The following is a 70968-nucleotide window of genomic DNA, read 5'->3' as shown; positions in this document are numbered from 1 at the left end:
TTGCTTATAGTTGTCGGGCAAGAACCTCTTCTTCATCAACTTCTTGAGTTTTTCCCAAGACTTGATTCGGCCTTTTCCTTCCCTTGCTCGTTGATGCTTTAGATTCTCCCACCATAGAGAAGCATATTTGGTCAGCTTTAGGACAGCAACCTTATATTTCTTCTCATCCGAATAGGATTTGAAGTCAAAAATTCGTTCGGTTTTGTATAGCCAATCCACAAAGTCGTCGGGATTAAGATTACTGTCAAACTCAGGGACCTCCACTTTAATGTCTCTTTCATCCTCCTTATGCCTCCCCCTCCGTCTTCGTCTTCGAATTGGAGATTCAGAATCGCTAGAGTGCAGAATCGTTCGGTTGTCTCCAGTGGACTCGGAATCGCCATCAGAATTTTGACGAGATTCAGAATTGTCACGTCGATTCCGTTCATTGGAACGCCTTGCTGGTTGTCCTTGTCTCGCCGGATTCTCTAGAAGATTGAGGACTCGCTCCATTTGTTGTTGAAGATTTTGGATTGCACGATCTCGCCTTTCGTTGTGCGCTTGCTCCAGAGTCAAGCCTCTAGGAACTTGTTCATCCATAAGGAATTTGTAACAAAAGAAAGAAAGGAATCACTCAAATGAGTTGAACCTTGAGCTCTTATACCAATATTTTGATGCGTGATGGGGTGAGTGATTCAAGAACGAAGATTTTTTTGAAGGGAGTTTTGTGGTTAAGTCTATGGACTAGTGTGTATGGTAAAGAAACAAAGAGGAATAAGAAAAGATAGAACGATCTCCTCCAAGGTATAAAGGCCACGCCACCAACCGAGGATGTCGATCAAGATCTACGAAGCTCACCACCATGGCCTAAAGCTTCCACCAGCCAAGGATAAAGCACTTCGGGATAGGAGAAGCTCACCACCAAGGCCTAAAGATTCCACCAGCCAAGGATAAAGGGCTTCTTGGCTCACCACCAAGGAGTGATCTACGCTCCAAGGATAAAGAAACCGAAATGAGTTATCCACTCTCCAAAGGAGTTCACTCAAGCAGAGGAAATCTCACCATTTTCATTCATGAAATTCGTATCTCCTACATTGGATAGTTTTCCCCTCTTTATAGGAGGATTTTAACCTCAATACATATTAAAAACAGACCTTAATAGCCTAGAAACTGAAACGTTCGACTCTTGGACTGCATAAAAACGGCTAGGAACTTAATAAAAGCCTTTACTATCACGGGAACTAAATGCCATAACAAAAAGCCTTTACTATCACGGGAACTAAATGCCATTTAATCTTCGGCCTTCCACATTCTCGAACCGTTAGCTTTCCGTGAACCTCTAGCCTTCCCAAAATTCGAGCTCTTCCCTTGACCAGAAAATAATCCTTCCAAGCTTCTTCAATTGGTCATACAGGACATCTAAAATGGCCTCCCAATGATACCTATTGATATACCACAAAGTAATTAACATTATTCATTCAAAATGATCCATCGAAGCACATAATGCCCATCTTCTTTATTGGCTTGGATAAGCATCGATGGTTCCGAGTTGGTCCATGGAGCTACGTTGGATGCTCCCGCATCAGTGTGTGTCTATATATATATATATATATATATATATATATATAGCTATAATCCTTAGATTAGATTTAGATGAGGGACTCAAAGATGGAGAGAACACAAAGACGGTGGAAGGTCGATATCCATTCTGACCATACTTTTGTACCATTCTTCCCCGACATATGTCTTGAGTTTCCCTCTTTTGTATAAAAACTCGATGAATTGTGGGTTCCTTTCTTTCCTGTCCTTTCATTTCGTTTCTCTTATTAATCTTTCTTAGGATTGCATGATAAATTTACTGTTTTCCTTGGTTGTTTACTTACTGTTCCACATTTTAAATTCAATTGAGTACTTCCTTTTATCTTTCTTATAAAAAGAATTGCACAAAAATAATTTTCCACGCATGGTCACCTAGTTTAGGATAAATGATCCAAAAAAAGTAAAAAAGAAATGCATTAATACCTTAGGTAACACGATACACTATTAGGTACGAAAATGGCACTAATAAAAATATTAGCGTAGCCCAAGTCCACGAACTTAGATATCTAGTTGCAGAGGAATCGTGCGCTACTCCTGACCCTCAATTGGGTTCTCTGGCCAACTCCTAAAAACAAGACTAGCGGTGACTCTCGTCTTATTTCTAGGTTGTCTAAAACAACTAGACTGCTTAATAAACCTGTCGTGAAGGGTATGGACCTTCGGAAAAGGTTCACAATTGTGGTTTAACATACTCAAGATAGTGAAGCTGATAAAGATGAATGACGCCATCTTTGCTGGATGTACATCTTAAGAGAACTATCATGATTATAAAAGTACCCTTAAGCTCACCCTTACGCCTGATTTCCTTTCAACCTTAAAATCGTCGATCAAGACGTGCTGCAATGTTAGGGTAGGGTCACGACACCTTTTGCTTTCACGCAAGATACAAACTTGGGAGAATTTACGATTGCGATCAAGTGAACCCACAAGAGGTTCGCCTAAGAGGCAAGATGATGACGCTACTATTAATGAGAACCGTAAGGAAGCTTTCGTGGTCAAATATCCCTAAATCCAACATTTTCCCTTCCCTTCCCAAAGGGCCGAGTGGCGAAGAGATCGAGTCGTGACAGTGGCCTCTTATCATATTCAAGGTACAAAAACTAGATACGAGAAACATGTAATCACCATTTAGGTGGATGAGAGGCTACTTAACCTAGTGCCCCATAGGTTCGAGGCCTGGTACATTTTGTCTAAAGGGGAGAGCTACAACCCTCTTCAAGGATTTGATGGACCACCAAGCAGGGATCTGGGGGTGCCAGTTGGGGCCCTAAGGACGTGGATACCCCCAACAATGATGTCATTGACTCGAAGGTGGATCTAAATCCGGAGTTGAACCCAAGCTTGAGTCGTGGTATTTTAACCTCGACGCATACTAGATGCGCAAGGGACACCACCCTTTTGAAGTCGCCTCGTAGCATGGAGGAGCTAGCCTAACCCCAAAACCTTTTGGATGTGTGTATGGATAAGCCCTTTTGATGTAAAGGAAGTTAGTATGTAATCACTAATGTATATGTATAAGATGACAATGTGTTTGATGTGTGTCCTATACTATCCTTATTGATTTGAATAGTTGGATGGTTTTGTTTCTGCTTCCACTTGCATAATTACTAAACGATAAAACAAATGGATCAACGATGCCTCTTGGGACATCGCAATCAAATGACCGAAGTTATCGAAGGTTGCCGTGCATCCGAGGGTTGGGGTGTGACATCCCTACTTGGTTGATATCAAAGCATGGTCATTACCTAAAGAAATAAGGTATGTTGAGGCTTTAGAATAGTTAGTTAGGAACACAAACCATGCTTGTGATTACTGATTGTTTTATTGATTTTTGGTTTCGAATTCTTGACTATATGGTTGAGATTGTGGAACCGGCTTTCTTTAGAACTTTCAAAGATGAATAAGCTAGGCCCGAGAATGCCTAGAGGAAGGGTAGCTGTGACATGCACGATTTGGGCCCCCAATTAGTTAAGGAGAAATGGCCACTGAACTAGTTTTGAGTCTGGCCATGAATTAGTCACGAACCTCCACCTAAATATGATAGTCAATCGTAGTTGAACGCGAAAAAAAGAAAATTCTCACCCAATAATAGAAACATCCATATTAGCTTAATTCTTTAGATTACCATAATGACTTTTGGAACTTTGTAATTTAATGAAGGGGTGAGTCATAAGGCTTGTTTTCCCTTGGTCATTAATACAATAAGATGATTCATTATGCCATGTTGTCCTTTATCCATTAATGAACGGGGCAAGTCGTGTGCCTTATTGTCTTGATCATAAATGCAAGGTGATTCAACAGCCTAGTTGTCTGCTCATTAGATGAAAGGGATGATTCATGGTCTTAGGTGTCCCTATAATCTTAGGATATCATGATCCTAGAGTTAGCCTTAGAAGACAAGTTTTCCTTAAGTATCTCAAGCAATTAATAAATGCTCTTGAAAATAAAATAAAATAAAATAACTCAATGGGAACTTAGTAGAAGATTCTAGAAGGAGAGACTTATCTTAGAGAGTAAGCAATGGATAAAAACAAATCCAAAACTAATTATTGCACCAGATCTAGGCATCAAATAAGGGGGTGAGTCACAAGTCTTAGGTGTCTTCAATATTATTACACCTCATTAAATACAAAATGATTCATGCCTTAGGTGGTCCAATATGAAGAGAGGAGTGTCTTCCTAAAATCTAGGCATGCCACCTCCTTAATCTAGGGTGCCACTTCAAGAATTCTTATTGGTTCAATTGGAAGAGGAATGATGGGAGGTTGGCCTATAAATAGAGGCACCGATCCTTCATTCCTCACACACTACTTCCTCTTCTCTCCCTCTGCCCTTGTACGTCCATTTCTCCTCTTAGGCCTCCTTGCCCGCACGCCCTTCTTGCTTGATCTCTTAGGCCAAACGTTGCCGCCTCAAGCGATAAGTAGAACCCCTAACTCTTGGCTAGGGCGACGCATTACATTATTGGATTGAGCATGAGCTCACTCGTGTTCTACTATGTGTATGATGTCGTCGAGCGTTTCTTGTATGATTTGCTCACATTTTAATTGTCCACGTGTGAACATGCTTGGAGTCACGATGAGTTTTCCACTTGGTTATGAGACCGGCATTGAAGCGTGACGATATGGGTCTTACTCAATCTCGGGTCGGTTTTGAGTGTGCTGACACCTACTAGGTCATGACACACTTGCATGAGCATGCCTTCGAGTTTTGTTTGCAATGGCTAACAATCAAAGAGTAAAATTTGAACTTGTGCAAATGCTTGCTTGTGTGGTCACACAAATAAACTAGCCGTCAGCAATGGATTTCGAGGCAATGCCCCCACCAATGGATTTTGGGGCAATGCCGCCTCCAATGGATTTCGGGGCAATGTCGTCACTGATGGATTTTGGTGCAAAGCCGTCACCGATGGATTTTGGGATGATGCATGGTGCATTTCGGCAAAACCGATGAATTTCGATTAATTAATAATTGAATCCCGTGTGCTTGACTTTATAATATTCATGCGCATGTGTTATTTGCCCTTGCCTTGACCTTGGAAGTCAAGTGCATATCTTATATGTCATTACTTGATCTTGGTCATGCCTGTTTTATAAGTAGTTGAGGATTCTCACCCGTTTTACCCAAGGTAAAGCACATTCCTCGATGTTGAATTACCACCGACACTTATTTGAAGTTGAGACTTGCATGCTTTGATTTGGTGATGAGGTGTCATCCTACCCATGAGTTAGTAGTTTACTTACTGAATCTATGACCAAGGATCGTGGACGACAAGAAAGGGGTTGGCCCATCACAGGGGAAACCAAATCTTATAGGATGTCCTCTTTAGATGAGTTAAGGTTATCCCAGCTCTACAAAGAAAAATAAAACTGATGTATAATATAACGAGTAGAATGTCTATAATAGGGGCTTGTACAAATTATAGTCTTGTATAATATTGTAGTGTGATGTATGTATCCCTTGTTACCCCATATTTGTTGTTTTACAAGTGTTGATGTATTCGCTCTATCACGTGTTCATAAGGTAAAAAAAAAACAAAAACAAACAAACAAATGAGACGGCGACACACCTGGGACGTCACAACGATAACCTCGCGACTTGGATTCAAGTCATTACAGCAACTTCGGACCAAGCAAGTGTCAGCAGAAGGGCATAGGAGGATCCTACATTGGATAGGATTTTGTAAGCCCATGAGGCTATTGCAAATCTAACGGGACAGCAGGCTTAGAATTAGCCTGATGATGATGATGTTGCTGCTGCTCCCAAAGATGCCCTATTAGCTTAAGACAAGGATGTCGATTAGCAAATGCATAAGTTGGTAGAGTAGTTCATAAAGCCGAAGCTGCCACAATTCGCTGAAAAAGGTGATCCCGAGGCTGCCACCTCATGAGTTAAGGGGCTATGCATTTGTTTGTAATTAGGCAATTCGTTAGATTAGCTAGATTAGAATTGAAGCCATTGGCAACGGTCCTTAACATCTCCACCCTAATGAAGGATAAGGTGTTATCTCTTTTAGACTATCAAGGGTACGAGATAGTTGTTAATGGGCGTAAGGAATTGATTGATAGATCTAGCTGTTTTGACTATGTATGACTATGACGTCATAATTGGGATGGATTGGCTTAAAAAGTAACGAGCCACAATTGACTACTATAGTAAGATTATACACTTCAACCCAATTGGTAGTTCTTGTTACAAATTCGTAGGGAAGAGAGGAGGATATACCAAAAACGACATTTCATATGTGATATGGTCACTATTAATTTTACCGTGATGCCATTTAGATTAACCGATACCCCCAATTGCTTTCATGGACTTGATTAATCAAGGGTTCATAGAGTACCTGGATCAATTTTTGATTGTGTTCATCGACGACATCTTAGTATACTTGAAGAGTCCTGAGGAGCATGAACAACACTTAAGAATGGTGTAAAATGTGTATTTTTGAAGGATCAGCAATACCATCCTCAAATGTTATTCATGCTCTTCTGTGCTCTTCGAGTACACCAATATGTTGTCAATGATAACTATGACAAACTAATTCAAATATGCCTTGAACACTAAGTTCATGAAGTCCATGAAAGCAATTGGGGTAATAATTAACCCAAATGGCATTACTATAAACTCATAGTGGCCAGATCGTGTTCGAAACACAGTTTTTGGGATATCTTCCTTTCTGATCCTCAACTAATAATAACCCATCCTCAAACCTATCTTAGAGAATATCAAAACTCCTTGAAGTTGATCAAACAAGTCGTCTATCATCAGCAATGAATACTTGTTCTTGATTGTCACTTGATTGAGTTGTCGGTAATCGATGCATAGTAGCAATGTCCATGCTTTTTCTTTACTAATAGGGCAGGTGTTCTCCATAGCGATGCACTAGAGCGAATGAACCCCTTATCAAGCAATTCTTGCATTTGCACCTTCAATTCTTTCAATTCTAATAGCGACATTCGATATGGTGCCTTGGAGATTGGTTCTGTTCCAAGGGCCAACTCAATAACGAACTCTATCTCCTTTTCTCGGAAGCAATCTTAGCAATTCCTTTGGAAAGACATCTGCAGAGTCTTACACTCCTGTGATATCTTTCAACTTTGGCTCTTCCATCTTCATATCCTCAATTGTCGCCAGATAGCCCTAGCAACATTTCTCTAGCAACCGTTCTACTTCGAGTGATGTAATTAAGGGTGTAGAGGGTCTTCCTTTATTCCCTTTGAATTCATATCCAGAACTACCAATCAGGTCAAATTGTATGATCTCACTAAAGCAATCAACTGTGGCTCGTTGCTTTTGAGCCAATTCATCCTAATTATGTTGCCAAAGTCATACATAGCTAAAACAACTAGATCTATCAACTCCTTCTACCCATTAATAACACTATATCGCACCCTCAACAACCTAAAAGCAACGAATGAATGCATAGCGCCTATATTAGACAACACCTTATCTTTCATAGGGATGGAGATGCTAAGGACCATTTCTAACAGTTTCAATTATAATCCAACTAATATAACGAATTACTTGGCTACGAATGAATGCATAGCGCCTATATCAAACAACACATACGTAGCACGTTGGTGTAAAGAGACCGTAGCTGTAATCACGACCTAGGAATCCTTTGCTTCTTCTCTCATCACCGCGTACACCTTAACCTAAACTAGTGGTCAGTCAGGATTGTTTTGTAGTGTGGCTCCCGATGGTTGTCCTATGAGCAGTTGTTGAGGTTGTGTTCCGACTAGATGACGCGGATAGTTTCGCACATGATGGCCCTACTAGCCAAATCTTAATCATGCCCCCGTCTTAGTGTGGCATGGTGCTGTCCCATGATACTTACCACAGAATCGGCACCCATTGTTCAGATTGTGCATCGACTTTCTAGCACCATTCTTCTTGTTATGGGGGATAGGGTGTTTTCTTCCTATCATCGGCCTCTTCCTAAACTGCCATAAGCAAACTGCAATCTAGATGTGGCTGCTTGCCCAAACATGTCTCTCTCAATCAGTTGGACCCTTTCATAAAGCTCATCATAATCCTTCAAATTCAGGGGCACCAAATGGCCATGGATCTTCGGCTTCAATCCATTCCAGAATCTCCTAGCTCGATCCACTAGATCCTTGATCATCCTTGGAGCATACTTCGACAACTCAGCAAACCTAGCTTCATACTAGTCAACAAATAGGTGATTCTACTAGAGTCGTAGAAATTAATCCATTTTTTGCTCTCATGCGCACATAGAAAAGTACTTGACTCTTCCCCCGAATGGCTTCCCACCAAACATTAGAATTACCTTACGATCGGTAAACTACCAATGTCAACTCATCATTATAACCTATCGCCAAATTACATCGGGCATCCAGCCATGAACGACATTCCAATTAAAGAGTTTTGTTTCAAAATCCATTCACAAATAGCATCCCATTGACCTTGGGGTATCCGAAGTCCATCAATATCGTCCCTCATAATCATATGCATCAAGACAGAACAATCACCCCACATAATCATACGTATCAGAATTATAATGTGATCACACGTGCATACCACCACTCAAGTCCATCTCTTATCTTCTTCATTAGCCAATGCAAGGGTGTGTAATGCTCATATCACATTTGATAGCATTATTATGTGATCATATCCCAATTAATTAGTTGACAAAGTAATCATGCATCCATCTCATAATGTATCATACCATGATTTCATTTAAACACTTCAATGATTTATCTAACCTTCCGTAAGTACTCATTAATTATAATCATTGGATTGCACGAATACTTACCATTTTCTAAGTTAGAGATTGCATAAGCATATGCCATATTTAAAATTAGAATCCATTAAGCACTAATCACTTTAAAATTCACAATACAGAGAGCACTTATCATAATCAAGATAGGTTATCGCATCCAATGATAATTTATCATATTACATTATAGCTTATTATGATAGCTTATCGCATTTAAATATAACCAATCACAATAGCTTATCGTACCTTATAGTAGCCTAACATGATAACTTATCGCAATTAAGTATAGCTTATCACGATAACTTATCGCGTCTAACTATTACTTATCATGATACCTATCGCCACTATTTATCACCTATCATGGTAACATATCATTACTACTTCCCTAACATGATAGCTTATCACTTTAATCTACTTCTCAAGCATGCAACCCCTCGGTTGAACCTCGACTCCAAGACTTTGATTGCCAAGGTAAGACCCACATCTCTAAGGATCAATTTGGGGACACCAGCACACTTGGGGTTGAATCCGAATCCCTCTAGTCCATATCCATATGCTGTCATCCATATCTTGCATAGAAACCCACAAAGGTCACAAGTCCAAGTCCAGTAGGCTAGTTTCTAGAATCATCATGGATTGGAGTATAGGCATTTGGAATGTTAGTTTAGTCTTGTTATCCTAGTTTTGGGTATTGTTGACATCCGAATTTTTGTCGATCGTTTAAGTGTCCATTTTTGGCAAAAATATAATATACATAGAGAGAGAGAGAGAGAGAGAGAGAGAGAGAGAGAGAGAGAGAGAGAGAGAGAGAGAGAGAGAGAGAGAGAGAGCATAGTTTAATTAAATTAAACAATTCGAGGTGGCTGGTGTTGTCCAACTCACATGGCAATTTCGACTTTCTAAGCCCATCTGCTCCGCCATACCTAGTCTTGTTTTTTTTTTTTTTGGCCCATCTTTTGTGTTTCTATAGCCCATCTCTTTATTCCTTTTCTAGCCAGTTTCTTTCATGTTTTAAAAGCCCATAAGAGATTAAAAATAAACAAAAAGCGTAGCTCTTGCTTTTGTTTCTTCCCCTCACGCACACGACTTCTTCCTTGGGGAGCATACTGACTGTGACAGAACAAGAATGATGGAGAAAAAAAGGAGTTAGCGAGCTGCGTCCATGGGCACTTGTGACACAAAGAAAAGCAATAGGGCATGATATGAGAAAGCCTAGGTGTTCCAAATTCTACATAGCTTAATATTATTGCACACAAATTTCACAAACATTTGGTTGAGGTATGAATCTAGTTATCCTCGTTGCCTTATCTTATAGTGGGTAACAATGAGAGAGAGAGGGGTAACAATCTTTTATCCATAATCAGTCATATAGAGATTTGCTTCATCGATCAAGTATCATCAAGACAGAGTCTTGCACAAGGGACACAACGATCATCCTATCGCAAACATCAATCAAAGCATAAGTAGAAGCAATCTCCAATAGAGCAAGATCAACATAGCTTAATGTTATTGGACACTAATTTCAGACATTGGTTGACGTATGAATGTAGTTATCCTCGTCGCATTATAAGATAGAGAGACAGAGGGGTTGGGGGGTAACAATCTTTTATTTGAAATTAACCATATAGGAGATAATATTCAATGGTTTGATATCACCATGACAACACCCTACGTGGCATATATATATTTTACTCACTTCCAATGATATCTTGACACATATTCATGTATCCATGTTAGCAATTGGTGTGGAAATTAAGTGAAAATCTTTTGTCTCCTTCACCTCTGCCCTCTTCCTCCTCCATCCATAGCGACCAACCTCTGCTCCCTAGCCATTGCCACCAATGAAGTCACTGGCACCGTGAACAGGCCAACCACCACCGCATCCAAGCCAAGCTTGTTTTCTCCATCTCGTCGTTCTCCAGATCTCTAATTTGGCCCGTCCATGGCCAAAATCGTCAACGCTGGTCCATCCATGGTTGAATGCACTTAGGTGTCCATGGCTATCGGCATATGTGATATCCGTCCATAGCCTAACAGCCATAAATGCCTACTTCCCCTGCTTTTCTTCTTGATATGTGAGCTCCATCCATGGCCGTTGGGATTTTGACCTTGCCCATCATGCCCATGGACAAGCGGTCATGGCCAAATTTTAAGGTAGCTTCAAATCTAGGAGCCATGCCTTGAGTACCACATCCACTGTTGAAGAAAGCACGACTTCAATTCAAATCTAAAGCAAAGGGAGTGGAAGCCATGCTTTCTTCTCGAGCATGACCCAATCAGTCCAGATCTGAAGCCCCGTTGAAAATCGAGCACAGTTTATGGCCATCTGGACCTCAAGCTCGCCATCAAGGCTCACGGCCATGGACAAGCCTTGCGAGCCACTAACGAGCTAGGCTTGTAGATCTAGAGGCACGATTCCAATCGAGATTTGAACGGGCAAGGATTGAAGTCAATCGTGAGCATCATGAAGGGGTAGCTTGGGTCGACTACACGTAATACCGGAAAGCGGTGGGGATGCTAGCCGAACAGGGCAGTGCTCTATGATGGAGGAGGAAGCACCGGCGACCATGGAGGACAACTAAATTGACAGAGAAAGGAGGAAGAAGAGAAAATTCATTTTTTTATTTTTTTTATTCCACCTCAACTGACACTTGTCAATTTATTATTGGGCATAAGTAAAAAACACACGCCACATCAGCAATTGACGTGGCAGTTGGTAACCACTAAATATTTTCTTATCATGTAGGGATTTGCTTCGTTGATCTAGTGTCATCAAGACAAGTTCTTGCACGGGGGACATAATGATCATCCTAATCCCAACCATATTATCACAATTATCACCCAAAGCACAAGCAAAAGCAAGCTCCGGTCGAGCAAGATCAAGATGCCCCTTACAAAACGGCCTCTTCCATGAAGCCATGCATAAGGTTCTTGATTAGGACTACTTCAATCGCACTTCTCAGTGATTCTTTCTTGCTTTGTATAGTTTTCTGTTTTCCTCACCATCTCTAATTTTAGTTTTACATATTTGTAAGAAATAAAAATAAAATTAGTCCAATTCAAGTGGATCAAATGGGCAGTTCTACACATGAGACTAGGAACCTGTGTAAAAATCATTGATTCCAATGTTTTAAAATTGGAAATTAGAGTAGTGCCCCCGAAAACCACCCAGAGGCAATCAATTCGGTCTATTCTAGGTTGATAAGCTAATCAAATCAAATTGATTAAGTTCAAGGTTAATTTGGAGTGAAGTAAAATGCCAGAGAATATTTCCGACCAAAAAAAAAAAAAAAATACCGGAGAATATTGAGAACCTGAATCTTCTATTTTGGTCGAAGAGAAACTGAATCCTTTCGAAAGTGATTTCTAGGGAATTCTTAGGGCGTGCATGGAAACGTTTCTAAGAAATGTTTCCGGCACACTTTTGTACGGAAAGTGTGCCCGGAACAAAAAGGAACAAAACGCGTTTGGTTGCGTTTTTGTTCCTTTTTTGTTTTTTTGTTTCGGAACGAAATAGGAACAGAAAAAGAAACAAAAAAGTTGTTTCTCCAGAAAAAAACACTTCTCGGAAGAACAAAAGAACAAAAACGACTCTTCTCTCTCTTCTTCTTCTCTTCTTCTTTTCTTCTTTTTTTCTTATTTTTTTTTCTTTGGCCGGTGCCGGCCTCGGCCATGGCCGGCGACCAGCCGTCGAGGCTCGGCCTCGCCCGAGATCCGGCGAGGCCGAGCCTCACCTTGGCGGGCGACGCCGAGCGTCGCCGCCCCGGCGAGGCTCGGGCTCGCCGGATGCGGCGGCTCGAGCTCGCCCGGCCATGGCGAGGCTCGGGCTCGCCGGATCCGGGCGAGCCCGAGCTCGCCCGGCCAAGGCGAGGCTCGGCGTTGCCCGCGCCGGAGAGGCCGAGCCTCGCCTTGGTTGGGCGAGCTCGGGCTCGCCAGATCCGGCGAGCCCGAGCCTCGCCCAACCACGGCCAGCTCGGCCTCGCCGTGGCCGGGCGAGGCCGCCGTCCTGCCGGCCGGCCGCCGGAGGCCGGTGACCGGCCGAAAAAAGAAAAATAAAAAGAAAGGAAAAAAATAAAAATAAAAAAAAATGTTTAAAAATTAAAAGAAACAAAAAAATAATAAAATTTAACCAAACGTGTTTCGTTCATTTTTATTCCGGACAAACGTTACCAAACGCGTTCTTTTGTTCAAAAATTGTTCCCCCGGAACAAACACTTTTTTGTTTGTTCCCGGGAACAAAAAAAAGCGTAAATAAATCCATGCGCACCCTTAGGTGCGTTTGTTTGCGTTTACTTTTAAAAATTGTTCCAGGGAACGAAATAAAAAAGTGTTTCGTTCCTAGAACAATTTCTCAACAAAAACGTGTTTGGTAAACTTGTTCCGGAACAAAAATAAATAGAAACACGTTTGGTAAATTTGTATAATTTTTTTTTTTTTTTTTTCTTTTTTTTTTTTTTTTTTTTTCTTTTTTTCTTTTGGCTCTGGCCGCCTCGGCCATGGCCGGCACCGCCCGGCGAGGCCGAGCCTCGCCGTAGCTAGGCGAGGGTCGGCCTCGCCTTGGCCGGGCGAGCTCGAGCTCGCCCGGCCGACGCGCCGACATCTCGCCGGGCCGGGCGAGCTCGATCTCGCCCGGATCCGGCGAGGCCGAGCTCGCCCGGCTCGGCGTCGCTCGGGGTGGCCGGCGAGGCCGAGCCTCGCCGCCGGGGCGAGCTCAACCTCGCCGGATCTAGGCGAGCTCAAGCTTGCCCGACCAAGGCGAGGCCGAACCTCGCCCGGCTACGGCGAGGCTCGGCCTCGCTCGCGAGCCTCGCCGTGCTCCGGGCGAGGCCGTCGGCCCTCGTCGGCGGCCGCGCCCATGGCCGAGGCCGCTCTGGCGAAAGAAAAAGAAAGAAAATAAGAAGAAAAAGAAGAAAAAATAAAAAGTGTTTCTAAGTTTTGTTTTTGTTTCTTTTTTTGTTCCTGGGAACAAAAGAACAAAAAAAGGAATGTAAACGCACCCAAACGCGTTTTTTTCTATGCGTTTTTTTTTTTTAGAAATAGGGTACAGCCAAACGCACCCTTAGAGACAACGACAGGTGACGTGGCACGACTAACGGACAAGTGGAAATACGCTTGTTCCCGAGGCCTCGGCTCTCGACAATCTTATCGATCGATCGATCTTTTAGGGCGTGCATGGAAACACTCCAAAAAGTGTTTCCGGCACACTTCTGTACGGAAAGTGTTCCTGGAACAAAAAGGAAACAAACTCGTTTGGTTGAGTTTTTTTTTTTTTTTTTGTTTCTAACGAAATAGAAACGAAAAAAGAAACAAAAAAGTTGTTTCTCCTTAAAAAACACTTCTGGAAGGAACAAAAGAACAAAAATCACTCTTCTCTCTCTTCTTCTTCTCTTCTTCTTTTTTTTTTCTTTTTCATTTTGGCCGGTCCGCCTCGACCATGGCCGGCGACCGTGGCTGGCCGGCCGTCGAGGCTCGGCCTCGCCATCCGGCGAGCTCGAGCCTCGCCGAGGCCGGGCGACGCCGGCGCGCCTCGTGGGCCGAGCGAGCCTCACCGTGGCTAAGCCCGCGCCGGCCGGCCGGAGAGGCGATGACCTACCAAGAAAAGAAAAAATAAAAAGAAAGGAAAAATAAAAATAAAAAAAATGTTTAAAAAATTAAAAGAAACAAAAAATAATAAAATTTACCAAACGTGTTTTACTTCATTTTTTATTCCCTGACCAAACATTACCAAACGCTTCTTTTGTTTCAAAACTGCTCCCTGAACAGAAACATTTTTTTTTTTTTCTGTTCCCGAGAACAAAAAAGAACATAAACAAATCCATGCGCACCCTTAATTTTTCCCCCTTCCACTTCGCACGCTCTCGTCGTCTGATGAGCGGACTCCTGCTCCTCCAAGCACGGTGGAGATGATGCTGAGCAGCCATCTCGCTTCCCCTCCTCCTCCTCTCTCGCTCCGCTCTCCCGATGCGCATCCGCTGCTGTGCACCGAGACGCCGTCGAGGCTTCTGCAGAGACGGAGGAGGAGAAGGGACCTCGAGAGAACGGGGTTGGCTTTGACGGTGAGAGCGAGAGCCGGCGGAGCGGCGCCCGGGGAGGTGGAGACCGCGATGGTTGAGAGGCCCAGGCCGTCGAGCTTCCAGGTGTCGCGAGGCCGGCCGACGCCCCTCGGCGCCACCGCTTGCGTCGGCGGTGTCAATTTCTCCGTCTATTCGAGCAGTGCGGCTTCGGCGACCCTCTGCTTGATTAGCCTTGCGGATCTGAACGAGGTGACTTGGGTTTGATTTTGGATACTATACATGAGAGGTTGAGATGCTTAAAGTTGTTGTCTGTACTGTTAGCCCTTCCATGTCAGCACTCGCGACTGGACTCGTGTTCTGATTTTCCCGACTAGCTACAATGAGTGCATTTCTGTGAATCTTTTCTCTTTTCTGCTGTTTTTGAGGTTTCTATAGATGATGTGGATGCTCTTTTGGCCTTAGTGTTGTATGCAGTTCGCTGAAGTCTCCAGAGGAAAGTACTATTATTATGGAATAGGATGCTAGTAATGTTCAAGGCTCGATTTTTTTGGCAGAAGAAGAGGAATTGAATACATTCCCCTTCTCTGTTTGTAGTGGCTACTCTGTTGAGGATTAAAATAGCCACTTTATGTGAAGCTTTTTTCTTTTCTGCTGTATCTGAAGTTTCTATAGATGATGCGGATGCTCTTTCAGCCTTATTTTTGTATGCAGTTCACTGAAGTGTCCAGGGGAAAGTACTATCAGTATAGAATAGGACACTAGTAATGTTCAAGGCTCGATTTTTTCGGCAGCAGAAAAGGAATTGAACACATTTTCCCTTCTCTGTTTGTGTGACTACTCTATTGAGGATTGAAATAGCCTTTGACATGCATACATGCCCCTTTCTTTACATCTTTGAGAAAGCTTGATGTAATTTAATTACAACTGTCCTAGGAGAGGGCAATTCCTGTCATTTTAACCAATAATCAGTAGCCATTTTTTTTTTTTTTTTTTAGCTCAACATATTGAATATGCGTTTTTCTCTTGTTTTTCCTACTACAGTGTTGTTGATATTGCAGTTGAGAGATATGTTAATCTACCAACGCAACAGATTGAGATATTACAATTTTGAGACAAGTAAATATACTTGAGGCACTTTCTGTTAAGTGGAGTTGTGAGTTATTTTAGATTCAAGATGGGCTAGAATAATGTCTAACTCTTTATCGATTATTTGAAGCAGAGCAGAGTCACTGAGGAGATATCTCTGGATCCCATGATTAACAGAACTGGGGATGTTTGGCATGTGTTTTTGAAAGGAGATTTCACAGATGTCTTGTATGGTTACAAGTTTGATGGGAAGTATTCTCCTGAAGAAGGACACCGCTATGACGCTTCCCATATCCTTTTGGATCCATATGCAAAAGTTAGCGTTTCGTGCACTTTTTGTTTTCTCTATCTCAGTGCTAAATGGTTGTTTGGAATTATTGTCAATGCATTATTCACCCTTCATTCAGAGTAGAAAAGCATTTGTAGGTTGCCATGTTGAAATAGTTCTTGATTGGTGGCCATTGGTAGGGCCATAGTCACTCTAGACTCTTGCCCTGCCTTGTCTTCCGCCTTTCCCCTTGCCCTTCCTGTTTAACAACCAGAAACATAATTTTTTTATCGTTTTGGCATAAACCATGAGTCTGTTAACTTTATTTTTGTTTGTCTAGGCAGTGATAAGTAGAGGAGAGTATGGTGTCTTGGGACCTGATGGTGACTGCTGGCCCCAAATGGCTTGTATGGTGCCTTCTGATGGTGATGAGGTATTTGTTAATAGCTGTAGTTGGTAATGGAAAATTAGCAAGTGACTTTTCATGTTATCTTATGAGAAGGTTACTGGCTTCTAAATAAAAATGTTCATTTCGATATCTACTTACAAAATCCATGTGCATTCAGTAAAAACTAATCAGTTTTTACGAGAAATAACTAGCTTTGATGCATGTTCTTCTCATTATTCGTTATCTTGATTAACAGTTTAAAGCTACTTTAAGCTTGTTATCTATACTTCTTTTGTTTTGTTTTTTTTTCCTTCTTTTCTAGTTTGACTGGGAAGGAGATTTACCACTGAAATACCATCCCAAAGATCTTATCATATATGAAATGCATGTACGTGGTTTTACAAGGCATGATTCTAGCAAAACAGACTTTCCTGGAACTTACCGTGGCGTCGTGGAAAAACTTGATCATCTTAAGGTAATTTGCTGGTTAACTTCTCCTATGTAGAGAGAGTTCTTAGCTGCTCTTGTTTGTTCTTTTTTCTTCTCAATGTCACGACGAACATCACACTTGATACATCCTTACAAATTTCTGCCACTGCTATTAATTTGAGGTTGAAAGTCTCAATTGAAAGTCTCAAGTGGCTGGGGTTTGAATTTCTGAATAATGGTTGGAGAAAACATGAATCAGCACATCACCATGTTGATATGTTCTTTAGGAAGAGAAGTTAATTTAGCAAGGATATGAAGACGCATGAGCAGTTCATCGAAGAATGGGGAAACCTATGCTTTCGATCTGAATTTCATAAAGCATACACAGTTTAAAATTTTATCGATAAGCTACATCAACTTAGGGTGTAATTGTTTCAACCAAAATAGAAATTATCATGTTGATCCGGAAGAAATATTTATGCTTGTCACCCATGTTGAATAATTATTACAACCATCGCACATTACAGGCAAATGGAGAAGTGTTAAGCCAAATTAAATTACTGGCAATCAATGGAATCTGCTTAAGCCATCAGTTGGAAGAGTGTGAACTCCCCATTCCCTCTGGGAAAAAAAGTAGAGGAGAGAAAAGCTGATTAAATAATTAACAGTTATAGTAAAGGGGGATATCAGTTGTTTCACTTGCATGACCAGATTATTCTTGGTCTATTGTTAGTTAAATAAACAATATCTGATGGAGAATATTTGTCGGTTTGCCTCTCTGGCTTTCATTTCAAAAGGGCCACTCTCACATTGTTGTCTCAATTCAATTTGTTCATGTCTATATTCTCGTAAGTGACATAGATAAATCTACAACATTTCTTCTTTTGTGTGCTCAAGTTTCAAGAACAAGGTATAGACAACAATGTACCAAAGGATAGAACACTTTTTCTAATAGCTCAGAGACTTGACTAATGAAACTGCTGGAGTTTTGAGGAAATTGTTCTCTTTTACATATGTGATGGCTTCATGTAACTTTTAGTGAGAATTGCTTTTGTAGGAGCTTGGCATCAATTGCATAGAGTTAATGCCATGTCATGAGTTTAATGAGCTCGAGTACTTCAGCTACAACACTGTCCTGGGTGATTACAAGTATGACATTCTTCATTTTCTTTATTAATCCGGGTGATGGTTAGTGTCATTCCGTTATTCAGTGACTTGCCATGCACCATAAGGACAAGTACTAATTTTCCTCACCTCTTCTTGTGCTGAGCCACAAATGTTGCCTATTGCTAATGGCATAAAAATAAGGTTATTATGTTTTAGCTCTACGGCTTCTTCATAGCATGTTTTGTAACCTTAATTGGAATCTGGGTTGTTACATTAAGGATAAATTATCTCATAGTATAGTTATAAAATAAATTGTTTTAGAAATCAAAGTTATTATAATTTTATTTTATTTTTTTCCCTTAAGTTATTGTAAATTGTAAACTATAATAATGTACTATTACACAATGATATAGTATAATTATTGATTTATATTCATGGTACTGTTATACTCTTGAACAATTGTTTGCAATGGTAACATTATCAAATAATGGCATGAAATTTAGTTATATCAATTACTATGTAATTAATTATTATGCTGATTAGCAGTGTCTCACTGCTGGTTAAGGGAGATAGAGGAAAGACGAGGGTTTTTGTAAATACTTTATTACTGTATGTCGTAATAGAGACGTGATAGCTGTTGCATGCGGGGCTTAAAATCGCTACTGCTATACCTTTAGCAGACATGAGGATGGCAGGTATTGTAGATATCATTTCAAATAAATATCATTGTACATAATGAAGCTGTAGTAGCTATCACTGCGACTGACAGAAAAACAGTTTGTAAGCTTCTCAGCAACTCTGCCCCTGCTGAGGGCTAACAATAGCACAATATCAGCGAGTCTTTAGCTTCTAAAGTTATCTTAAAAATTAAGCCAAAGTTGGCTATAGACAAATTTATTCTTCAATCAAGCCCCACTAAGTGATGAAGACAAAGTGCAAATCTTCTCATCATCTTAGCACTAATAACAAGTACATGATCCAGATTAAGTTTTGAAGGGAAAAGGCTGACACAACATTGGCCAACAAAGAAACTTGTTATTCTTAAAGATGTCAAAAACTATTGCTTTTTGCACATATATTTGTGGATGTGTCACCAAACTCATATCCTAATTTTCAAGACTTTTTAGCAGAGTCCCTGTTTTCTATGTTTTAGAATAAGCGAGCTGACATGTGGACAATCCTTCATATTCAAAGTTAGCATGCAGAGTCTGTGTTATGGGGCCTGCTTGTTATAAATTTCAAAAATAAAGAAAAATGGAATGGATAAAAGTAAGTCAAAAGGGAAGAGAGAGATGATGGAATTACTAATTTGTTAGTCTATGTGCTGATAAACGCGCATCAAAATCTGTGAAGAGAGCGTGGTTGGCAAATCTGCCACATGGTGAACCTTGAAGCATGATGGATAGGGTAACCAAAGTATCATAATGTGCTTCCAAGAAAAACTTACAAGGAATTGATGCTTTGCTATGTCAAAATTCTTCAAGCCACACACTCAAATCATATGGATCTAGTGCAGGTTTGCTTTTACTCATCTCGAAGGGAATCTTTTTTAGATTAAGGAGGACCCTTCTTAGGTTCGAGATGTTACCTCTCTCCATACATGGATTTGCTTGATAGACCTTGTCTTGTTTCGTGGATTTTGATGCTTTGTAATGTTAAAATTCTTCAAGCAATACTCTCAAATCATATGGATTGAAACTATTAGGGAGTTAGAACAAATCCCAAAGCAAATCGATAGTATGCCTCTTGGTGAGCAGGACGATTTTCTATTATTGTTCTAACTGTTAAATAGCCCTGTTGCTCTGATTAAACTGACTGAGAGCAGTTGAGTAGCATTTTGTCTAGCAATAAATGCAATGAATAGCCTTACCTTACACGCCTCTAGTGCCTGTCTATCTTTTCTTTGATTACATTTAGTTAAATGATTAGCAGTGTTGTGGATAATTCCAATGCCATGTATTCTTCAGGATGAATTTCTGGGGATATTCAACTATCAATTATTTTTCTCCGATGGTAAGATATTCATCTGCTGGCCTAAGTAGCTGTGGTCAAGATGCAATAAATGAATTCAAAACTCTCATTAAAGAAGCGCATAAACGAGGAATTGAGGTAAGATGGTGGGTTTGATTTGTCTCTGAACTATTCATTACTTTTCGTAGTGTTCATCTGTGATTTTGTTTGAGCAGGTCCTTCTGGATGTAGTTTTCAATCACACGGCTGAAGGGAATGAAAATGGCCCTGTTCTGTCCTTTAGAGGCATCGATAACAGTGTGTATTACATGCTAGCACCAAAGGTAGAGAATGAGTAGTCAATGTTACTTTTAAGTCCTAGAGTGGAAGAGTAGCATTCACATGATTCTCTTAAATCTCATTGTTTTGTCACATCTTCTGGAGAATTCCTGAACTTCATTAGTAATTGCTGAATCTGGCGAACAGCACTTCCCAATTCTGACTCTCACACACTTGCACGAACATGTGTGCGCACACATGCACTCATTGTGTCATTTCATTGCGTATCTAAGGGGCATAGGTTGACTGTATTTACAGTCGTATCTTGGCTGTGGTAGTAAAGTTGCCTAATGTGCTGGTGGTATGTCATATGAGCCAATAGAAGGAAGAACTGGTCCCTTACTGAAAAGCTGTTAGCAGATCTATTGCGGTTGTTGAAAGAATTAAATTATGGTTTTTGACTTTTGTGATCATTCTTGTAATTATATTAATTAATTAGGGATGAAAAAAAGGAGATGCAAATAATTCTTATACTATGAATATCTGTAATATTTTGGAGTATGTTAAGCTGGAGAAACTACGCAGATAGGGGTGAAAATGGGTCGTTTAGGCCCACCCCAAACCACCCCCCCCTCTCCCCCAAAAGAAAAACAAAACAAAAAATCCTCTTTGAAGGAAAAGACTGACTGGCATGTACATTGTGGGTGGAAAATAAATTTATGAAATAAACCCAATAGTGAAGCCTCGTGATCTACAAAATGATTTGAACTAAGGTCCACTTCGTCTCAGTTTGGATGGTCAGTTTGAGCAAACAGATATTGTGTGCCTCAGACATTTCTAGAAAAAGAAAAATTTGGATCAACCCACCAAGTCTAGTGATCTAGACTCTCGAGTCATGTAGCTTTTCTGCTTTTTCAGCCATCCATTTTGTAGGTAATATGAAATTCTTGCATGTTGCAGGGTGAATTCTATAACTATTCAGGTTGTGGGAACACATTAAACTGCAATCACCCGGCAGTACGTCAATTTATTGTGGACTGCTTGAGGTAAATTTATCATCTGCTTCTGAATATTTCTGCTGAAACATCTTCTGTCAAATTAGAGGTTGGCAGGAGAGTTCCGTGGTATTTCCTCAAATTTTATAAATCACAACAGTGTACTGCTCCTAGTCTGATAATCTTTGATGTTTTTACGTGTATAGAACAATTAATAATGCTTTGAGGTGACACTAGAAATTAAGGAAATTCCGTGGGAGAAAAAAGGTTATCAGGAACCAAGCTTTTTTCTGATGGTTGTTCTGAAAACTGAAAACTTATACATCATTGAGATGATGATCGAGTCCTTAAATATACCTTCATTGTATTTCTGAAGTATCAATGTGATTGAAATGCTCTTTGCTACTGGATTATCTCAGGTATGTTAGTTCTGCACTGACAAATAATGTGCACCATGCAAGACATCATGATTTGATTCTTGAACATGCTAAAGAAAAAGAGGATTTTGAAACTCACTTGGGTAATTTAAATTCTTTTAGCTTTTATATTCTATTTATTCCTCAAGTTTCAAGCCTCAATGTCAATTAGTAAGGACCTGACATCTTTTACATTAGACATGCTCATGGTAGATAATGGTTCTTCACACAAGATGGAAAATGTAAGCAAAATGGCTGGTGTCTTCCTGCATAATGGAGCATTGTTAAATCATTCCAGCATTACCAACATGAGATTTCTGGACAATAAGAGCATAATTTATCTTATTATTTTTCTGATGTGACAGATATTGGGCAACAGAAATGCATGTGGATGGCTTTCGTTTTGATCTTGCTTCTATCTTGACCAGGAGTAGCAGGTTTTGCATAAACTTTGTTCAAACATTCCCAGTGCATTTCTCATTTGTGGGCATGGGACTAACACTTTGCATTTTGTTTTGTGATTTTCTTTTTTTACTATGTGAAGTCTTTGGGATGCAGCTAATGTATTTGGAAAGCCAATTGAAGGGGACTTATTGACTACAGGCACACCTTTAAGCAGTCCTCCATTGATAGATATGATAAGCAATGATCCAATACTTAGAGGAGTCAAGGTGTTTACTCTAAGTCCTTCATGTTTTATATAACGTAGTTGATTATTGTGACCCCATGGACAACTTATTTTACCCTCAGATTAATGTACTTTATCTTCTATTTGGACAACTTGATTTTGATTGAGCACATTTGCAGCAGTATATTAAACAACTAAAGCACCATAAGGACATCTTGAACAAATTTTCATCAGATTACATATCACACTTGAAAGTCCATGGATGTCCGAGTAAAAAGTTTTGTCATCCTCTCTTCCAGCATGGTCTGAGCTTGACCTAGCAGTTTTATTTGTTATCAATTTCCACAGCCAAGATATTTTGTTGGCTTGCTGACATGAAAGTTGTTTTGAGATATAAACCCAGTCATCTCCAATCTCCTATTCCGTCTCATATCTCCTCTTAAATGCTACGATATTGGCAATGCCAATTCATGGAGTAAATTTGCTGATAGTTGAGTCTTGGCTCTTGCCTCTATAGTTTTATTCTATGGGTATGAAACAACTATTATGGAAATGTTGCTACCATACTTTTTTGCTACAGCAAAATTCAATGCTGATGTCTAATTCAAAAACTTGATCAATCATAGAAAACTTCTTGTGAACACACTTGAAGCTATTGAACCTTGCAATTTTACATGCTTAGATGAAACTGAAAGACATGATTTAATATCCTTTTTATAGTCTTAATAATTTGGGTTGTAGGGGCAGTTAAGCAGAATTGAAACGAAAATACCCGTGCCACTGAAATGTGCATTAGGAGCTTGTTGTAGACTGTCCTACACAGTAGAAGTGTTCTAATTTGAGAATCTTATTTTTAAGTACATCTCTACTGTACAAATGGATGAACTATCTTAAAATTGTCAGCATCAGCTATTTATACAAACTTTAACTAAAATGATGCTCTCTTTGTAGGGAAGTCCCACATGCTCACTTCAATGATTTATGTGTGGCTGTTCTAAAATGTTTTTTCTCAATTGGGTTGCTTTTTCTATGCTTAGTCGATAACTTACAAGAGAAAGAGCTATCTTCATATGAACATACTTGACTATTATGTACTATTGCTGAAACTGAAAGACTCGATTCTCATTTGAAAAGCTTATAGCTGAAGCATGGGATACAGGAGGCCTTTACCAAGTTGGCACATTTCCTCACTGGGGCATTTGGTCTGAGTGGAATGGCAAGGTCAGTCCAGATGTTTCCTTGCAGTGACAATCATGTCATTTCTTTGGTCAATAAATTGCAGGCAAAATTGTATGAAATAACCACTCATGTTGGAATCATTATTAGTCTATTCTTATTAACCTTACACTTTATACGAAATGAGACGTATGACACAAAACATCTCAATTTTGATATTCCACCCAATCCATGATATTTGGGAACATTTGTTTGATACCTGAAATTCTGAAGAAGACCCAAATTCTTTATTTAGATAGCTAGTTGTGTCATGTCTTCTTTATATTCATAATATAAGGATCTGTTTTTGAATGGTGAGAACCATTTTGCTGTTTCCTTCATTGGTCTTTTGAAATGTTTGAGGGGAAGATGCCGAACATGTGCTCTTTTTCCTAGCCTACGCATGACAAAGGGTGTTAGAGCATTTTGTTAAGGAGTCCAACTAAATGTCGAAGTTATTAGACAGTGCAAGACTGCATTATATGAGACTAAAACAATCTCTGAAGGCAAGAGATGTAGGAATTTCACTCCTTTCACGAGCAAAATGAGAGTAAGAGGAGTACATCAAATTGAACAAGAACAGGATAGACTAGCCATACAAGATTGGAAGTATTAATGGGAGCATGAATAATTGATATTTGCTTTAGTTTCCATGTTGGAAAGTCCAATCCAAAAGCTTTAGTTGTTATGGGAAGGAAACCACATAAATATAAGGTCTAAAACAAACCAGTATACAAGGGATGTGCGATATAAAAGGTCTTAATAGGTTGAATGGTCATAACAAGGGGATGGGAGCTGCAGTCCAAGTAGACTTTCATTAGAATGATGGGTAGATGAAGATCTCAACCATGTACTGCCATGACGTTGGCTGTGGATAAGTCATTAAAAAGTTGCTATTGTAAAATCCATGGACAGCTGAGAGCTAGCAGGAACGATGTAGTTAGTAGTTTTCAGAGTAAACACTTACGCTAAATTGCAAGTTGATTTGATGAGTTTACTGGTTCTTGTATGGTTTGATTGCAGAAGCTGTTTTATGTCTTTTTCAAAGCAGACACTAGGCTGAAAGTGGCCAAATTTGGTTTTTTTCTTAACTTGTCTAATGATGATGTGGCGTAATTTCACCCAAACTCTGTTCTGTGATTTAGTCCTACACTCATGGAGATTCTCAAAAGATGCACTCAGTTTCACTTTTTTCTTGGTTCAAGTAATTTTCACTTGACATTGATTGTGTTAAAGATTGTACTTAATCTTGAGCTGGTGGAGACATATATGCACTTTCTAGCAAATCAGGAGATGATATCTCCATCTTTATGTGTTCTATTCTCTACAAGAATAGTAGATTAAGTTGCTTCCTTTGTTCATTTCAGTATAGAGATGTGGTTCGTCAATTTATAAAGGGTACAGATGGCTTTTCTGGGGCTTTTGCTGAATCTCTTTGTGGAAGCCCAAACTTATACCAGGTAAATCATTTACTTTTTGGTCTCAAATATTGTTTTGCCATCTAACTAATTCTGCCAGTCTGGAATCTTCTTAAAGTAAATATTCTGTAGTTGATACTCTGCTTGCCGCTTTTTGGGCTTTCTAGTAGCATCTGTCACCTAATTTGTATGTCAGGAAGGGGGAAGAAGACCATGGAATAGTGTCAATTTTGTTTGTGCACATGATGGATTCACATTGGCTGACCTGGTTTCTTACAATGACAAACACAATTTGGTGAATGGAGAGGATAACAACGATGGGGAGAGTCACAACAATAGCTGGAACTGTGGACAGGTAAGGATACGTGCCTGTGATATCAACAGGATTGCTTTACTTTGTGAAAAGCCAATAATTACATGTCTTGTTTGTCCTTTGTCCCTTGCGAGTGAACTTTTTCTTGTTTTCGTCATTTAGCACAAATGGAGAAGGGGAGGGGTTAATGACTTTGACTTTTAAAACATCTGTACAGAGCCACATGTTAGATTTTGGCAAAGATTTTTTCCAAAGAACCAAAACCTCTAATGAAGGAACTTTAGAGTGGGTGGTCAAGGTAACTATAACTTCTCCAGATTTACTAAAGCAAAAGTGAACACATGTTTGCTGTTGAATGTAATCAGATTTGGAGTTAATGCGGTATGCTTTGAGACATTTCTGTTAGTAATGCCAAAATTGGAGGTTAATTTAAATTTGAACACACTGTGAGGAAGGATAATATTCTTGTTCTTTTTACGGAAACTTTAAAACAGAAAAAACATTACGGTTCAATATCTAAAAGGTGCCACTAATGGTAATTTCTAGTTTGAAGTTCATTTCTTGACCACAAACTTTGTGATAAGACAAATTTTATAGGTATCATAACTTCTATTGACTATGGCATCACTGATTGATTTTCATTTGACTTTGTCCCAAACAACAACTAGGAAGGGGAGTTTGCAGGCATTTCAGTAAAGAGACTAAGGAAGAGACAAATGCGAAATTTCTTTGTCTGTCTCATGGTTTCTCAGGCAAGGATTACTGTCCATTTGATGGTACTCTTATATTTTGGTTCTAAAGATTAATTATGGTGAAATTTACTTTGCCGGCTTTACTAAATCAGCAGCAGATTTTCTCTGATGTTCCTGTTTTGACAGCTGCCAGCTAGCTTGCTGGAGCTTTGTCCTTTACAATATGCTCCATATAATTCAACACTCCAAGGGTTAATTTTTTGCCATATCTTACCCCTTTTCCATGTGACTGTGGAAAGGCAAGCTTTATTGAAATAATGATTCAGGAGGTTTATGGAAAAATCTGCTTAGGCATTTTTAATGTCTCCAAAACTGTCATTAGTGCTATAGTCCTTGTTCTAAATAGACATGCTATTTCCAAATGTCTGGATGCCCTTAATGTAATTAACTTCACAGGAAAAGATTTCATCGTTCACTAACTTCAAAAGTGAGACACCAAACTAGGAGATTTCTCATTTCCTCACAGAAAGCCTGCTTACCTAGTGTTTCCTTATCCAAGAAAGATACAGTTAAATAATAGCAAATGTTTTTGTTATGCACATCATTTTTCTTTGTGAAACTTACACACTGAAGTGAACATTAGTTTAAATCATCCTCTTTGATAGATGTCGATAAGATATACAATTGACAGCAGCATAACCTGCCAAAACCCCCTTAAAGTGAAAGCAGCCACAATGATGTTGATAAAGTTGGGTTTTTTATATAAAATGATGTTGGTAAAATTGAGTTGTTTTTATCTGTTCCAGATTTGCTCATTTGTTTGAACTATGTTTAACCAGGGCATCCCAATGTTATATATGGGGGACGAATATGGTCATACAAAAGGAGGAAACAACAATTCATACTGCCATGATAACTATGTAATCATCTATGCTCTGCCAGTTTTCTACATCCAACTCATAGCTAGCAACTAATCTTTTCTTCTTTCAACTTCAGATCAACTACTTCCGATGGGATAAGAAAGAGGAGTCATCATCGGACTTCTACAGATTCTGTTCCCTCATGACAAAGTTTCGCCAGTATATAATAGCACTCTCCTAACCTGTTTTATTTTTCGTCTTCAATGATCAACCATTTCGAGCCACCTCTTACTTAAAAGTACTTTGCAGTGAATGCGAGTCACTTGGCTTAAGTGACTTTCCAACTGCAGAAAGGCTGCAATGGCATGGTCACCTTCCTGGCAAACCAGATTGGTCAGAAAACAGCCGTTTTGTTGCTTATACTATGGTATGCTATTTTTAGCACCTTTTTCTATTGTGGATGCTCCTTGGAATAATGCTCTCTGTCCAATGTTCATAAATAAGGACTGGATTAGAAATGAAAGACATGCTTTCACATCAGTAGCACTGCACTGTCATCTATGTACCTATGCATGACATTGAAGGGTAGATAACGTTCATCTAGATTGCTTGTCTTCCCTAGATACTTGTAGTCGCATCCCTAGACATGGTTGAATTTAAACACTACTGTAAACTGTCAAGCAACTGCTTGGATGTGATTTTGCCATGGTGAATAATGGGCTGCATTTGCATGATCTGTCCAAAAGGATTAAGTCAGGCATCTATGGATTGCCACTCATCACTGAAAAAGTCACAAAAATCTTAAGTACTGTTTAGACCACACTCTGAAAGAATTAGAAAGAGGGATTCTATAAGACAAACAAAACTTTTCTTTAAAGAAGCTGAAGCAACTTGATGCTTGTAATTTTCTGTGAGGAATTTAAGCCATCAAGAAGTGCATCTTGGTGATCTTTTAATCTGATACTAACCCTGATATGAGATACTTTACCTAATGGATTGACTTATGGCTGTTTTGTCTTTGATATTAGTTTAAAATGACACACACTACAAAGGCATTCTTGTGGTATCTAGTTGCTCCGGATATAAGGAATTGACCCTTGCTATATTGTATGTTGTTCCCAGGTTGACTCAGTTAGGGGAGAGATCTACATTGCCTTCAATGCAAGCCATCTGCCAGTGACCGTTGTGCTGCCAGAGCGGCCTGGATACAGATGGGAGCCACTGGTAGATACCAGCAAACCCGCACCTTTTGACTTCCTCTCCAGCGACCTTCCGGAAAGAGATGTCGCGGTTAAACAGTATGCGCAATTTCTTGACTCCAACTTGTACCCAATGCTTAGTTATTCATCCATCATCCTCTCGCTTTCACCTGACACTAGCGGTTAGATAAATATTGTAATGCTCAACATGATCTTCACTTTTTGCAAATCATCTGCCCAGTGAACAAAAAGTTCAGGAGTGTATAGAAAACTACTCGAAATTGTTACGGAGCAATCTATATCAAATCATGCCGAAACAGCCTGTTTTGATTTGTGAAACCCAGTCATGCATGATCCGGACTCGAAAAATCTCTGAGCTATCTGTGTCCCTTTCAAAGTTGGAACATGGGTAATGCTTGAAAAGGATGTGACCGGTGAACAGGACATGCGACATGAATTAAAGCTGGAAAGGGAAAAATTGATGAAGAGAGATTCTATCAACGTTGTGGACTATTCTGTACCTGAGCATGCATTAAGGCTGGAATATGACATCTTTATCCGGCAAGATAGTTTCAGGGAATGTTAGCCAGTTATGGTTTATATTTGGTTAAGCAAAAGGAATTACCCGGATTGGGAGCTGAATCAGCTGGTTCCGGCCGATTTCCGATTCTATAAAATTAAAATCAGTGAATTTTGATTCGGTTTCTGGTTATAAGGGTGGAACCACCCACTAGGAACAACACTCGACCGGACTGATTATTTTAATTTTTTTTTTTTTTTTATGTCTTACCATTCTAAAAAAACCCTACTCCCATTTATTTTAATTATAAATGATATGGCATAATGTTCTTTTTAATATGTTTTTTAACACAAAGTATATCGTAAAATAGCTTTTGTTTTAGTACGTGTCTTTCATGTGAGCACTGTCTTCAATCATTAGTTAAATTTGTCTTTATCAGCAATTCTAATATTAACATCGTAAATGTAAGAGATTTGATTTTACCATCTGCAAGTTCATAAAAATAATAACTCACAACGGTTAGAAGTACTTCCTGTGGTCAAAAACTCATAGGAGAGGTGAATTATTTGATTCTATTTTTCTCATTTTGAAAACTTGAGGTCAAGCTCAAGCACAAAAATTACCCAATCAATTATAAATTTATTGTATTAATATTAATTCAATCCTAATTTTTTCAATTACATTAATTTAGTACTAAACATTTACCAGAAATTTTAATATACTCTTTTCAAATTTTGTGAAAAACAACTAACGTAGCATAACAATCCAGTCATCGTCGATTGTCTTACGTGAAACACTGCCACGATAGTAATTTTCAATAAAATTTAGCCAAAATAATCATATTGAAATTTTGCACAAAAAATTGGAACTAAATTAACAAAATTAAAAGGTTTAAGGTTTGATCGACAATTATGCAATAGATTGAGATTAGCTGGACAGTTTTCATAACTCAAGCTAAGGCATGACATAGATTGAGATTATTTGGATTGAGTCAAGCTAAAGAACTTCTAATACTCTATAGAATTTATCAATTGAAAAGATAAATCAAACTCAAACACAACGTAACAAAGTCTAAATTTTCAAGATTAGAAAAATCTGAGGATCCATGCTTGCCCTATTACAACTCTTTACGCTGTGTGTCAATGGAAAATTAGCTAAATACGTGGATTTTCTGTTTATATTTTTTTTTGCACCGTATGAAATAGTTTCAATTTTAATGCATTGACCATTTAATCGGAGAAATTATCAAAAAAAAAGTTATACATAGGTATTAATTCAATCTTAAATATTTCAATTTGATCAATTCAGTTATGAACATTTTATATTTGTATCAATTAAGTTCATCCTAACAATTTTGATAAAAAATTACTGACATGAATATCGGCCCTCCAACATAATATTATTGGTCTATCTACTCGCGAGAAACAAAATCAATTTTCAAACTGCTTTATTTTGTACAATGCTTGCATACAACATCAAGTGTGATTTTTATCTAGCACGCTTGCATCTAATTGCATGAAACAACTTGATTAACTATTAAATGGTTTCGGCTTGGCAGTGGAATTTGCGGTCTCTAGCCTAGAGGAGATTCTTTACTAAGCTTCACTACTCACCTAAAGCTCTTTTAGACATCAAGTATGTTTATTCGAGTTTTTTTTTTTTTTTTGGGCATGTTATCTTAAGAGGGAATCTTTATAACTGCATTTGATTCAACTTTCTCAAAAGGCCTGCAAAGCCACTTGGAAATATTTTGGGTGTTTGGCCAATTTTTTTAAGGCCTTTTGGATCAAACATAATATTTTGGGTCTTAGCAAAGCCAAAAATCTAAGGCAAGTGTGTGTCCTTTTACCACATATACCTTCTTGCTATTGTGCATGTGCGCTTCATGACCTACCTAGCCGTGGATACTAGAGAACCTAATCAATTTGAATGGGGAGATCAAACACTACTGGAAAAAGTGGTGAATTCAATGTTATGTCGTGATTGAGTCGAAACGAAAATTTCTCCACATAATTTCAACTCTGCTCTCGACCGTCCCCCACTTTCTATACGGCGTGTCGTCTTTAACAAAATTCATCCAGTCGGCGGTGACTAAAGCGGCGAACGCTGTCCTAGCAAAGCCGGCGTCCTCGTGGAGACGACGTGTCGGGCGGGCATTGGCCGAGAGCAGCGAAGGAAGTAGAAAGGAGGGAGGGGGCTAGGGGAGGGAGTGGTCGGGCCGAGTGTCCAATTTTTTTTTTTCTCACGTGTTCTGGAGAAGTCTAGACTCCGCCCTCTCTCGTATAAGACGCCATTGTTGCATAGCTCTCTCGTTCTACCGGTGCAGTCCATTCGAGCTCTGATCTTCTCGAATTCTCGCACACAGAGATAGCGAGAGAGAGATCGAGAGGCTTTCTTCGTGGGAGCGAGCGAGCGATGGAGGCGTACGCGATGGCGAGGACGAAGATGAAGCGCAAGGACCTCGACCAAGTTAGCGACGACTTCTCCGACTTCTCCCTTTCTTCCCCCGCCCGGAAGATTCGCCGACTGGTACTCCTACTGTTCCCCTCCCTCTCTCTCCCTCCCTCTCTCTGGATCGATCGATCGATCGATCGTTCGGTCGGTCGGTCCAGTCGATTTTGCGTGTTCGCCCTTCGTTCTTCTCTCCCTTCCTCTGACGTCACCTCGAATGCGCGCGTGCGCGCGTCGTGTTGTGTGATAGGACGCGGAGCTACCGCCTATAATGGAGGACGATGAACCTGAAATCGCGATGCCCTACCTGCAGAACCGGAGCAGCGGCCCGGTGATCGAGGAATTGCCGGCGGAATCGGCCTCATCCTCCGCCTCCGCCTCCGCCTCCGCCTCCGCCACCGCCGCCGCCGCCGCCGCCGCCTCCGCCTCGGAGAACGAGGAGAGGGCTATTGTCCTTTTCAAGCCCGTGCACGGCCGTCTTCTGGGAGGGCCCTCCCCTTCGAGTTTCTCTGTTTCCGTGGACCCGGACTTCATCTCAGGGTTTAAAAGTAAGTAAACCCAAGCCCTCGCTCCTTCTTATTTCGTCGTGCTTCTCCTTTTTGCTGCGATGATTAAGTTTTCGTTGGGACGATTAAGCCGTTTTCGTTTGTCTTGGCTGAGATGCTCGGTCAGCTCTTTTAAGTTTTAGGAGGAAAATGGAGATGGTATGAACATGGTTTATCTAGTATGCTTAATGACTCTGCCGGTTGACGTAGTGCAAGTTGTCAGCGAGCTTGGGCTTGTTTCTTTCTAATTTGGAACTGAGCAGTCGCTTGCAAATCCTAGTTTATTTTATTCTCTAGTTTTATTTTGGTTATGGTAGAGTGCCCATATGTTTAGATTAGAAGTCTGAGAGGATTATGTGCTCCTATGTTTCTTATTCTGGTGTATTGCTGAACTGCTAATCTAAAAATTGTGCGGATGAATTTGTTTTTGTGTAAAAAGGCTAAAAATGGTGAAAGAAAATCTGTACATACAAGCATTGTGGTTGTTGAACTTATTGATTAGTTGGATTTAGGATATAAACAATAAGCAGATCACACAAACGAATACCAAAATTTGAGATGAGAATGTCTTTTGTTGTCTGGAACTCGATTATAAACCAGTTGAATGCGTGGAGCAACACTGGAGTAGTGGATTTGAAAATTTTACTGAACAGTGGAAAAATTGTTGGCAATATGATGCAGGTCCACAAGTCTCACCACACAGTCTAAATCTTTAGGCTTCACACTCAAAATTTCCTCAGCAGCATGCCTAGAGTGTCATAAGAATCACACCTATAAAGAATAATTGCATCCAACAATCGTAATTCCTAAACTGAATGCTTGCATAATTCAGATAAATATTGACTTTATTGAAAATGAAGAAGTACACCACATAAATAGTCTTTCTAAAGGTTCCACTCCTAGCGAAAAATAGGATAGCTGAAGACATGAAACGCAGTCAAAATGGGAAACCTCTGAAAGGGAAGTATCATGTCCTTCTTAAAAAGAAAAGAAAATTTAATAAAATTCTAGTAATATTCAAATCCTAGCAGATAACCTCACTTATTAAACTTGAAAGAGAATCCTAATCCTTTAAGAAACTCTTCTTTTGATTCTGAATCAGCAATGGTCCATCTGCACTCAAGTTTAGTAAAAATATCAACAATCTTTGAACAAAATCATCTTGTATGATTTTGTTGGCTGCATCATTCTCCCTTGGTCAGAGAAAATTCATCTCTGAGTTTCAAGTGTGGAACAATTGAATTTATAGCTTCATCATTACCATGATGAGTTCTGTTCCTTGAGCAGTAAGAAATTAAATTGGGGCTTGTTTTGAGGAAAAACTCCTGATGTAAATTTTATGTGATAATCCAACTTGGATGGTATAACGAGATCAACATCCTCAACTATGCTTCCTTGATCTTCACAACCACCTTGAACAGAATGTTGCTTGTCTTGCCCAATGCACCTTCACTGGACATTGATAAACAACAAGACTGAAATCTCCACACCAGAAGCACACAACTTTCAAGCCATCCTCCTTCCTTGATCCATTATTATTTTTTTATTGCTTTCATGCATGTGATTCAACATCTTCCTTTGAGTTCGGATTCTTCTAATACTTGAAACTTGAACACCCCTGCTGTTTTTAGATTGTGGAAGGACATGATCAGCATTTCTTTCTATATGTTGCATCCTCAGGACAATAAATAACTTCTTTATTTTCTTAGCTAGTTCATCAATCTTGTTGTTTGTTGCTCAAAACAACGTTCATGATCTTTACCTAAAGTGTACAACTCACGTGTCAACTCGCCAACTTTGGGTTTCAACTCAACAATGAATAGACTCTCTAAAAGTTATACTCCTAGTGGAAATAGGAAATCTCAAAACAAGAAATATAATCAAAATTGAAAACCTCTGTAAAGGAAATATCCTGCCAAAATAAGAAAAGGAAACTTAATAAATCCTAATAATACTCAATCCTAGTTGGTAACTTCTCTAATTAAACTTGAAGGAGAGTCCATTTTAGGATCGTGTGTCACCAATTGTCCGTCTTCGCCCAAGCTTTTTAGAACACCAATCTTCGAATAAATATCATCTTGCAATGATTTTGTTGGCTGCATCAGAATGTTAAGTGTAAAAGTGGTCAAGTTAAAGTAGTTGATGTTTAGAGGGTCCTCACTAACAGTTTTAGGTGGAAAGGTAAACTTCTTCTAGACAAGTAAGAATCAGCAATCAACAATCTCTGAGAAAGTCTCCTTCTAATTATGAAAAATTTTGGAATGGGAAAAGGAAGATTGACAATTCTAATAAATTTTTTAAGTGCAAAGCATTATTGACAACCAGGGAGAAAGAACAAAACCTTGTTTTTGTGAAATTTGAATTGTTGCAAATATGAACTTTTTTTGAGACCAGCAGTTTCTTGATTTTTTGCTTCAGTATGATATGTGTTTCTTTGGTAGTGTCATGACAAATTCATCGACATTATTTTCCATGTGCTCCAGATCAATTCTACTGGTCAAATGAGCCTGCCCATGAGAAATTGATTGAAGATGAGACAGGTGATGCAGAGACAAACAAGGGAGGTACCAACTGTATGGCCGTGGTCCCTTGGATTCCTTCTCAGTTTCCTTCTGCACCAGGCATTGAACTCCTCCAGCCTGAGGGTAGTGAGGCAATGGAGGCTGAGGAAATGGCTGACGGGACAATGGAGATTGAAGATGCAACTGAAAGTTATCCGGTAACTCAAGAACAAGCGCATGGTTATGCCGGACAGAGCTCAAGTGAAGGATTTCAGCAGTGGCAGCAACCGCACTGCATGACGCCTCAGCCACCCCAGAGTGTCTCTACTCCACTTGTGTGGTATCGGTAACACATCTATAATGTTACGTTTTCCTTTGAATGCCAACTGGCAACAACGTCGGAGGATCTGCAACTCAATGCAACAGAATAGCTACAACGAGAGACAACCCTTGCAACTTCTCCTTTTTGATCGGGAAAGTGGAAATGATATCTTAGCGTCAAGATTTTGTACAGGGGGTTAGGAGTAAAGATGTATTATGAGAACTCGCGTGAGGGTAGGTGGAGCTCTGTTTTGCTGATGTGCCCAAGATTCTGCCCCTTCCTCAGCCGGAAGGGCGCTTTCATCTTTTGTGGCAAGCACTAGATAGTGATGTGATTCAGTTTGGCACAATGGAAATGAAATATGGAGCATTTTCAAAGTCGCATCAACGGGTGAACTGCTTTATGTACTTATATTTCGGTGTATGTTCTCCTCAAAGGGATGTTATCTTTGGTGTTGGCTCCTATTTGTGTCTGGTCCGGTCTGCCGTGAGGTGGTTCTTGATTCGATCCAACAAAAGTTTGGGAGTTCGGCTCGTTTGTGTAAGGTGGAACTATGGGCTCCTTAAATAGTTGAGTCATGTTGAAATTGGATTGGGCAAAAGAGGGATTTTAGGTCGGGTAAAAAGTGATTCGGCCCAAATTCTTTTGTTTATTATTATATAATTGCATTGTCTCATATCTAATTAAACTTGGATTCACATTATACTTAACCCTTTCCATATTACAAAAATATTATTATATCTAATTAATTCATGATAATCATTATGTGAATACATCAAATTATGAAAGTAAATTAAAAAACGCTGGTAAGCAAATGAAAAAAAACGCTAAATCTGAGATATTTATAAAGAATTAGAAAAGTATGCATGTTTCGTGGCGACACATACTTTGAGTGTGGGCTTTGTTTGTTCAAGTTAATTTAATCCTTTTTTATATTGCCAAATTCAATTTATCACTTAAATATATAATTAGTAGAAATAATATTTCTTTTTAAAATTACTTTCAAGTGATCTTGTGTGTGTGTATATGTACACATATATTTTGACAACAATTCTACCCGGGGCCAAATATAGACCCTTGCATAAAAACAAGTGTCATCTTATGGGACACTTTGAGAGTTTGAACCTAAATTATGCTTGAAAATTGAGACAACCTAAATTAACTCTCAACCCGTGTGTCAACTCTCAACCCGTGTGTCAACTGTTTCATCTACTGGAAGACGAAGGAAGGTCTAGATCCTCAGGCTGAGTTCTTCATCTATTGGAAGGCATAAGGTAATGATTCTGATCTCATGGACATGCTGAGATGGGAAGTTCGAAACTCTCATTTTGTGTTTTGGTATGAACCCTTTGTGTTTCTTTTGTGGATTAGCGGAAGAGAGTCAAGTATGCATGTTATTTGTTCATCGCAGGAACGGAATCATCTGGATTTCTATTTTAAACCGGCGGCAAATTGAGGAACGGAATTACTAATGGATATAACTTGAAAGAATAATAGAACAAAAGAATAAATTAGAATAATAGGAAGGACTAAATATATGATGAGATCAAATAGATGCAATCTGAATTAACTAGGGGTGTGCAAAGTAATCAAAATCGCTCGGATTGTCTGGAACCAGTCCGCACAAGCCCAAACCGGTGGTTCTTAAAGAAACAGGACTGATAGGTATCAGGCCGATTCCTTGTTGCAAATATGAAAGCTCCTACTTACTTGGATCAAATCAACAATATTGTGTATTCGTTTTTTCTTTTGTATGCTGTCGCTAAGAGCATACATACCATTTTGCATCAAATTGGATGGTGATAACGATGGGCACAAGATAATGATTGACCGAGGGTCAATAAGTAAGGGTTGCTGGAGATTTGATCACATGCGATTATCTACAAAAGTTGGAAAAAAAAGTGCAACAAGTATGGTCAAAAGATATTTGAATGGAGAGAATTTTGAGGAAAGAATTCTGAATGGGCTGGTGAGATATTTGAATGGAGAGAATTTCAATGGATGCATTTGGGAATAAATTTGACAAGGACTGTTGGCAAGCGATAATCGGTCAACACCGAACTTGCAACGACAAAATCGCAATTGATGGAGCGATGGAAAGGGGATTCTGATGGACAAAAACCAAGATGGAAAAAGTTCGTATCTGACGGTACAGTTTAGGCAATCTTCATACCCTCAATCCCGGATCCAATTCCTCTCCAAAACCCCGGGAGGGGGAAGGCAGCAAACGCCGATGTTGTCGGACTTGCGTTGTCGAGATTAGTCAATGATAAGGACAAGTCTAATAAAGCAGATGGAGGTTCCGAGAATAATTTATCTATTTTTTTGTTCTCAGAAACAGATTTGGAACAAAAGTAAGAAATAAAAAAAAAAATAACATTTTGTTCTTAATAATTTCTAAAAATAAGTCAATTTTATTTTTTATTTTTTGTTCTTCTTCTCTCTTGTTGTGGCCACCTCCAACCGCCCACCGCCGCCGCTGCCAGCCATCGTCGACCGCCAACGCTGATCGCCGACCCGGCCACGGCCGATGGGCGGTGGCTGGTGGTCATGCGGTAGCGGCGGCCGAGGATGGTCGGTGGTCGGGCGGTCGGCGGGGCGGCGGCAGGGTGGCAAGCGCGGTGGCCGAATCCATGAGCAAGAATAAAAATAAATAAATACAAAAATACAAAATCTTGTGTAGTTACCAAACATATTTCTACTCTTTTTCTATTTCGGAATAGAAATTTTATGTAATTACAAAACACTTTATTTTACTTAGAAATTGTTCCTTGGAATAGAAATAGAAAAAAACTCTTCCCTAGCCAATAAGCGTTATCATTCGCACCCTATAAGTCTTTGGGTTTGCTGCAGGTAACTTAGTTAGGCAGGCATGTTGCACTGGGCGTCGCGTGAAGCTAGTTAGGTAGGATCAGTTTTATGGATTCTTTCTATTCTAATTTTTCAGAACCGATGCTTAGTGCTAATTTATTCAATAGACATGATATGAATGGAATCTACATCTGCTTGATCTACGGTTACAATATTCGATATAAAGCTTTAATGAAGGACTAATAGGTCAAACTTGTCACTATAACTCCATTAATTAAGGATGGGAAAACCGATACTATATAAGCCCAGCCCATCCTTCGCAGACTAATTAAAGATTTCTTGAAATCGAGAATAAATTGGAAATTGAACATGTAGACTTCCCTTACAAACCTAAACGATCATCGTCTCTGGGCCCTGGTGAATGCATTCATTGGAGCTTTTGAAGTTTTTTCTATGCCATCGGGGTCAACGGAGAATGACGCTGGAGATGTAAATTTAATCAACACCAAAAGCGTGATCAACTCGGCAACCTCAATACGCGCAAATAATGCGGTTTGACTTTTCTGTTTCTTAAGTCGTTATCTTATTGATTATTTATAGGATGCAACACGTAAACAGCACCACAAGAGAAATTACCATAAAATTATGAACCTATTACAATTATATCAATTTAGTTATAAACATTTTAATTTTATCAATTTAGCCATAAAACTTTGATTAATTTGTCAATCGAGACTGAAAAGTCACTCACATGGACACCTAACATCCTACATGACAAAGCAACACTAACGCGGTCGATTTTTGTGATTTTTTCAAAAAAATGAATTTTTAATTGTTTTTTCTCTCTTTGCTTTTGTGTTTCATTGTGCCAGCAACAACCTCGCAGCTGGGCAAGGGCTACTCTCACTAGATCTAGTGAGAGCTTGGTGGCTATAGTTAACGGTGGCCCAGGTGAGGGCCGTGACCCTCACTAACCCTCGTCAAACACAATGAAAATTTTTTAAAATAAAAATAAAATGATTCAAGAAAAGATTAAAAATTTGTTTATGTCAATGCTGATTGTGTCACATAGGATTGTGTTAGTGATTTTCAGCCAAATATGGCTAGATGTACTTGATTGGGATAAATGCAAAAGGTTTAAAATTAAACTAGTCTAACTAAAAGGTCTATAACTAAATTTATACTAATGCTAAAAGTTTGAGACTTTTTTGGTGCCTTTTCCACTTCAGTCCTAAAACATTTTTATCCAGCACTAATTTGATCTTAAACTTTTTGACAATTCGTCAATTGAGTCATTATAGTCAATTTTTGCTGACATGAACGTCGATTATTGTACGTAACATAGTTGATGCAAATGTGGAATTTTTGTAATTTTTATTTTATTTACTTCCTTTTTCTTTGTGGTTGGAAGGCCCTCGCCAAACCCGAGCAAGAGCTGCTGCTAACCCTCACCCAGCACAATGAAAAAAAAAAGGCAAAGAGAAAAAAGATTAAATAAAAATAAAAATAATTTTAAAAAATCATGTGATTTTGGGGCAAAATTAGTAATTGAAACTTACAATGGAGGTTTGCTACCTTATTCATGTGATTTTTCTTATTGGAATTGCGTTTTTTTTTTTTTAGGCTAATACCCCGAAAACCTCAAACTAGTACATATGTGATAAATTTATCATAAACTAATTTTTTAACCATGAAAAATTACAAATTGGTACATATGTTCTAACCGATTAGTACACTTGTGATAAATTTACCAAAAACTAATTTATTTGATCGCCAAAAGTCCTAAACCGATACATTTGTAACAAATGTACCATCCGTTAAATTAGATTAATATAAAAAAAATAAAAAATAAATTGTATAATTGTGATAAACAGATAGTTAAATCCACCAATCAATTGTCATATGTTATTCAACTTAGTAATTTGACAGTATAATTTAACGGAAACTAATATATGGTAAATTTATTACAAGTGTACTAGTTTTGGGTAAATTTGTTAAATGTATACTAGTTTGAGGTTTTTAGTGGTCAAAAACTTAGTTTATGATAAATTTGTCACATGTATATCAGTTTGTGATTTTTAAGAATATTAGACATTTTTTTTACAATGGAATTTCAAGGGTAATAGTAACAAAGAGTCGTGATAAAGGTTCATATGCCAAGAAAAACAAATATAGCAAGGATATGTTCAGATTAAGAGAACAAGGGACAATAAGGGCCTGTTTGTTTTCACTTCTTTTTTCTGTTTAAAAATATTTTTTTTGTTCCTGAGAACAAAAAATGAATAGAAACGCGTTTGTTTGCGTTTTTATTCCAAATCTATTTTTTTTTGTTCCTAGAAACACATCTGAAATAGAAACAAGAAACAAAAAAAAAAAATTGTTTCTTGTTTCTGGAACAAAATTTAGGAACACTTTTTCCCTTTCTTCTCTCTTTTTTCTTCTTCTTTTTTCTTTCTTTTTTCTTTGGCCGGTCGCCAACCTCGGCCATGGCCGGCGACCGGCTGTCGAGGGCCGACAACCTCGCCGGAGCGTTGTCGGCCCCTAGCAAGGCCGAGTGTCGCCGGCCCCTGGCGAGGCCGACCTCGCGCTAGGGCCGGGCGAGCTCGATCTCGTCCAAATCGGCGAGGCCGAGCTTGCCCAAAGTGGTTGGCGAGGCTCGACCTTCCGGCCACCGCTAGGTCGGCGTCACCTGGTGGTGGCCCGGCAACGCCGAGCCTCGCCGGCCGCTGGGCGAGTTCGGCCTCGCCGGGGCCGACGAGCCTCGTCGTGGCTGGGCGAGGCCGCCGACCCTCGTCGGGCGGTCGCCGCCCATGGCCGAGGCCGGCGACCGGCCAAAAGAAGAAAAAAAAAAAAAAAAAAAAAAAAATAAGAAAGAAAATAGAAAATAAAAATAAAAATATTAAAAATTAAAAGAAATAAAAAAATTATACAAATTTACCAAACATGTTTCTATTCTTTTTATATTTCGGAATAGATTTACCAAACGCGTTTTTTATTCAAAAATTGTTTCCTAAAGCATAAATACTTTTTTTCTATTTCGTTCTCGAAACAATTTTTAAAGAAAATATTACCAAACGCACCCTAAATTGGCAGGAGTGATGACAGTACCAAGGGTCATTATGGCAAGGGAGATGATGGGAAAGGAGATGAAGTTGGGGGAGAGGAGGAGGACGACGGCGTCATCGTTGCACATGCCTATGACGGAGCGACAGGAGGCGACAGAGTTAATGGAGCACTAGAGCTCACAAAAGGGGACGTGAAGGCTGGAGGAGGCGTCAATGAAGGCGGTGGATTGCAATGAGAACGGGAAGATATGAAGGTGGTGATGTCAAGGGAGGGATTGCAGCGGCGGAGGGGAATGGGTTGCTCTTGTTGTAGAAACGCTTTTGAGGTCGATTTGGAGTGGCTCGGTCGCCATTGAAGATGGTTCCCGACTTCTCGAGAGTTTGAGCTTCAAGACAAGTGATCGCAGTTTTGGGATTAGAGAGAGAAAAGAGAGAGAAAGTTTTAAAGTCAGGTATTCATTCACATCAGAGTTCTTTTTCTATGAAAGAGCCATATAAATATTAAAATGTCATATAAAAAAAAGTCACATAAGACGAAAAATCAAAATTTATCATCCAAGATACCGAAGTGACACTAAAGTGATTTGTTAAAATGAACATCATGCGAAAGTTTTGATGAGTGTGACAAATGGAGCGAGTCTCTCGAGTGGAGCGAGAGACTATAGGAGGGGTACTGCATTTTTATTTTTTATTATTTTTATTTTTATGGAAGTGGGGCGCATGGAAAACTAAAAGCGCGTTTGGTAACGATTTTGTTCTCGAGAATAGATTCTGATCAGAAATGATTCTTTTTTATTCTCGTTCCTAGAAACTAATTTTAAGCATTTTAAGCCGTTTGGTAACTGTCTAAATTTTTTTATTTTGGAATAGAATTGCGTTTGGTATCGTGCTTATTAATTCTGTTCCAAATCAATTTATTTTAATTTTTAAATATTTTTTTTTTACTTTTTTCCTTTTTTCTTTCATTTTTCTCCTATTCTTCTTCTTCTTATTGTGGTCGGTCGCCGGGCAAGTCTCTCCTAACCTCATCGGTGGCCAAGCCGACCTTGCCGGGGCTGGGCGAGGCCTGCCTGGCCACCGGCGAGGCTGGGCGGGCGTCCTTACTGTCGTCTGCCAGAGCTTTGACTGTTGCCCGCCAGATGCCGTTGTCTCGCCACACCGGCACTACCCAACTCCTACTCTACTCTATCTTGCCAGAAATCGCCACCGCCGCACGATTCGACGCCCGAGCCACTCTTGCCCTGATTTGTCCGCGATCGTCCAATGCCGACCGACTTCTGCTCCGCCTCGCATGTGACTCGCGACCTGCAGATCTCGCATCCGCAAGCCCACCTTGCCGCGTCTCCGACGAAGCCACCGCCTTGCTGCACTGCGATGTCGCTTCTGTTCTGCCATCAGCCCGAAGCTCTACCGTCGCTCGCCCCCTCGCAACACTAGCACCCGCGGCTACGCTTGGCAAGGCCCGCTTGGCCATCGATGAGGCTGGGCGAGCCTTGCCGGTGGCTGGGCTTGCCCCTGGCGAGCTCGCCGGACTTCGCCTTGGCCTGACGAGCTTGCCGGACTGGCAGACGGCGGTCGGCGGCAGGCTGTGGTAGACGGCAGTCGCGAGATGACCGAAGGAAAGAAGAAGAATTGTTGGTTTTGATTCTCAAATTTGTTCCCGGAACAAGAATCGATTTTTTTTTTTTTTATTCTTGATTCCACTCTTAATCTACTCCTGGGAACAAAAATTTTACCAAACGCGATTCTAGGCCCAAATTGATTCTGGGAACAAATAATCAGAATTTGGCTATGTTTGAATGGTTACCAATCAAGGCCTAAATGACAATTCAACAAACCATATGCGTGACCTGATTTGACAACAAGAACCCCTTAGTTTTTGTACTGTTTAGGAAAGATATTTGACCCGCCAAACAAAGTTGAATGTGACTTTTGAAGTTTGGGAAATCAGTCATTTTCATCGATCAAAGAATTTCAAAAAAGTCTCGAATGAACAACCACCTCAAAGACGCGTGACTTTGACCCGGCTGGACAAATTCCTCCACGCGTCGGAAGGTTGTTGCCCCAAAAAAATCTATTTTGCTGAAAAAATAAAAGAGAAAAAAATATATAGAAAGTGAGGTTAATAATATCAAGAAAAATTGTAATATTACCTTCCGTTAGATTCTCTTAAATTTAGCCATCAAATTATTAAATTGGATTATATGTTATAGTTGATGATTATACTAATTTAGAATTTTATTGTAATTTTTGGTGATATTAATTTATTTTAATGAAAATTAATGGATAATAAATTTGTCACAATTATCCATTTATAGCTTTTTTACAATAAAAAATAGTTTGGGATAGATTAGTTATATGTGCATCAATTTAAAAATTTTAATTGATAAAAACCTGTCTTAGATATATTAATTTAAAATTTTTTGTAATATTAATTTAAAGAGAAACGAACTTTCAGTTACCTTGTCTCGTCTTATCAACAACTCACGAGCGACGGTAAGCGAACACGTCACGTCGTTGCAGGCGACCTCTGGGAACGCCATCAAACCGAAAAGATACTTCCTGGAATTCTGCTTGTTGGGTGGGTCCCGGGGGTTGGTTCACGGAAGACACGTGGCACGAATTCGTTCAATTTCAAACGATTCGGCAAAATACTGTTTTGCAGTGGAAGACGCGTCTCTTCTCAATGGCATGGCTTTGCTTAGCATGCAAGCAAATTCCCGATGCTCCACGACGTGGGAAGCCTGTTCCCCACTTCAAGCTCCGAATTCAATTAGACGACTCAAAACGGGAGGGGTCATCGACCCGAATTTATTAATAGAAATTCCGACGGGGGGACGATCGGTGAATCTTGCAAGGGCCAGCCTCGCGTGCAAGAAGATCGCCTCTCCCTAGTCATAACATGATACCAAGGCTCGAGCAATCGTCGTTTTAGAAATTTTATCATGCATGTCTCGAAAAGTGGACCAATTATTAAAAAGTTCAAAAGAAAAAATAGAAGTCCACGGGGGCAGGCTGGTGTATTTAAAATATCTCCATATGGTCTTCGGGAATGGAATAAGTAAAATAAAATAAAATTGACGTGGGAAAAGAAAGAAAATGAGTGGAAAATATTCCCAGGAAATTGCGTTTCCTACCTTGAAGGGATCTGCCTCCTTGCATGAGAGAGACGGAGAAATTTCTCTCTCAAAAGCGAAAGAGATTCTTGATTTTCTTGAGGAGAAAGAGAGGGGGGGAGAGAGAGAGAGGAGACACAAACGCGAATAAGGCGAGAAAGGTCGTCGACAAAGGAAGGAAAGAGCGGCGAGAAAAGGTGAAGACAGATTCGATCTTTGACACGCTACCCACCACCATCTTCCACAGATCCCGATTCGTGAGGGTGGGGATGTTTCCGAGGCCTCTCGCGCGTTGCATTTCCCGTGTCTCGCCGTTCATTCTCACGGGACTTGTCGGATCCTAGCTGTGTGCCGTGCGTGCTTTCGTTGTCCTCGTCTGTCTGTCTGTCTGTCTGTCTGTCTGTCGTTCGTTGGGATAGTTTCATAGACCTCTGCTCTGCGCTTTCGCTCGGTAATGTCCGCTCCGTTGGGTGTTCTTCGAATTCGGGTTGTGGGTTGTGAGCTTCGCTACGCGTCTCTGAACTAGATTCCTCGTTTTGTCTGTGTATGATGATAACCCCTCTGGTCTAGCTGGGTTGTAGCTCATTCTCCATATTTTAGTTGGTGGACTTCGATTTGAATTTTCTGTTCTGTGATTTTGTCGACCACTGGGGAGTTGGGAAATCCGATCCCTCAATTATAAAAAGGAAGACAATTTGCCTTACGAGTCTGTCGTTGCATATATGTATGGGAGTTACGCGCATCTGAATTCCCAGCATATGTATGTACTCTTAATTTGTTTTCTATTTTCAGGGTCTGTGTCTCCTCTCAGTCAGCACAAGAGTCGTTGTTCTGAATCAGCCCAGATGGAGCATGAAAGCCTGAACAACTGGATATGGGATGGACTATATTACCACCCGCATCTTTTTGGTGGGCTCATGCTAACAGCAGCTTTGCTCGGCTTGTCTACGGGCTATTTTGGGGGCATTGGGGTCCCGTCGTTGCCGCATTTGTGGTCGGATGTGGGCATTTTCCAGAAGAAGAAGCGCGGGAAGAAGCGTGTTCGTGTTTACATGGACGGATGCTTTGATCTGATGCATTATGGGCATGCTAATGCCTTGAGGCAAGCAAAGGCCTTGGGGGATGAATTGGTGGTGGGAGTTGTCAGTGACGAGGAGATCGTAGCCAACAAGGGTCCCCCAGTTCTAACCATGGAAGAGAGGTACTTCACTCAGAGTTATTGACCTCGCTTGAACCTGTGTTGTTCACCTTACTCCTATGCCATATACTCGGATTAGATCAGCTGTTTTCTCAATTGCTTTTGTTCTGAATTTTTGGTGATTAAATGTAGATAACCTATTACCACCAGGGTAGTTGGTCTAGCAGTGAAAGGGTTTCCTTGTCTTCTGCAAGGTCATGAGTTCCTAATTGGCTGTTTTCTCAATTGTTTTTGTTCTGAATTTTTTATGATTAAATGTAGATAACCTATTACCACCGGGGTAGTTGGTCTAGCAGTAAAAGGGTTTCCTTGTCTTCCACGAGGTCGTGAGCTCCTAATCGGCTGTTGAATTTTTGGTGATTAACTGTAGATAACCTATTACCACCAGGGTAGTTGGTCTAGCAGTAAAAGGGTTTCCTTGTTTTCCCTGAGGTCATGAGTTTGTAATCGGCTATTTTCTCAATTGTTTTTGTTCTGAATTTTTGGTGATTAAATGTAGATAACCTATCACCACCAGGGTAGTTGATCTAGCAGTAAAAGGGTTTCCTTGTCTTCCACAAGGTCATGAGTTCCTAATTGGCTGTTTTCTCAATTGTTTTTGTTCTGAATTTTTGGTGATTAAATGTAGATAACCTATTACCACCAGGGTAGTTGGTCCAGCAATAGAAAGGTTTTCCTTGTCTTCCATGAGGTCATGAGTTTGATTCACATTGCGAGTGAATTGCCGATCAACTCGTGTTGCCTAGTTGCGGCATATGTCATGTGAAAGGACTTCCTGCGGGATTGTGCCAACTGGCTTGCAACCTTCAGGTCACAGGTGATGCAACTGAACATTCTATAGAGGACGTAGGACCCTTATGGAGGTCCCTAGTGCTGGTTGACCTTCGCCACCCCTGTACTCATATAAAAACCTATTCTTAAAGCAAATCAGTTTTTGGTACTAGTGACATAGGAGGCTGAGATGGTGAGATTTTCCTCTTCTGTTTCTTTCTCATCTATCTTGTTCAAGATTTTCCCACGTACTCTTGTTTTTCTACTGAAACTTTTACTCACTTTCGATGATTCCTGAAATGTAATAGAAAATTTGGAGCATTGGAGGTGCTCGATTGCCATTCGTAAAATCTATAGCCCTGAAGGACATCTACAATTTGAGAGTTTCATCTGGTGCATTCATTAACTATGTACATACTTCCATGGACATATCTGTTGTGCAATTGGCTATACGTTATGCTTGTAGACAATTAGGTGTCACGAAGTCAACCGATTGCTCTGTTTGGTATATGGAGTTCATTCTCTTGTTATCATGAAATTATTCTTGTCTAATCATGATGTTTCTAGGCTTGCACTTGTTAGCGGGTTGAAGTGGGTGGATGAAGTTATACCAAATGCTCCTTATGCAATAACAGAGCAGTTTATGAAGAGTCTTTTTAATGAGCATAAAATTGACTACATTATCCATGGCGATGACCCTTGCCTGCTCCCAGATGGAACAGATGCTTATGCCTTGGCAAAGAAAGCCGGACGGTACAAGCAAATCAAACGCACTGAAGGTGTCTCCAGCACAGATATTGTAGGTACTATATCCACTTAATCTTTCTCCCAGCATTATTGAGAGGAAGTACTAATTTAAGATTAAATACATGGTGTTTCCCGACAATGGTTACTCATTTTATGTTCAAATTTCAATGCATAAGGAGCAATATTTTAGCAAATGGTAATGCTAGAGAGCAGAATTAGGTTCTTTGGCTTTTGTACATGAGTACCTTTGCATATAATTCGTCACTGTCATGGTACAACTCGGCAAGTTGCAGCTATTTTCATGCTGGAAATAAGAGTAAGATGTTGGTAGAGAGAGATGTGGGAGAGACTTTGGTCGCTGCTGGTGGCAAACCTTGATTGTAGATTCGCTACATAGTCCTCTATACATGATAAAGTGAGTTGGAAATTATGCTATTTTCTGCATCCTTTGAATCTATTCAAAACATCACATGAGCAATAAGCCTCACTGAAGGTTGGAGATTAGACATTTGAAACCCTTGAAATGGATAAGTGTTGAGGCCTTGAGTGAAGTAATATTCACCATAGGCAAAGCTTCTTAAGATGAGGATGTTGAGCATTGATGAACACCATTTTGAATATCTTGAATTGTATAGCAGCCAGCAACACTTTCCCTCCTGTATAGCAGCAACAAAATACCATTACATGCAGGTTTATGACAAGAGAAAGATAAGTTGGATACTCTTTCTTTGTTCAAATGATCCTCTTCTGCTTCTGCTCATTGTCCCTTTGCTGGTTTCAGAATTCGTACTTGTTAGTTCTTATCTCTCTTTTTTAATGCAAGCTAATTGTTCACTTGCAGGAAGGATTCTTTTACTTTTAAAGGATGCAAAACGCAACGATTCTTTGTTGAATGGAGAGCACCAAGAATCTATATCAGAGGATGCCCGCGTTTCCCAATTTCTACCAACATCCCGCCGCATAGTACAATTTTCGAATGCTAAGGTATGGGCCATTTCTTTGTGAATCAGATTATTCTATCTCCTTATGATGTTGGTCCTGCGAAACTCCTAATGACTGTCCAAGTCTATTTCACCTCCTTGTTCTGCCCAAGCTTGGCAATGCATGTGATGTCTCTGATAGTCAATGTTCCACCCTACATTAAAATAAATGCTTAACCCATTGACTGTCAATCTAATTGGTAGAATTCTCTTTCAGTTCAACTTGCAAAAGTTCTGTTGCAATGCTGGTGGTTATGAAGCTAGCATATAATGAGATTTGCTTTTCATCCTTTGATGCTGGAAATTTTTATACCTCAGGGTCCCGATCCAAATGCTCGTATTGTGTACATTGACGGTGCATTTGATCTCTTTCATGCTGGACATGTCGAGGTAATTTGGAATGCTATGCTTATTTTTTGAAGCAATTTGTTTCTCCCGATTATATGTTTGCTTATATTGGTGCTCCTGTTTAGTATTGTTGTTTAAATCCCATTGCCAACTGAAATTTTGACTCAACTACAGCAAGGAATTGCTTACTTTAAAAAAAGAAAAAAGAAAAAAAAGAAAAGGAATAAAAATTGGATCAAGAACACTTCCAATGTAGAGTTACTGTGGGATTCAACTCTGCGATAAGCTCAGGACCTTGGCCAGTTCCCCCCTTAAGTAAGCCTAAACTAATTCTTCTGCTTAGCACGCTAATCTTAGGACAGAAATCAAACTCAGAATCTTGTAGTTTTGTCTATTTATATCCATATTAGAAAGAGTGTTCATAAAGATGTTTAAATTTTGAATTTTGCTGCTATTTTTGTGCATGCCAATCATTTTTTCACTTTTGTGTTGATCGTGGTGATGCCATAGAAGTTGACTGAAACATGTGGATTAACTGAACACATTGAAGCATCAACTTTGGTGTTCCATATAACGTTGCTATTCAAATATGTTTTACCTGGTACTTTGGCCTTGATATAATCTCTTTAAAGTTCATGATTTCGGTCAACCTGGATGTGGTTAGTTAAACATTCTTTTTCTTCGCCAAAAATGAGAAAAGATAAACATTCTTTTATCCTTTTGTAATTTATGGGCAATTTACTTGTTGATCACAACTGTCGTTTAAGCAGAACAGTCATGATGATTTATGCAAATCAAATCAGATTCAAGGGTGAAAAATTAGGATTTAAACACTGAATGCTGTCAGATCATCGTCTGGCGATTCCAAGCAGCATTGAAATTTGTAAATTGTATTATGTTTTGTTATTTTTGGAACCAAGTCAGTTATATCTCATATGTTCTTGCTCAGATCTTGAAGAGAGCCAGGCAACTCGGGGACTTCCTCTTAGTTGGTCTCCATACTGACTATATTGTGAGGTACCATATGCTTGACCTTTGCTATCATTAATTCTATTAGCACCCAAACGGTGGCCTTTATATCTATTAATTTTAGCTATTTGGGGAACGTTACACAATTTAGCACATTCTGCAATAAGTGATATATGGGGGTTCAATTAAAAAGTTCCACTATTTTTTATCCAGTGAACACAGAGGGAAACACCATCCAATTATGCATTTGCATGAGCGCAGTCTCAGTGTTCTAGCTTGTCGTTATGTTGATGAAGTCATCATTGGTGCACCTTGGGAGGTTTCAAAGGACATGGTATGTAAAATATTCTCCTAAGTAAGGCCCAATTTCCATTAGATTATCCTTTAATTGCATATTTCTTTTGTATTTTTTCAGTCATTCCTAGTTTGTTCTCTCCACTTTTAGTGGGTAAAAGAAATATAAGCGTTGCAAAAGTTGATGCTTTAGTCAGGTGGATTTTAAAATCGAGGATCCTATGCGTACTTTAGCATTGACAATGTTGCGATAACAAATAGCCTTTTTTGGCGATGACGTTGACATTTTGTTTTATGCTGTCCATTGTGGACTCCGCTGATAGCTTTTGTTGGTGATGACGGAAACCTCTCTGAATTCTACTCTGCCTGTCTTGAACACCTTAATAGATTTTGTTGGTGATGACTAATACCTCTTTGAATATTATTAATCCACCAGTCCTGAACACCCAAATCGCACATACTTTTGGAGTAGAGAACAAGAATCTATTATGTTTACTAGTTCAGATTAATGCAGGGTTCAGAATCCTGATATTTTCCTATGTCAAGATAATTGGAGCTGTTGTAAGTTTTAGAATCATTTGATGCTGAAGTCTACTTGGAGATATTTTCTCAAAGAAGTAACTCTTCATTTGAATTATGGGCTAAGAAGTTTGTTCTGCATTGAGTCAGACCCTAAAGCAAAAGACTCTGGATTTCACATGATGTATTTATGGTTGCAAAGTTTTTTTGTTAGTGGAAAAGGCAATCTTCCATGATTACGCAAGTTGAGAACTATTAATTGATAATACAATAGGATTCATGTTTCATTTGTTTCATGTCCCTACTAATTTTTTGACCTGATCAGATAACAACATTCAATATATCTTTGGTTGTGCATGGCACAATTGCTGAGTCCAATCCTTTGGCTCTGGTAAGTAAGTTGGTTTGTCCCCTTTTCTTCCAATCTATGCATTAGATCCATTATTGAAGCGAACTTGTCTTGCATCATGCAGGTTGGAATTGATCCATATGCTGTTCCTAAGTCCATGGGAATTTTTCGGTTGCTTGAGAGCTCAAATAACATAACCACTTCTTCGATAGCCCAAAGAATTGTTGCTAATCATGAGGCTTATATGGTATGCTCTCCAATCTTCTCGTTCTCTTTGCATGCAGTGTATATGTGCAATGTTCAATCACTCTTGGCTCCACTATTTTCGTAGATATTGTGCTCGATATCCCTGCCTTTACAAATTTTGTCCCCCTTTCTGTCCCTATATGTACTAACCAGGAAAAAGAAATTCTGTCTACTTAAGGAGAAATTATCTTGTAGAGTAGGGACTCCTGCCACAGGATATTAATTTGCAAGAGCAGTCTTAGGATATAATCATTATATCACCAACTGGCACCTAAACTTCTTAAGAGGGTTACAGCTATTGCATATAGGGCAAGTCACTATATTCAGGAGCTAATCAATGAAATTGGGTAAATACAATGTAACCATAGCTGGTGCTTTACTGCTCTGTTCTTTTCACATATTTTTGTGTTAAATCTTTTAGAGTACTAATGTAGTTGACCTTTCTTTTCTAGAAACGCAATGCAAAGAAGGCAGAGGGTGAGAGGAAATATTATGCAGAGAAGAAGTATGTAGCAGGCAATTAGCTTGGATTGTTGATTTCGGTGGTTAGTTCAGTTGTCCACACCTGCCAACCTTAACCATTTTAAGGATGCCTATTGTTACTAAAGATGAGAGATGCAATTAGCATATACCTAGATATGTGTACCCAAAGATGAAGAGACGCGATCAACACGCACCTAGATGATAGGAGAATAGAAGAACATACAGGATTTTACAATTTGTCGACGCTTCGATCAGCAATGTTTGTTCATCTTGTTGTAACAATATTCTGAGCAGAGACAGTGAAACATATCAACTTGATCCGATAATTCATTTTGCATATTCATGGTCACTCCTTCAGTCCTATAAATGGTTCTGACTTGTATTCCCAGTCTGACGCAATTTTGCTGGTGGGGTGCCCGCTCTTTTCAAGAAGTTATTGCAATCTTGAATGATCTTGAATGCTGTGCATTTCATCGTGATGGTTGAGGTATGTTCATTATATTCTATATCAGTGTTACTTTTAAGATGCTTTTTCACTATGGTACATGTAAATGTCGATAGCGTATGAGGAGAATTTAACCTTCAAAAACTCCCGAGCTAAGAATTGGACGCTTATAGTTGCCAATTTAGTACTTGTTAGATGCTTGTTTAATTTGGTACTGTTCGGATGCTGCTAACTTAGCCTTGTAAAACGTTGGAGCACAAGTTTTACAACCCTCTTTTGGATTGTACTGTGAACAAATTGATGATTGTTGGATGCAACTAGCTCGAGGTATTCTACAGCCATGATCTTTTTGAAAGTTGCAATCCTTGATCACCCAACCTCATATTCCTCTTGTTGGGGATTGAAGCACTGACCTCGCTTCAATCCCCCAATCCGTGAGCTATGTCCACTAACCCAACTGTTTTTAATCAAAGCTGACTTTCATATGTCAAATATAAAGCAAAATTACCCCCTTTGATCTTTTTGGCTCTTATTTTCCAATTTTTAGTGAAATGATGGAATCACAAACATGGTCTTTCTTTAAGTTTCCCCGTTGATTAATCACTATAATTGGATCTGGAAATTAATGTTATGGTGTGTTTGTTTCACTAAAAATCTCATGATAAAGGAAAATATTATTCATGAAAATCACTTTTAACAAAAATAGTTAATTTTCATTTATTTGATGATTTATGAAAAGTGATTTCATTTTTTGTGATAGGGGAAGTCATTTTCCCATTATCTAAGCTTGTTTTTAGTCTATAGAAAACATTTTCCATCATCCAAATATTGGATAGTTGATAAATAATTTTCCACAAATAGTTCTCTTTCAAACAAATGGACCATTAAAGAGCGATAGTAATTTTTACTTAATGTTGCTAAACATTGCAACTGGAAACCTACTGCTTCAATTACTGATTGTAATTTATGAACAACAATCGTAATTCATGATTGTTAATGTAATAGTATCTTTTGACAAAAAAAACTGTAATAGTAACTTACTAAGAATAAATTATATCGTAACTAAAAGGAAAGGCAAATTGATAGATAAACTGGTTTTTTTCGAACGATAATTATGATTTATGATATGATAAATATGGTATTATTTAAGGAAAGGTAACTTAAGCAAGAGAGAGGTTTAATACGAACCAGAAAGGCGTAGTATGGACAAGGACAAGAAAATTTCTATACGAAATTGAAAGCTCCGTTCAAAACATTACGTACAACAAGATGAGAAATACTACCACTTAAGGAACGTATTGGCAGCAATTAAAGAAAAAAAAATTATCTTATGCACTGAAAGAAAAAAAACTTATGAATGTAATTAGTTTGATCAAAGATACGATGAAGAATTCTACTATTTTAGGAAAAAAAAGTTAAATTTACGAAAATGAATCTTTTCATAAGAACCGAAAGAAAGACTTTCGCACGTAACTTGATAGACTTCCCACAAGTAACTTGATTTTTATAATAGGATAAATTCTTACTACTTTAGCACTAAAATGGCACTTTATGTAATGAAAAGTTATCTTACGAAGTTGAAAGAAAAAATTACGAACTACATTAGTTATGGACGATACAATTAGAAATTTTTACCGCTGAAGGATCAAGAAGGTAATGTACGAAGTCGAAAGTTATCTTATGAACCAAATTGAAGAATTATGTACATTACTTATTGTTTACGATACGGTAAGGAATATTACTAGTTTATAGACAAAATCGCAATTTACAAAATTAAAGATTATTTTATGAAACCAAAGAAAAGAAAAGCTTATGAGTCTCATTAAAAATTCACGTTACTATGATAAAATATACTACTAACGAGTTTTATTGGTATTTAAAATACAAAGTAATTTACTATTTTAGAAACAAAATTTACGAAGTTCTATTTTTGTTTGCTAACTACTCAATTTATCATAGCTAGCTTTTGGCATTTGTGATCATTACTAATAGTAATTTACCTGTTCAATTACCTTTCATAACTTTGCTTGGGACGAGGTCTTTTGGCCTAAGGCTCGTAATTTTCCACAAAATAAGTGATATACTTAAGATAATAGTGAAACTTCTTTATCTCCTATCGTTAGTTGAACACACAACGGAGCCAAATTTTCCTTTGCAATCCGTGAATTTCTATGAGTAAGTAATTTTCCTTCATTCTCTTGATTGTCCTCGATTGAAAGTAGGTTTGATCAATTTGCACTAGTCACTTGTCTTTAATGTCCGCAAATTGCGAGACAACCAATTTTGTAAATAACCGGTTTCACTTTGCAAGCAAATCTGACCAACGCCTTTTTGTCTATTTCTATCCAAGGGTTACATTGGGAAAAGTATCAAAAAAGTCAACCTATTACATTAGTACAAATCTTTTAAATTTGTACCAATTAAATCCGTTAGGCCAATTTTGGCAAAAAATCAATGACACGAATGTTGGTCGTCATATGTAACATGGCCAATTTAATTTTTAAAATTTTTCTTAATTTTTTATGAGCTTTTTTTTTCCTTTTTTTCTTTTTTCTTTCCTTTTCTTTCCAACTAGGGGCCAGTGACCCTCACATGGTCTTGGTGAGGGCATTGCAGCCCTCACTCATGGTTAGCAAGGGCTGCGATGCCCTCCTTTAGACCAAGCGAGGGACACTAGCCCTTGCCAATCCACAATTAGGAAAAAGAATGAAGGGAATAAAAGAAAAGAAAAGGAAAAAAAAAGTAAAAAAAAAATTTAAAAAAATTGTTTATGTTAGTATTGGTCATGACACGTAGGATGGCCGGCATTCATGTTAACGATCTTCGATCAAAATTAGCCAAGGAGTTTAATTAATATAAATGTAAAATATTTATGATTTAATCGATCAAATTGAAAGATTTTGGACTGAATTGGTATAAATATAATAAATTTATTATATTTTTAATACTTTTCCCATCATGTTAGATGTGGGACTAGTTTAATAAAATCCATTATGAGACATAAGAAATTCCCAAAAATTACACATTTCATTGCACAATCAAACTTTCTAAGCACACCTAATCCTTTCATGTGCAAAAGGAACCCTAAGGTACAACCGAAATCAGACACAGCGGCCGATTGCTGGCCAAAGAGTCGATTGAAAGAAACGGTGTCAACCTGTCAGGATACGATTCCCTCCACCTAAATTTCACTAATTAATTCAATTATTGTCGTGATGAATTCAAGAACGGGTTGACTCATGCAGCACGTGCGACCCAGCTCTGTTTTTCTGCTTCTGAAGATTAGCTCCCGCCTGCTATTCTCAGCAAAAAAGTTAGAAGAAGGAACACAGATCGGTCGGAGACTCCACTGACACAAGAGATCGATCGTTGAACGGAGGTTCGAGGCCTTCACAAATCCCCATCTACCTAAATTGGACGTTACCGCTGGATGATGATGTTTGTGTTCAGGTAGTTGGTTGCGTCGCTAGTTTCGTCGTTCCTTTCCAGGCCGCGATCCCCCATTTATTTCCTCGCGAACTTCACTTTCAGCATCTTCAGTTTCCACATCTCTCTCTCTCACTCCACTAGTTCTCACTCCAGACTGGCCATGCCATCTCTTCCTCCCTCGCTCGTCCTGTTTCTCCTCGCCGCCATTGCCACGGTGGCTTCTCTCGCTTCCTGCTCCGTCATCGTCAAGAACCTGCCCGGGTACTCCGGCGACCTCCCGTTCACGCTCGAAACCGGGTGAGCTGCGGATCGTGGGTTTCTTCTTGTTTTCGCTCTTCTTTCTTTTTTCCATGAATGGTGAAACGATGAGCTCGCTGCGGTGGGCAATGAGCGTGTGTAGGTACGTGGGAGTAGGTGAGGACGAGGTAGTGCAGCTGTTTTACTACTTCGTGGAGTCGGATAGGAGCCCTTCCCAAGACCCTCTTCTTCTCTGGATCGACGGTGGCCCTGGCTGCTCCAGCCTGGCCGGCTTCTTCTTCCAAAATGGTACTCTCTTCCTCCCTCCCTCCCTCTCCAATCGAACCATACTCGAAATTGTTCTCGCAATTCAATACTTGTCTTTGAAATACTCCATTGAGTAAACGGTTAATACCGCAAAAAGAAAATTAGTATATCTATGATAAATTAATTCTAAACTAAAACTTAGAATTGGTATACCCGTCATAAATTTATCATTCGTTAATTTCTATTAAATTTTATCGTTAAATTGTTAAATTTGATGACATGTAACGGTTAACAGGTATATCAATTTAGAATTTTACTCTTAGCTGTACCGGTTATGATTTTTAGTGATATTAATCTAATTTGTCGAAAACTAATAAAGAGTAAATTTGTTGCAAAGATATTAGTTTTAATTTTTTATAGTAAAAAAATTAATTTAAGGTAAATTTGTTACAAGTGTACTGATTTAGGATTTTTCACGATAAATAAAAAGGAAAAAATTCATAATGTGTGAGTTCATGAAAACCTTAGATGTGCTAGAAAAGCTTACAAAAATCTCCTCTGTGAGTGACCTAGCAAGTTTCGATTGGGCATTGCAACAAATAGAGCCACACACATAAGGAAAATGAAAACTTAAAAGAGAGAATCCTGCCTTACCATATGAATGTACATTAATTTACATTAATGCTCCATTTACCTCGATAAAAATAAATGATTCAAAAAACATTTTTCGAAAAAAATAATTTCTATCCCTAGAAATAATTAATTAATTAAAAATATATGTCAACAACAATTTATATCTAAACATTTTTGTGGATAATGAAAATATATTTCCATTCATTTTTATAAATGATATAATTATTTATTTTTTAAAATAAATATTGTCCAAATTATTGATAGCCCGCAAAATAATCCAAGCTTAAAGCTGCCTCTCTTGTCGGCGACTCGTGTCTTGGAAACCATGTGAGCGTCGCTAATTAGCTTTAAATACCGGGAAAGGTATACAACCATTAGTTGGTGGCCAAAAAGAAACTAAAAAAAGCAAAAATGAATATTTTACTATTCTGACAAAAAATAAAAGAAAGTTTTACTGTGAAAGAAACGGACGGCGTATTTAAATATGTTTCCGTACATTAACATATTTTGACAAGTCCTAATGTATAGTTGACTAAGTATTTGAAAGCCCTAAACCGCCGACATGGTCTACAAATCTAAAATTCATATAAACCATGAATTTAATGGGTTGGTGGAATGCATCAGAAGTTTAATGATTCGTTTGTAATTGGATGTGTGCACTCAGGCAAGTGTACTATTAATTTGTATACCGTTAAACATCTCATTGATATATTTGCTCAATCCATCCCATTTGATAAACATATGGCGTTCACCCAACATATGAATTTAAATCCATCTAAATCACTGTGGTGCATGGAATTCAATTGGATTTGATGATTTTAACGTAACTTGACTTGATGCTCGATGTAGATATTACTATTTTTGCGAGAAAACTCTGTTTATATTATTTCTACTTGACCATGTAACTTGGTTGTTCTCGATGGGCTTGAGCAAAGCTATTTTAGTTATAAAGAGGCGTGGTCTGGTTAGGTCCGAGAATGTTTTACAAAAGCTTTTATATTATGGATGGATTTGGGTAACCAATCGAGCTTGACCTAAAAGTCCGGCACGGGCCTGCCTATTAATCACCTCTGACACAGGCTGTGGGTTAGTTTCATTTCAATAATGGATATAAGTTTAATGCGTTAGTAAGATGAGTCATCGTACATGTATCATTGTTGGTATGGGTAGTTTTATTTTAACAAGTAACTAAGTAATATCAACAGTGAAAAATGTAGGAAGTTTCATTAGATCAAGAAAAGTATTGTCTGTTAAACTAATACAAATTAACCCAATAAAAAATTAAAAAAAATTAGAAAAACTGAATTCCAGTCAACTAAATTAGTAATGCTTGACACTACTAAACCCTTATATTGGGCTAATACCACGAAAAACCCTAAATTAGTACATTTATAAAAAAAAATTATCCCAAAACTAATTTTTTTATCATAAAAAACCCGAAATTAGTACACTTGTAACAAATTCACTTTCTATTAATTTCTGATTAACCATTGAATTGCTAAGTTGAATGATAAGTGTGTACTAGTTTTATTATTTTTTGTGGTATTAATTTAATTTAATGAAACTAATAAAAGATAAATATGTCACAAATGTATCAATTTTAAAGTTTTTATGGTCAAAAATTAATTTTTGATAAATTTGTTATATATATACCAGTTTAAAATTTTCGTAGTATTAACCCTATTATATTATAAGCTACATCAATTATTTACTTATTTATATCTTGCCTATCATTATGATTAATTATTATACTAATTATGTATTATGTGATATGTCCAAATAAATATAACCAATGATCAGATAGTAGATTGGGCTGCTAAAGCCCATGATGATCACTTGATTAGGGTCTCCATCCCAACTGGATTTTCTACTCTCCATTCCACTGGGCCTTGCTTTGTTTTGATGTTTCAACAATGCACTTGTTTTCAGTTACTTAATGAAATGAGAATCCTTTTTTTGTGACCAAAACTCCAACATCAACTTTTCTTATGATCTTCTTCTCCTCTACATTTCGCAGGTCCACTAAATTTTCAGACAAGTGGTTACAATGGTAGCTTACCCTCTCTCCATCCCAATCCATATTCATGGACCCAGGTGTGCAAAAAACCCTCAACTTCCTTGACCCATCATTGATTTCCTACACGTAAAGCGAACTGCACCCATCCCTTGTCGGAAGAAGTTCCCTCTGATGAATCCTGTGATCGGCGGGGTCACAAATTATGGACATCACTCATATGCAATTCCATAACCTTGTGATCAGGACATTGATCGAGTTCCTAAAGTTGCTGCTGCTGCCACTTGTAATTGCTGTTGTTCCTGTCTTTCTTCTAGGGCATGAACATCATATTCTTGGACGCACCTGTGGGGACGGGGTTCTCTTACTCGACCACCACCGACGGCTACAACGTGGATGACTACTCTTTTGTGGCGCACAGCTATGAATTCTTGCAAAAGGTTCGGTTTCATTTTCCTCTTCTTCTTTTTTTTTTTTTTTTTTAATGTTAGTATCTGTCGTTTTATGAAGAATTTCTTATGTGGAAAATATTTTTTTTAATAAAAAATTTGTCCTTGGTTTGCTATGGCACAGTGGTTTGTAAATCATACGCAATTTTTGGAGAACCAGTTCTACATCGGTGGCTCCTCTTATTCCGGAATGGCTGTTCCTATGCTCGTTGAAACGATAGTGGACGGTAAGTCATCGATTATTTAATGTCATTGATAGTCCCTATGTTTTCATTCGAAAATCAAAATTGTCATTCTATTTCTTTTTTTAAGTTTAAAATCGTCAATTTACTTTTTAAAAAGCGTCACTAGTTACTCATGAATTGTTCCAGCGATAATTTGCTGATGTTACATTACCATCATTAGAAATTTGCTAATGTTAATTCCTTCTCTTCATCTTCTCTGTCTCAACTTATTTCTCATTAAATACGAACCGAGACTTGTAAGATTCAGAACACTCAATAGTGCATAACCTCTAATTCGTGAATACTCGGAAGCCATGGTTGAGCTCGATGGAACTCGAGTGGCCATGGCCATGAGCCCAAAGGAGCTTAGAACCTCCGGTAGCCATATTTGCAAGCTCGACGAAACTTGAGTGTCCGTAGCCAGGCTCGACGAAGCTTGAATGACCATGGCTATGAGCTTGAAGAAGTTCAGAAGCTTCGAACTGCCGTGACTGCTTGCCACAAGCATGAAGGTCAAGCAGCCATGTTACAGGGCCCCTCCCCCACAACCCCCCGGCCGCAGGGTCTGCTTTTTAAATTTTTATGGTAGCTAATATGGCGCCTTTTACACGCCACCTATAAAAATTTGGTGAATCACAAGAGGACGTGTATACTCCACGTCAGCAAAAATTCACTTGCAATAGAACAAGTACAATAATAGGACTAATGTTGGGACAATCTAAAAAGTAGAGGGACAATTTTGAATAAGTTAAAAAGAAAAAAGAAAAAAGTACACGGTTTTGGTTTTTGAGTAAAAGTACAAACACCATTAATGGCATTAACCCGTTATCTAAATAGGTAAAATTACTCTTTCATCATGTTTTGCATCAGAGATGAACATTATTTCCTCTTTAGTTGGATTGGCCACTTAGTCTAATCACATGAAATCACACTCTTCCACTTACGCTGGAACGCTTGTTGGCACTTGAAAATAGCGTGCTGACAGAAAGAGTAAGTTAATGTAGAGAGTTTAGGAGTAAATCATCTTCTTTTGGCAATTTATTGAGTGTAAAAATGCAATTTCCCCAATTCTTAACTAGTAGAAATCTACCCACTCCCGGTATTAACTTTTTGCTTCGTCTATGTTATATAGGAAATGAAGCTGGGAACGAGCCAACGATCAACGTGAAGGTTTTGAATCTTTGCCAGCTTCCTTTCGGTCCCTAAAAAGTTGACTGGCTGCTTTGCTTACTTATTGTCAAAATCTTAATGAAAGCTAACTCCATCTTTGTGGTGGTGAATCAATAGGGTTTCCTGATGAGCAACCCCGTGACGGATGCATTCATAGACGATAACTCAAGAATTGAGTATGGCAATCGAATGGCGCTCATTTCAGACCAGCTTTACGAGGTAAAAAAACATATGGTTTCGCCGCTGCTCATCGATGAGGTTAATCTTGCACTTGTGTTGATCAGGGCACATGGATGATCCCTTTTCGCTAAAGTTGATACTGACTGGGTGCTCAATGTCATGATCCAGGCGGCCAAAACAAACTGCGATGGCGACTATGTGAATGTTGGCGATGATAATCTTCAATGCGTCGTTGATCTGAATGCCATCAACGAGGTATTGCTCAAACCTTTAAAAGAAGATTAAGAAACTAATGACATGTTATGTCCATGCATGCACTTCTTTCCCCCCTTGTTTCCGGTGTCGGGATTTTAATCTCGGTCTCGCACCTAGGCTGTGCATGCCTATCTTACCCGAAAAATTCACAATTTCTCTTACCCTGCATGGAGGACATTTAATTTTAAGCCTTCAATCCGGTGTTCATTGAGATGCCAATCCGGTCAGGCTAACTCTCCGATCAGCGGAGAGATCGGATTCGCAGTACAAAACACGAGCGGGATTTTGGGGGGATGTAAAACTTTTATGCGAATGGAGGAAACTCTGCGATTTACCAAAAACTCTGGTGGACCTTGTGATTTTTGCAGCTCACCTCCAAAGTCCTGACGGTCCACATTCTGGAGCCGGATTGCAGCAACGCCCTGCCCGATCCACAAGATGACGCTTCCGTTCGAAGATATCTCCAGGAAAACGCCACGGCCGCATCCACGGACGACCCCCTCAAAGGTCCTGCGCTCTGGTGCCGTGTATGTCCCTCCCTCTCTTTCATTTCTTGTTTCTACGACGAAAAATAAGTTAGTTCCGAACATAAATTAGCAAGACCTCGCTAGATACATCAGATCAGTCTAGGATTGATACGAGTACGTTCCCTTACAATGAGTCAGGAATCAGGATCATTTCTCTTTGCTGGGGGCATTGCTGGGCTATCTTCTTCTTTTGATCTCCTTTTTTGATGATCAGAACTACAACCACATGGTCTGCTATATCTGGGCGAACCTTAAAAGCGTCCAAGAAGCACTTCAAGTCCGACCGGTACATCTCTCTCTCTCTCTTCCTCTCCCTATCCCTCTCCCTCTCCCTCTCCCTCCCTCCCTCGCTCTCTGTGCTCCTTTCCATCATCGACAAGAAGATGCATAAGCTGCTTTCTCGTTAACAAACCATCCATCCACACACCTTCGCACATGCATGATGCACTGATTCTCAGCAATACAATAGTCCATTCAATGTTCCTGTTGCCGAGCAGGGGACCAAGACCTACTGGCCATACTGCAACAGCACGTTAGCTTACACCAAGGTCATCAGCAGCGTCGTTGATTATCACAAGAACCTCACCAAAGGAAACATACGGGGTCTCATCTTCAGGTAATGAATGCGCATTTTTCCACGGGTCATCGACGAGAACGCCTTCAGATTTCAAATCCCTCTATTACTTCTTCACTTCACTGCGTGTAATTAATTTGTCTTTCTGGTGCAGTGGGGATCATGATATGTCAATTCCGCACATCGGTACTCAAGCGTGGATAAACGCTCTGAATCTGACTTTAGATGAGAGCTGGAGAGTGTGGTCTGTGGATGGCCAGACCGCAGGGTATGTCCTTCAGCTTTATCTTCAGTTTCTTTCTCAATTGGGAAGAGGAGAGTAAGAAATTAAATGAGCTTACGTTCGCACGCGCGAGTGCTACATGCCACCATACATAAGAATATCAAAATAAACAAGCATACTCTCAAAGTAACCAAATAATTGGGCCACTTTTCGGCACATTTCCTTTGCAGGTATGCCAAGAAGTACATTAAGGATGATTATAGCTTGACGTTTGTCACAGTCAAGGCAAGAATAAAAAGCCCCCTTACTCAAATCTTCTTGTGTCTTATATCCTAATTGAAAACACATGAAGCATTCAAACATAAACTTGACTTCTCGGGGTGTATAATACAGGGAGCAGGACATTTCGCAGCAGAATACAAGGTCAAGGAGTGTTTTCAACTGGTGGATAGATGGATGGCTTACTACCCCGTGTAAAAGTAATGTTAAGCTAAGGAGACACTTTTTGTTCAACAGCATTAGTGATCACGCTTTTCTCATGGACCATGTTCTAACAGGATGAATGTAGCTCCTTTCATCTATTAAAGGAGCAATTGTTGGGATTGATTTTTGGTTTCTTTGCCGCAACATGAGGCTAAGTAAGCTGAAGAAATGGAGCACATAACATATGCAGCACTTGAAAAAGAAAGTTCCATGCTACAGTAAAAAACCATTTCTGGCATTACTGTTGACTCTACCAGGAGGAACAGACGCGACTTCCTAGTTTTGCAACTTCAATATGCAACAGGAGTCCCAAAACCTAAATTATGAGAAGTTTTGGTGCACTATCAGAAACAAAGCCATCTGAATATCCATTCGCAGAACCAGACTGACTTCACTTAATCCTGAAACTGGATATATGAAGTCACACCAATTTCTTCGATTGAGGTCATTGCAAATTTGCAAGCCAAACCAGCAATAGAGATCGTGAACCCATTATCACATACACGATAGGATTTGCTGGTAATTTTAACACACAAAGCCAAAAAACTGCCTGCATGTAGACAGACACATGCATAGAGCCAGAGTGCCAAGGATATACCGACTCCCAAAAAAGAAAAGGAGAGATCCAGTATTTTGATATACACTTTCTTTTTCTGTACAAAAAGGGTAAGTAGTAGGAAAGGAAATTTTCCACTTTTATTTTCAAAATGCCGGCCAACACAACCAGCAATTTGATATGCAGAAAAACCTACCCTAATTTCTATTGAAAACAAGAAGCCAACTGAAGTTAATGTTACTTACCTTCAAAAGAGCAACCATGTAAAAGAAGTGTAATTTCCACTTTGGGAATTATTACCATAAGCATCTAGAACGTAAAAGAGACTTGGCATACAGATATACATAGCCATACGTATAACAATAGGATACTACACCGTTAAGAAGTGTTCATCTATCCGACTTTAGGGAGCTTAAGAAATCCATAATGCATCTGCACTAAAAGGCACTGGGTGTTCTTGACTTTCATGGCCAAATCATCAACTTAGGTAGGCACTCTGAGAAAAAAGGTCTCGGTAAAGAAATTTCACAAACTCAAGTCAAGTCAGCCTCGCTGACAAGACAAAACAGATGGAGGACAATGTAGGCCATTGATGTACGTTCAAAAGCCAATAACATGATTATAGCTGAGATAACATCGAATTCAAGCAAGCCACACCTACAGTGATCACGAACTTGACGATGAACACAAGAAAAGTCAAACATTTCGTATCACCAATGGTAGGACTCATCAGCAAAAAGAAGCCCTTCCCAGTCTTTTAAATGACCTCAAAGTAAGGATAAAGTGGAAAGGCAATCCTACATCACAAAGAGACTTCCCTGACAAGCAGATGCTAATGCAGAAAAACAGGAATGGTTATATCTCTTGAAGTGAAATTCAGACAATTTCCAGATCTGATCCTTAGGCATCATAGCTACATTAAGTTTGTCCAATGACATCTATAGAGTAAATAGTCAATATAATATGCTTCAGAAGTTTCATATCAAAACAAGTAATGCATCTCACAGAAAAGGGAAACTCAAAAGCCAAGTGAAGACAGGTGAACTAACCATAAGTAGAAAAGATATTTAGGGCTCATCCATTTTAATGAAAAAGATTTGCTAGCCCATACATAGCAGAGCTTACATCATTACTTGTTTTAGAAGAGGAACCACTGAATCTAGAACATTAATATTTCAAAAATGGAAAAGCATAATGTCTGAGACAATATAGAGTAAAAACACCTCAAGCTTCAGTATCTATGCAGACATTATACATACACAGAACATTATTGTAATTGACACTTATATGCACTAACTTTTCACTTCGAATATTGCAAAAGAACCACACCTTATTCTCTCAGATTTTGTGCACTATTAACCACCAAAATAGGACATTTTAAATTATGTTCTGCAGTTCTTTGCCCCTTCCTGGCTTCATCACTCAATCGTCATCAAATAATTATTACTCAGGAAGTCAAGATGTACCCAAAGATCAGAACACAAGAAACTTCACAGCCAGTCATCTTACAGTCAAAACAACTACTCAAGAAGAGCATTCTGTGCATGAAAAAGCAGATAAAACAAATCAACTCCAGGAGGGAAAAGAGGAACAAATAATGATATCATCTTATTGAGATGCTTCGGCACAAATATATTAGTCTTGTGCATTCACTTGTTTCAGCAGCCCTAAGCGAGGGATTTTCTTGAAAGGATTGGGAACTTAGATGCCCTCCTTATCACTCCCCGAGAAGAAGAAAGTAAAATGAAATAGAGACCCCGCAAAGGTTATGATCAAGTGAGTTTGTCATAACAGCAAATCGAGAGAAACTCCATATAGACCTTGGCCCTCATCTAGATGGAGAAAGCGGAACGTACCTTAACTCTCAAACGTCACTGATATATACAACATGCAGTACAGAGTACCAATTAGGAATTATGAATAGATTGAAGACAATATACATAGAAAAATCCTTCCAAATGGGTCATCCTAGACATACCTCTTTCTCGCAAATAAAAAACATTGCTTTACATATATCATGGCCATCAACGGGAGAGAAGAAAATACCATCATCACCGGAGGCACTAGCAGGCTTCAAGCCACATATATTACATTACATTGAAGCATGGAAAGGAAACTTGCAGATTTACAATATCGGAAATATCGACAAGGAAAGCAATTTGCATCAAATGGGAGCTAATGTCTCGATAAATTCATAAGCATCAAGCCACCCATATTGTAATGAGCCATACCCATTAGATTGATCCGCCGGTATCTCATAAAGCTTCCTGAAAGTCTTGTCACCAACATTATATGTCAAGATTTTACCTGGTAAATGAACTAACAGCGATGACTCCTCGTTGTTCCCTTCTCTGACCAGATGAAGCATAACGAACGCATAGTAATTCATATAGTCCGGATCCATGTAATTGCGCACCACCTCTGGGAAAGCACTCACGATAGAATCAAGCTCCACGTGGTATTTAACAAACCACCCCGAATAATCCTTTTCCAACTCAAAAATCTTAAATTGAGCAGTCCGTGACCCATAAATCTCAAAAAAATGCAAATGCCCATGAGACTCCCCAAAATACCTGAACCTCCTACACCCCCGATTCTCCGAAATGGGAAGCCTTGGCATCGTCCGAAACTGCTCTTTCTTGACATCGAAGCACAGGGAAGCCCCCGTTGGGCTAATCCAGTGAACCCCACCATTCCAAAAGACGCCATTGTCGAACACCATATCGAAGGGAGCGACAAAAGGAGACCCAGAAAGCCTCCATCCGCGGTCTCGAGACGAGTAAATCTCAATTTGATAATAGTACGCGGACTCAACGGTGCTTCGAACGCAAACGACGTCATAGTGGGACGATTTAGAAGGGTCGAAGGCCAAACTCACTCCATAAACAGTAATCGCGCAGGAGGAAGCACCCCCGAGCTGGGGAAGCATTGCGAACTGCCTCGTCGTCGGATTAAAGACGTAGTAATTACGCCGACACCCGATCTTGCGGAAGCTGCAGCACAGGAGCAGCCCGCCGCAGGACTGCAGGATCTTCAGGCCCGCGGGGTCGGGGGCGAAATCGAGGCACTTGAACGGGAACCCAGATAGAGGAGAATCGCCGCCGCCCCCGCCCAGCGGCAGGAACTGGTGGTCCGAGGGGGTGCGGCGGAGCACGACGCCGGAGGCCCCGGAGCCGGCGTGGAGGCGGGCGTGGCGGCGGGAGAAGCGGGGGCCGGAGATGATGGAGAGCCAGAGCTTGGAGACGCACTTGAAGCGGAGGAGGGAGCGGGCGGGGAGGAGGAGGAGGATCTCGGAGATGAGGTCCTCGTTGGCCGCGATGATCTCGGCGGCCGAATAGCCCTGCAGCTTCATTTCCAGAAAAGTGGTCGAAGGCGCTTGCAGACAGAAAGGGAGGAGGGGAGGGGAGGGGAAGGGAGGGGAAGGAAGAAGGAAGAGTAAAGAGCATTCATTGGGAAAGAACCAAAAGGGGAACGTGCGGATAGCGGAAGGATTCGCTGTCACGGGAAACCGCTGGCAGTGCGTGTCCACTGTCGAGTGCGGAGGAAGCAAAGTGGAGTGGTGGTCGCGGTGGCAGGGGCGGCGGTGGCCGGGGCGGCGGTGGCCGATGTGGATTTATCTTTTGCCATTCGAAACCAGTCGATGAAAATCGAATGTCGTGTTGCCGGAACAGCGCGCCTAATTCCAGCCGATTTTTGCTCGCTCTTTTCTTCTTTCCCTCCCTTTTCTCGAGAATTTTGTTTAGGGCACCTGTCAAGCCAACGAATAAAAAATAAAAAAATTCAGGATATTCTATATTTAAAATTTGAGATAATGACACAAATAATTTTAAAAACTTTGCAATGCGCATTATGATTTATAAGCTTTTAATTTGTTCGGTGTAAAACTTGAACCTATGGTGCATATTTAATTTAGTTTCTCAACTGCATAAAAATATTCAATGTTTTAAGCACCACGTTATTTAGATTAAAAGTTCACGATTTACATTGTATATTGAGATGATATTCAATTACCACATTGAAGAGATTAAAAATTTAAAGATTATATTGTATTTTGACCAAAGTTTAAGATTTATTTATGTCATTCTCCTTTGAAGTTTATAATACAATTGTGATGTTTGAGTTTGAGCTCGTAGGACAAGGAGTTTGAAGAGAGAGAGAGAGAGAGATTTAAGAGATTATAAATAGAAACATTAAAACGAATTATTTCGATTTTATAGCAAGATTTCTTTTACCATTTGATATTTGACTTGAGATGGTTGATTAGTTAATAATTTAATCAATAGAGGTAGTGATGTCAATGTACAATTACATGAATGATTATGAGATTTATGGATGACAATTATAGCACAATTAGTCATTAAGATTACATAAAAAAATTTTGAAGAAAATCGTGTGATAAAAAGTAGATTTGATCATGGCAAACGAAACCCCAATTTGGTTTTTCTTAATTTTATAACATTAGTCATGAAATCATTGAAAATGATATTTGATTTATCTCAATCCCTTCCCGACCTATTAAAAGGGGGATGAACCTTTATGACCAATTATTCTTTCAAGAAATGAGTCTTATATCTCCATTTGTTTCACAGAACATAGGCAAAGTCAAGTTGAGTAACGGTGAGATATTTAAAACTGCCAACAAGCTGCCGATAGAGCCTAGGATTTGAAAGAGGAGCCCCATCTTTGGCATCAAATTTAGCATTGATCTCAATAGGAGTTGTAGCGATCTTGTTGTTAGTGAGTCCAACTCAAGAGATAAGATCAATGATATACTTGGCTTATGATAGATAACTAGAGGAATCCGAATGAACCTTTACATCTAAAATGTGGCTGAGTAGCCCTAGATCTTTCATTTCAAACTATTAATTGAGATATCGATTAGGCTTCGAAATGCCAATATGATCATCGCCGATAATAACCATGTTGTCCACATATAAGAGTAGCATAAATACCCATAAAACGCGTGTCGAACAAAAAGAGCATGATCATAAGGACTAAACTTGAAGTTGAAAAATTCCACGGTAGAGTTAAGTTTGGAATACCATGCACAAGGAACCTATTTTAGACCATATAATGCTCTTCGTAATCGACAAACTTTGTTGGAAGAATAAGTATTTCCAGAAGGAGGCACCATATAAACTAATTCAATAAGATCACCATTCAAGAATGCAGTTTTAATAGCCATCTAGAATAGAGACTAGCGCCTAATTGCCACAATAGCAAGTAGATTATGGACAGTTAATAGTCAACTTTGTGTTCCTGAATAAAGCCTTTTTCCACTAATCGAGCTTTTTAATGATCCATAGTGTCATCTGCCTTTATTTTAATCTTATATACTCATTTACAACCTACAATGGACTTATCGGGAGGCAAATCAACCAAATGCCATGTATGAGATTTATCTAAGGCCTATAGCCAACATGCGTTGCTTGTTGCCAAAGAAGATTAATGCTGGCTTTTTTATATGTGTGCGGTTTAAAAAGAGAAGCAATGGTAACTACGACGTTGAACCAAAGATTGACTTACTCTAATGGAGTGATGGATAGAGGATGATGGAATGTCAGCTAGTGGAGAATCCATGGATGGAGCAGGCATGTCAAAAGCTGCTGAGGTGGTATCACTGGTAAAACTTGCATCAAGATTAAGAGATAAAGAGGATGAGGCAGTTCTGGAGAAGAAGATTGATGTGGGAGCATCCAATTTAGCTCCATCAACCCACTCAACACCATCATTGGTCATTAAAGCCAAGATAGAATTTGGACATAACATGCTTCAATGGGTCGAGACCAAAATTTTCAACTAAAACAGTACTGAACCATTCTTACCGACGTTATCAATATGATATATTAGTTGCCGATTTCTCGGTACGCCTTAGTAGTTGCTGATCTCAAAGTTTCTCAACAACATATCAATAGGAGGCCATTTTGAATAAATTCATTTGTTATTTGATGAAGTCTTGGGGTACTTACCTTTTGGTCAAGATGGGAGTACGAATTATACACGGTTGAAGAATTAAGAATGCAAGTTCCCAAGTCATTAAATACATCTCTATTTTCCTAAGAGTCTTTATTGTTTGTAAAGTTTCAAGAGTCAAAGTTTTGAGTTCCTAGGTCTTTAATGTTTGGCTAGTTCCCATATCTATTTATTAATTTTCTATTTCATAAGTTGAATTCCTCCTATAAATAGAAGAAGTCTCTCCATTGTAATGCAAACAAGATTTGATGAATGAAAATACGTGAGATTTTCCTCTACGTGAGCGAATATCTTTGGAGAGTAACTAAGTCTAATTTTGGTCTCTTCATCCTTGGAGAGTGGATTACTCCTCGGTAGTGAGCCAAGAAACCTTTTATCCTTAACTAGTGGATTTTCCTTTAGGCTTTAGTGGTGAGTTTCTCCTATCCAAGGTCCTTTATCCTTGGCAGGTGGTTCGTCTTTTTAGCCTTGGTGGTGAACTTCATCTATCCCGATCTTCATCCTTGGTTGGCGACGCATCCTTTATTTATACTTCGGTGTCAATCATTTTCTATTCCTACATTTGCATTTCATCCTTCCACAATCATGCCCATACATACATACAATTTCTTACACTTAACCACAAAAATCCCTACAACCCAAAATCACTTGCCCACACACGCATCAAGGATTCACAAGTGGAGAGAGGTGTGGGATCTTTTGGAAATAAATCCACTAAGGAAAGAAACATGAGGCGATGACTTGAAGGGATGAAGAGAGAAGAACATCTTGTGTTTCCAAAAGGTAATATAACAAGACACATGAGAATGATTAGATATAGGAACCCAACATCTATAACAGTTGTGTTCAATGCCATACCTAAAAAAGCAACATAAAGGGACACAAGGTTCTAAATTTGTGTGTTAATATAGGAGAAGATTTACAAACAAACACTACCAAAGACTCGAAGAAAACTGTAATTGGGGACACTACATTCAAGCACTCTAAGGAGAAATTTTACCATTATAGGTGACAGAATATGGTTGATGGTGTATAAGTAGTAAGGCAAGCCTCTCCCTAAAATAGTTTCGGACAAGAAGTAGAGACTTGAAGAGTACGTGTTATATCTAAAATATGCCTATGTTTACATTTTGTTTGACCATTGAGTTGGGAATTTCCTTGGACAAGAACAATGAATAAATGCATCATTTTCGAAGTGAATTCTAAGAAATTAGGTATCTCTAAATTTCACGGTATTGTCGGTAAGAAAAACCTTGATATCTTGAGAAAATTATGTTCTTATCAAGGCAACAAAATCACAGTAGATACAAGTAAATTCATATTGATTTTTAATAAGAGAAAGCCATGTATAACGAGAATTATCATTCACAAAGTTTACAAAATAGCAAGACCCTCCTATTGTGGGAGTTAAAGATGGTCCCCAAATATCAGAGAGAATAAGATCAAAAGGAGCATGAAAAACAAATTCACTAAGATCAAAAGGCAAGGCATGATGTTTTCCTAATTTGCAAGGTATATAATCAAAATGTTTATTATCAATAGAACCTAAATGACCATTTGAAATTAAGGATTTTAATCTAGAGGATGAAGCATGACTTAACTAAGATTGTCAAGTTTCAAATGACACTATGGTTGCACCAACTAGCAAAGGAATTGGGAATATTCAGGGAAACAAGCTCAAATAGACGTCCCCTTCTATTTAGGGAGAATTTTCCCTGGACTATGCTTGTCCTAATTGTCTGTCCCGTCCATGGATCCTGCACATGACAATCATGAGAAGAGGAGGACATCCACAATTGTCCTACTGAAATCAAATTTAGGGAGAATTTGGGAACCTTGAATGTATTAAGGTAAGGATCATATAGACATTGAGATATTTCTTGTATGGCTATCTCTCATTTGAGAATCATCAGCTGTGTAAATAGTAGAGACATGTGCATTGAATGATTTTGATTGAAACAAATCAAAATTTGGAGTTATATGATTGAAGCAGGCAAAGTCAAAATGCCATGAATCAAAAGTACCTAAAGCGATAAACATAATAAAAGGAACATATAAGCTAGAAGTACCAAACTCTCGAAGAATTGAATGAAAATCCTCTAACTTAAGAGTAACACACAATCCATTAGTAGCAGTGGCAGATGAACTTGCAGTGGACCTTGATTTCAAGGTCGATTAGCCATCTTTATAAATTCTTTAGGTCATACTATACGGTAATTGGATAGCGAAACTTCTAATTTATTCATAATAAGCACTTTATTAGTTTCAACACAATAGATTGGACCAAAAAAAAGTGAAGAAACTAGTGCATGGAGAGCTAATATGAGCAAATAAGGGAATACGAATTCAAAACATTAAAATACTTTAGGAATCGGACTGAGATGGCCAAGCATTGGTCAGAATGGTGTTAAATTGATAAGAAAAAAGGACGAACCGATATGAATCGGTCTGAATAGAATTGAACCGGTCTGAAAAGGGATGAATTGGTCTAAAATTTGATTGAACCAGTCTGAATATGAACGAACTAGTATGAAATGGCTTGAATATAACCAAACCGGTTTGAGAAAGTCCAAGCCAATTTGAAATTCAATTGAACTGGTCCGGTCAATGGGTCAGACTAGTAATTTGACATCACTAATGACATTAGCCGTATGGTAGCATTTCGCAACCGTAGGCGTGTGGATCTCACAGAAGGTGGCGTGTAATAGTGCATGGAGAATCTGAAGGCTATGTGGTTGAGTTCAGTCGACTCGCTGAAGCTTCAAGACGCTAATGGTGGTGGTCGTTGGTGAATATGGTCAATGGAAATGGGTGAAATAACTCCTGAAGGCTTGGGCTCAATGGTTCGCCAAAGTTGGTGGCGCATGCGGTGTGCACTATAGTGTCCGATCTCCATTCCCAACAAGGTTTCTAGATTTGACTTGGTAGAGGATGTCAGTTCGTGGGCGGGTCTTGGTTTTTCGAAATACCTGGTGAAATGTGCCAAATAAGCACATAATAGTAGCAGCTCCCTAGGTTT

At 39.1% G+C, this 70968-nt stretch overlaps 5 protein-coding genes across 11 annotated transcripts; 4 read left to right on the top strand and 1 right to left on the bottom strand.

Annotated features, from left to right (window-relative positions):
- The first annotated feature begins 14651 nt into the window (after window positions 1–14651).
- On the top strand, window positions 14652–28370 carry LOC104437312 (isoamylase 1, chloroplastic). Of its 2 annotated transcripts, XM_039309133.1 has the most exons (19): window positions 14943–15081; window positions 15874–15948; window positions 16052–16234; window positions 16527–16619; window positions 16897–17049; window positions 18061–18152; window positions 20078–20219; window positions 20297–20404; window positions 21300–21385; window positions 22116–22187; window positions 22295–22421; window positions 23513–23599; window positions 24961–25053; window positions 25208–25366; window positions 25993–26076; window positions 26856–26936; window positions 27013–27095; window positions 27186–27303; window positions 27999–28370. In XM_039309133.1, the coding sequence occupies exons 3-19, from the start codon at window positions 16085–16087 to the stop codon at window positions 28260–28262; spliced, it is 1992 nt and encodes a 663-aa protein (XP_039165067.1). In that variant the 5' UTR covers window positions 14943–15081; window positions 15874–15948; window positions 16052–16084; the 3' UTR covers window positions 28263–28370. The 2 variants fall into 2 exon arrangements, with proteins under 2 accessions (XP_010048547.2, XP_039165067.1); XM_010050245.3 differs by lacking the exon at window positions 15874–15948 and having other exon boundaries at window positions 14652–15081.
- A 2455-nt stretch (window positions 28371–30825) lies between these two features.
- Window positions 30826–34863, top strand: LOC104439569. 2 transcript variants are annotated; one of them, XM_010052618.3, is made up of 4 exons: window positions 30826–31124; window positions 31297–31420; window positions 31463–31594; window positions 34075–34863. In XM_010052618.3, exons 1-4 carry the CDS (start codon window positions 31011–31013, stop codon window positions 34440–34442), a joined length of 738 nt encoding a protein of 245 aa, XP_010050920.2. In that variant the 5' UTR covers window positions 30826–31010; the 3' UTR covers window positions 34443–34863. The 2 variants fall into 2 exon arrangements, with proteins under 2 accessions (XP_010050920.2, XP_039166078.1); XM_039310144.1 differs by having other exon boundaries at window positions 31297–31594.
- An 8547-nt stretch (window positions 34864–43410) lies between these two features.
- LOC104437311 (ethanolamine-phosphate cytidylyltransferase) lies at window positions 43411–50797 on the top strand. 5 transcript variants are annotated; one of them, XM_018870938.2, is made up of 10 exons: window positions 43411–43603; window positions 44199–44607; window positions 45943–46178; window positions 46964–47106; window positions 47421–47492; window positions 48400–48467; window positions 48633–48753; window positions 49558–49623; window positions 49706–49828; window positions 50700–50797. In XM_018870938.2, the coding sequence occupies exons 2-10, from the start codon at window positions 44252–44254 to the stop codon at window positions 50760–50762; spliced, it is 1248 nt and encodes a 415-aa protein (XP_018726483.1). In that variant the 5' UTR covers window positions 43411–43603; window positions 44199–44251; the 3' UTR covers window positions 50763–50797. The 5 variants fall into 5 exon arrangements, with proteins under 5 accessions (XP_018726483.1, XP_010048543.1, XP_010048545.1 ...); XM_010050241.3 differs by lacking the exon at window positions 50700–50797 and adding an exon at window positions 50280–50673 and having other exon boundaries at window positions 43413–43603; XM_010050243.3 differs by lacking the exon at window positions 50700–50797 and adding an exon at window positions 50280–50673 and having other exon boundaries at window positions 43413–43669.
- Window positions 50798–54261: 3464 nt separating this feature from the next.
- Window positions 54262–61658, top strand: LOC104437310 (serine carboxypeptidase-like 13). Its single transcript, XM_010050240.3, has 14 exons — window positions 54262–54481; window positions 54585–54730; window positions 57339–57415; window positions 57653–57775; window positions 57909–58011; window positions 59141–59178; window positions 59296–59397; window positions 59527–59613; window positions 59982–60140; window positions 60355–60426; window positions 60638–60756; window positions 60869–60982; window positions 61168–61222; window positions 61331–61658. Exons 1-14 carry the CDS (start codon window positions 54345–54347, stop codon window positions 61412–61414), a joined length of 1416 nt encoding a protein of 471 aa, XP_010048542.1. The 5' UTR covers window positions 54262–54344; the 3' UTR covers window positions 61415–61658.
- A 2482-nt stretch (window positions 61659–64140) lies between these two features.
- On the bottom strand, window positions 64141–65328 carry LOC104439568 (F-box protein At5g07610). Its single transcript, XM_010052617.1, has one exon. It carries the CDS (start codon window positions 65326–65328, stop codon window positions 64141–64143), a length of 1188 nt encoding a protein of 395 aa, XP_010050919.1.
- Between the last annotated feature and the right edge of the window lie 5640 nt (window positions 65329–70968).

This window comes from Eucalyptus grandis, chromosome 3 (genome assembly GCF_016545825.1).
Source record: "Eucalyptus grandis isolate ANBG69807.140 chromosome 3, ASM1654582v1, whole genome shotgun sequence".
NCBI lineage: Eukaryota > Viridiplantae > Streptophyta > Magnoliopsida > Myrtales > Myrtaceae > Eucalyptus > Eucalyptus grandis.
This window is presented reverse-complemented; position numbering and strand designations above follow the sequence as displayed.

Coding starts and splice junctions, on each gene's coding strand:
- LOC104437312 (XM_010050245.3), top strand. CDS start 14,722: ATGATGCTGAGCAGCCATCTCGCTTCCCCTCCTCCTCCTCTCTCGCTC. Junction 16,620..16,896: donor TGCCTTCTGATGGTGATGAG/GTATTTGTTAAT, acceptor CTTCTTTTCTAG/TTTGACTGGGAAGGAGATTT. Junction 25,054..25,207: donor GAAGCCCAAACTTATACCAG/GTAAATCATTTA, acceptor TTTGTATGTCAG/GAAGGGGGAAGAAGACCATG.
- LOC104439569 (XM_039310144.1), top strand. CDS start 31,011: ATGGAGGCGTACGCGATGGCGAGGACGAAGATGAAGCGCAAGGACCTC. Junction 31,125..31,296: donor CCCGGAAGATTCGCCGACTG/GTACTCCTACTG, acceptor GTTGTGTGATAG/GACGCGGAGCTACCGCCTAT. Junction 31,595..34,074: donor CTTCATCTCAGGGTTTAAAA/GTAAGTAAACCC, acceptor CATGTGCTCCAG/ATCAATTCTACTGGTCAAAT.
- LOC104437311 (XM_010050241.3), top strand. CDS start 44,252: ATGGAGCATGAAAGCCTGAACAACTGGATATGGGATGGACTATATTAC. Junction 44,608..45,942: donor GTTCTAACCATGGAAGAGAG/GTACTTCACTCA, acceptor TGATGTTTCTAG/GCTTGCACTTGTTAGCGGGT. Junction 47,107..47,420: donor TACAATTTTCGAATGCTAAG/GTATGGGCCATT, acceptor TTTATACCTCAG/GGTCCCGATCCAAATGCTCG.
- LOC104437310 (XM_010050240.3), top strand. CDS start 54,345: ATGCCATCTCTTCCTCCCTCGCTCGTCCTGTTTCTCCTCGCCGCCATT. Junction 57,416..57,652: donor ATCCATATTCATGGACCCAG/GTGTGCAAAAAA, acceptor TCTTTCTTCTAG/GGCATGAACATCATATTCTT. Junction 61,223..61,330: donor TGACGTTTGTCACAGTCAAG/GCAAGAATAAAA, acceptor TGTATAATACAG/GGAGCAGGACATTTCGCAGC.
- LOC104439568 (XM_010052617.1), bottom strand. CDS start 65,328: ATGAAGCTGCAGGGCTATTCGGCCGCCGAGATCATCGCGGCCAACGAG.